General features: G+C 39.8%; 1 protein-coding gene across 1 annotated transcript; it reads left to right on the plus strand.

Annotated features, from left to right (window-relative positions):
- The first annotated feature begins 22055 nt into the window (after positions 1-22055).
- On the plus strand, positions 22056-23327 carry LOC110604179. Its single transcript, XM_021742309.2, has 3 exons — positions 22056-22399; positions 22511-22660; positions 22745-23327. Exons 1-3 carry the CDS (start codon positions 22322-22324, stop codon positions 23021-23023), a joined length of 507 nt encoding a protein of 168 aa, XP_021598001.1. The 5' UTR covers positions 22056-22321; the 3' UTR covers positions 23024-23327.
- The last annotated feature ends 48762 nt before the right edge of the window (positions 23328-72089 follow it).

Consider the following 72089-nt stretch of genomic DNA (forward strand, 5'->3'; position numbering starts at 1 on the left):
CCACCCCACTACCCACACTTCTCACAACATCCCGGGTATTCGATGGGAGGTACATCGGATTACCCTAGCTTTACCCCTTATCCCACACAGATGCCATACCCACCATACTACCCACCATATTCGCAATACCCAATGTATCCACCCCCACCTTACTATCCAAATCCAGCAAACCCTACCTCAGAAAATGTTGCACCACCTCCACCACCTACAGAACCAGCAGCCCCAGTTGCTCAACCTTCTAGACCTAGCTCAGCCAGTGGGAGCAAGGTCAAGATGACTGAATACATGAAGCTGGGTGCTCCCCAGTTTGAGTCAGGTGATGACCCGTTTGTGTATCTTGAGAGGGTCAAGACTATTACAGAGGAGTTAGGGGCGGATGACAGTAGAGCCATTCAGATGGCCGGGTTCACGCTTAAGTGCAAGAAGGCACGAGAGTGGTTCAAGAATTATGTGAATCCGAGGGTGGACAGCATGTCTTGGGAAGAGTTTGCAAACGAGTTTGCAGGATGGGCTTTTCCCGATAGTTCAAGGGAACTGAAGATGATAGAGTTTGAATAGTTGAGGTAGACGGATGAAATGAGTGTAGAGGAGTACACTGACAGATTCTTGGAGCTGTTGCCTTTTGCTGGACAGAGTCTGGATACAGATTCGAAGAAGTCAAGGAGGTATGTCATGAAGCTTCATTCCAGGTATTCCTCCTTGATTCAGTCAGTGGACAGGGAGAGCTTCCATGCCATAGTAGATATGGCCAGGAAAATGGAGGCCAGTGCCATCATACAGGAGACAGTTAAGCAGACGGTGGCACAGCCTTCTGGTTCTAAAACTCCGGGTGGGGGAAGGTTAGATCCCTCTACCCTGAGTGCAGTAGCTTCAGGCAGTAAGAGATGGGGTAAGCCCAAGGGTAAGAAGAATAAGTTCTGGAATAAAGTCAAGTCCAGTCTGGGATTTGGGAGTGGCTCAAGCTCTAGTGCAGATAATGCAGTTTGTGCGAAGTGTGGTAAGCCACACAGGGGAGTATGTCGGTTTGGGACGAACTCCTGTTTCATATGTGGTCAGGAGGGGCATATGGCTCGAGAATGTCCAAGAGCAGTCCCGATGGCTCAGTCCCAGCAGACAGCCTCAGGCAGTGTAGCGCAGCCAGCAGCTCCAGCCATGACTCAGGCCAGTGGCAGAGGCAGAGGGAGAGGAGCAGCCTCTTCTTCAGCGGGTTTCAGAGGTGAAGGTCCATCAGCTCCAGCACGGATCTTCACAATGACACAGCAAGAGGCAGATGCATCTAACACCGTGGTGGCAGGTAACTTAATCATTGGTTGTTCAGATGTGTATGCCTTGATGGACCCTGGTGCATCTCATTCTTTTATTGCTCCGAGAGCCGTGGGGAGGTTAGGTCTGATGACTTCTGGGTTAGAGTGTCCTCTCTGGGTCAGTGGACCCAAGTGTGATCCATCTGTGGCAGAGTCAGTCTGCCAGTGTAGTCCTGTGTTTGTTGAGGGAAGATGCTTGTCCGCCGACCTAGTGGTTCTAGATTTGACAGATTTTGACGTCATTCTAGGGATGGACTGGTTATCTACCCATGGTGCTACCTTGGACTGCAGGGACAAGGTAGTCAGGTTCAGAGGTCAGGATGGGTCTGAGGTTGTCTTCAGAGGAGACAGGAGGGGTACACCTAGAGGTCTGATATCAGCTCTTCAGGCTCATAGGTTGCTCAGGAGGGGATGTCAGGGGTATTTGGCTCATGTGAGAGAGCTTAGCGGTCAGGTCAGAGAGCCCGCCTCAGTGCCAGTGGTTAGAGCGTTCTTAGATGTGTTCCCAGACGAGCTGCCAGGTTTACCACCTGCTAGGGAGATAGAGTTCGAGATAGAACTAATGCCTGAAACCCGACCGATCTCTATCCCTCCCTACAGGATGGCACCAGCAGAATTGAAAGAGTTGAAGGAGCAGTTGCAGGAGCTGGTAGACAAGGGCTTCATCCGACCGAGTACCTCACCCTGGGGTGCTCCAGTTTTATTTGTGAGAAAGAAAGATGGATCCCTTAGACTTTGTATCGACTACAGGCAGTTGAACAAAGTCACTACCAAGAACAAGTACCCTTTGCCAAGGATCGACGATCTATTCGACCAGCTAGCAGGAGCGGTCTGTTTCTCCAAAATAGATCTGAGATCTGGGTACCACCAGCTGAGGATCAGAGATGAGGATGTGCCAAAGACGGCTTTCAGGACCAGATATGGGCATTTTGAGTTCCTTGTAATGCCGTTCGGGTTAACCAACGCCCCTGCAGCATTCATGGATCTCATGAGTAGAGTGTTTAGCCAGTACCTGGATCACTTCGTTATTGTCTTCATAGATGATATCCTAGTGTATTCCAGGAATGCAGAGGAGCATGCCCATCATCTGAGGTTGGTTCTACAGACCTTGAGGGAACATGGCTTGTATGCCAAGTTCTCCAAGTGTGAGTTCTGGCTGAGGAGCATTTCGTTCTTGGGGCATGTAGTGTCAGAGAATGGGATAGAGGTGGACCCCAAGAAGACAAAAACTGTGGCTAACTGGCCTAGACCCACTTCAGTGACGGAGATCAGGAGTTTCTTGGGTTTGGCAGGTTACTACAGGAGGTTCGTTCAGGACTTCTCGAAAATAGCAACTCCTCTGACCAGACTAACCAGGAAGAATCAAAAATTTATGTGGACCGACCAGTGCGAAGAGAGTTTTGAAGAGCTTAAGAAGAGGTTGACTTCAGCGCCGGTTTTAGCTCTGCCATCTAGTGATGAGGACTTTACAGTCTTTTATGATGCGTCCCGTATGGGACTGGGTTGTGTACTGATGCAAAATGAGAGGGTGATTGCTTATGCTTCGAGGCAGCTAAAGAAGCATGAGTTGAATTACCCCACACATGACCTTGAGATGGCAGCAGTAATCTTTGCACTCAAGATGTGGAGGCACTACCTCTATGGGGTAAAATGTGAGATCTTTACAGATCATAAGAGCCTGCAGTACATCCTGAGTCAAAGAGATTTGAACTTGAGACAGAGGAGATGGGTGGAGCTGCTGAGTGACTATGATTGCAAGATTCAGTATCATCCGGGTAAGGCGAATGTCGTGGCAGACGCCCTAAGCCGGAAGTCACTAGGCAGTCTATCCCACATCACGGCAGAGAGGAGACCAGTGGTGAAAGAGTTTTACAAGCTCATTGATGAAGGTCTACAGTTGGAGTTGTCTGGTACAGGTGCCTTGGTTGCTCAGATGAAAGTGACACCCGTGTTTTTGGAGCAGGTGGCTCAGAAACAGCATGAGGACCCAGAGTTAGTAAAGATTGCCAGGACTGTTCAGTCAGGCAAGGACAGTGAGTTCAGATTCGACAATAAGGGGATCCTCCGCTATGGGAGTCGTTTGTGTGTACCAGATGACATAGGGCTAAAAGGAGACATTATGAGAGAGGCTCATAATGCAAGATACAGCATTCACCCCGGGGCCACCAAGATGTATCAGGATCTGAAAAAGGTTTATTGGTGGCCAGCTATGAAGAGAGAAGTGGCACAGTTTGTGTCAGCCTGCGAGGTGTGTCAGAGGGTGAAGCTGGAACATCAGAAGCCGGCTGGAATGCTTAACCCGCTACCTATTCCAGAGTGGAAATGGGAGAATATAGCTATGGACTTCGTAGTGGGGTTACCGGCGACGTCCAACAGATTGGACTCCATATGGGTGATTGTGGACAGACTCACCAAATCTGCTCACTTCATCCCTGTCAGGAGTGGCTATTCTGTGGACAAACTGGCGCAGGTGTATGTTGAAGAGATAGTCAGACTGCATGGGGTTCCTGTTTCTATAGTGTCAGATAGAGGACCCCAGTTCACCTCCAGGTTTTGGCGGAGTCTGCAGGATGCCATGGGTACCAGGTTGGATTTTAGCACTGCCTTCCATCCACAGACAGACGGACAGTCAGAGAGGACCATCCAGACCATAGAAGATATGCTAAGAATGTGTGTGCTGGACTTTGGCGGTTCTTGGAGGCAGCATCTACCTTTGGTGGAGTTTGCCTACAATAACAGCCATCATGCTAGCATCGGGATGGCTCCATATGAAGCTTTATATGGGAGGAAGTGCAGGTCACCTGTTTGCTGGGAGGAAGTTGGAGAAAAGGCCTTGGCAGGGCCTGAGCTAGTAGTGATCACCAGCAGGGTGGTACCCTTAATCAGAGAAAGAATCAAGACTGCTGCAAGCAGACAGAAGAGTTATGCAGACATCCGCAGAAGGCAAGTAGAGTTCCAGGAGGGGGATCTGGTATTGCTCAAGGTGTCTCCAATGAAAGGAGTGGTTCGGTTCGGAAAGAAGGGTAAGTTGGCTCCGCGGTACATCGGACCCTTTGAAGTCCTACAAAGGATCGGGAATGTATCGTACAAGCTGGATTTACCTGCTTCAATGGAGAGAATCCATCCGGTTTTCCATGTTTCCATGTTGAGAAAGTTCGTATCAGATCCGGGCAAGGTTCTTAGTGAGCCTGATGTGGAGATCCAAGAGGATCTCACCTATGTGGAGCAACCGGTACGGATTCTGGACACTCAGATCAGGAAGCTGAGAAACAAGGAAATCCCGATGGTGAAAGTCCTATGGAACCACCACAATATGGAAGAATGCACCTGGGAGACACGGGAGTCCATGCTCCAGCAGTACCCTTATCTTTTCTAAGGTTGGTTTCTTATATGTTTCATGTGTTTTATGTGTATTATATGTTGTATGCCTTGCATGTGCTAGTTGAGGAACATTCGGGGACGAATGTTCTTAAGGGGGGGAGAATGTAATACCCGGCTAGACTCCGGTATCGGAATTCCTACCGTCCGGTGGAATCTCGGATGTCGGAGACCTCTAGAAGGGTAGAACCATGTTTTTATAAAATATTTTAATGTGTTTTATGTTTTAAGCATGAGAGAAAATGAGTTTTTGCATGAAAATAGCATTGGAGGAAAACTCAGGTTCGGCCGCCGAACCTCAAGTTCGGCCGCCGAACATGCATGCGTTGCGGGTGTGCTTTAGGCCCCCGAAAGCATAAGTGAGGGAAGTCCAGGTTCGGCTGCCGAACCCCAAGTTCGGCCGCCGAACATGGCATGCATGCGGAGGCACATTCGGCCCCCGAACATGGTCTGGCCAGCCACTATAAAAGGGTCCCTTAGCCGAAAACGGGCGAGCTTTTTCCCCATTTTCGGCCAAGGTGAGTCTCCGCCGTCCCTCACCCATCTTTGACGCCTTTCCTCTAAATCTTTCAAGATTTTCATTTGTTTTAACTTTGTTTTGAAGATTAAAGCTTTTGAGCAAAGTTTTGGAGCTTGGAGGTTCAAGAACCCAATCTCTCCCAACTTCGAGTTTAGGTCGTCTCCCTCTCGATCTTCAAGAGGTAAGAGCCGATCTTAAGATCATTGCATGTTTTAAGTAAGTTTTAAGTAGATCTATGGGATAGAATGCATGTTTAGGTTATGGTTATGTTTTTGGAGTTTATAGGTATAAATATATGTTCATGAACAATGTGAGTTTCTTGATGTGTTGTAGATGGGGTTTATGTTGGTTTGAAGCCCCTAGGAACATGTATGCTTGTGTTTGTGTGTTGTAGAATAGGTTTGATGCATGTTGGAAAGGTTGGGAGGCGAAATGTGCATGAGGAACCAAGTTTCTACCCTTTTGGCAGAAACCAGGTTCGGCAGCCGAAGGGATTTTCGGCCGCCGAACCTGCCTGTGAGGTAGCATTTCGGCTGCCGAACCCCTGCCCCCGAAAGGTGACTTTCGGCTCTGTCTGGGACTTTCGGCCGCCGAAGGTGCCGCCAAACATGCATGAGTTTCGTCTCTGTCTGGGAGTTTCGGCCGCCGAAGGTGCCGCCGAACCTGCCTGACTTTCGGCTCTGGAGGGACTTTCGGCCGCCGAACCTGCCGCCGAAAGTGCCCTGTCCAGGCCTTCCTTCCATGTTTTTCTATGGTTGTTTCATGATTGTTTTAGGGGGTTTTTGGGGAGTAGTTTATAGTTGTGTTCAGGTGTGTTTGGTCCCTCATTTGAGTCCACCTGTGTAGGTTCGGACCCGAGGAACCGAGGACCCCAGCAGTGAGTTCAGCTGCTTCGGTGTTGTCAGAGTCAGCCAGAGGTGAGTGGAACTAAACTTAATCTTTTAAATTAAATGTTTTATCATGTTTCATGCATCATGATTATGCAATAGGATGATTGCATTAGTTTCACGAATATGCCGCATTGCATCGATTGTTGTTGATGTGGGTGAATGTTGGATGACCCAATTAGTCCATGACAGGAAGACCAGGACCCCATTCTACGGCCTGGCACAGAGTAAGGAAAGACCAGGATCCCATTCTACGGCCTGGCACGGTAATGGGACTCGAAGACCAGGAGCCCAGAGGAGGCCCTGGGATAATGGTAAGTAATGTATGTATGACAGGAAGACCAGGACCCCATGCTACGGCCTGGCACAGAGTTAGCTTGGACTAATTGGTGACAAGTTCACCCAACCCTTATGTGAATTGTCTGTGTTATGATGCATTTCATTGGAGCATAGTGTTATTATGTTTTATAGTTCAACTCACTGGGCTTTTAGCTCACCCCTCTCCCTTTTACCCCCAGGCTTGCAGGTACAGGATAGAAGAGGAGGTCGGTTAGAGTAAAGCTTGTTGTGTAATAGATAGAATGTGGACATGACAAATCGTAGTACGATGTAATGTAAAAAGTACAGTATAGTTATGTAATGATGTTTATGGATGTTAGAGGTGTGTTTGACCATAGATGTTGTTATCCCTTTTAATACATGATCGTAGAGATTTTTATGATGTTTATGTAAACCAACTCGACATATGTTATGTCATCCATTTGGGGGCACTGATGAGATCCCACTGAGGGATCAATGTTATGATTATGTTATAGTGCATGCACAGGTTGAGTTGGCGTATGAATGGAAAGAAAAGTTTTAATTTTTATGTATGTTGTTGATCATGTATGGGATTAAGCAGGTTTTCAGGATGCATGTTAAGCTTGCTACGGGTCCCGGCGGCCTTAAGTCGACCCGGATCCTAGCGCCGGTAGCGGTCCGATTTTCGGGTCGTTACAAATGGCATAAGGTTCGACCATAAGGAAAAATGGAAGAACCCATTTTTCTTTTTCTTTGTCATTTATTTCATATTTAGTTAGGTGACACACAAAGAGTTTAGGTGAAGAGGTAGAAATGGATGACCAAACTTGAAATTTACTTTAAACTTTCTATATTCATACTTTAATCTATTAAACTTTTCAATATGTTTCAATTTAGTTTTTAAAGTTTTCAATATTCGTAGATTGACCTACTAAAGTTATACATTTAACATTTAGAAATTCATTTCATTTAAGTAAACACGTCGGATTTAACAAACACCTCAAGTTAACACATTGAGAAACCCTTAAACGCCTCCCGAAAGTGACTTGATTCCGATTTGCTTATCACATTATCTGCTTTATTTTAAGATACATTCGTTTTCTTATTTGAATTTCTTATGATTCAATTATTAGAGCTTAAATATATTAAAATATTACTATTGATCATTCTTATTTTGACAATATTTTTGCATATATAACTCTATATGAAATGCAAGTTAGACCTCTAAACACAACTTTTAATATTCTATCTGTAGACGAATCGTGTGTCAAGCAGTTATGGATAAACTAGCACCTCCTATAATTAATTCGAAGTTAAACTAGCACTTCTCTTAAAGTATATTACCGGTTTTGGAATGTGAAAAGTCATTACTACATAACAACCACTTGGATTATCATGCTCATTTCTACTATATAATTTGAACATTACCCATTATTTTTACTATTGCTACCATACCACTGCTCTTAGTTAGATATTGTTATCGCCACTATTACTACTGCTACCATCTAGGGGTGAGCATTCGGTCGGTTCGGTTCAAAACCGAACCGAACCGAATAAACTGAAAACTGAAATTTTAGTATTTATAAAAATCAAACTGAATTGATTTTGGTCAGAAATCAAATCGAACTGAATCGGTCTGATTCAGTTTGATTCGGTTCGGTTTGATCGATTTTGATTTTTAATAATTTTTTTATTTTTTACACTTTATTTTTAATATTTTAAAATTTAATTAAAATATTTTAATCTTAATATAATTTAATTTCTCTATATTATTAAAAATAACATATTATTATTACTAATCGGTTCGGTTTTTTTAATTTTTTTCTGATCAAAATCGAACCGAACCGAACCGAAATAACCAAAATTTTTGAAATTAAAAATCGAACCAAACCGAATTGAATAAAACATCGAACTGAATTTTAAAATTAATTTGGTTCGATCGATATTTTCGGTTCTCACCCCTACTACCATCACCATCACCAATAATTACTACTAAATTAAATATTAAAAATAGATAATTACAATATATAATTTATATTTTTTATTTGCGACTAAATATTATAATAATATAATGGATTACATTACATTAAATCATTCTTTACCCTACATTCTAATGCATTATAACATATCTTTTGTATAGTATACTTCGAATACCTATATGTACTAGGGCTAACAATGATAAGCCTGTCATGAGAATCCATGGACTCGTCTCTTCTTATAAGCGTACATGGGCTTGTCTTTGAGGCCTACATTTTAAAAGTCATCAGTATAAATATTTTCTGAAAATTTTATTTTTTAAAAAATATATTTTCTATTATTTAGTTGTTATTTTACAATAATATTATTAATAAAATAATTTAATTAAATTAAAAATAAATAAGTTATATTTTTAATTAAAACTTTTAATACTCACTCGTTTTATCCACCCTACATTGCATATTTTTATACTTATTATATTAATTATAAATTTTATTTATATATATATATATATATTAAATTAAATTAAATTTATAATAAATAATTAAGTATAAATAATAATAAAAATGTTAAAATTTGACATATTATGTTATAATATGTTAATATTATCTAAATAATTAATTTGACATTTAATGTCATTTTTCCTAAATTAATAAATTTATTATTATCATTTAATAAGTCAGCCAATTAAAATAAAAATAATTCTTTCTTAGTATAATATTAAATTATTACATATATTTTTATCTCACGATATTAAGATTTTAAAATTTATAAAATATATTAAATTATTTAATTTTTATTTAATAATAAATTACATTTAAAAGTTTTGTAATTTTTTTTAATTTTAGCAATGACTATAATTTTTAATAAATACAGTGAATACATTACACATGAAATTTCTTGATTGCTATTTTTCAAAAAATTTTAGTAGAATTTTACTGATAAAAGTGATTGCAGATACTTTCAATTAAAATTTATTAAAGATAACAGCTTTTGGTTTCTGAAAATTTGTAATACCGACATTTTGATAAAATTTTTAATAATGTAAATAAATTATATTAATTTATATTGTTAGTAAATAAACAAATAGAATATTTTTAAAAATACATATATAAGACTCCTTCAAATCTAAAGGAATTCAAATATTTCTTTCCTTTCTCATCAATTAAATACTTATATAAATATTATATATAAAATTATAGATAAAAATAATTTTCATTCAATGGATCAATGTAAAATCTTAAGAATCTCATAGTTTTAATATTTTATGATTTCCTATGAGAGAAAAAAAAAACATTCTTTATACAATGATATTTTGTAAAGTTTAGATGATTATTTTAAGTGTTTTTAGGTTTTCTTCTCTTTTATTTTTATTATTTTATTAGTTATTTAATTAATATCCTTGTCTGTAAAAATTATATAGATAATTAGCAGTGAGTATTCGGTCGGTTCGGTTTAAAATCGAACTAAATTGAATAAATCAATAATTAAAATTTTAATATTTATAAAAATTAAATTGAATTGATTTTAGTTCGAAATTGAATCGAACTGAACCGATCTGATTCAGTTTGATTCGGTTCGATTTGATCGGTTTTAATTTTCAATAAATTTTTGATTTTTTACACTTTATTTTTAATATTTTAAAATTTAATTAAAATATTTTAATCTTAATATGATCTAATTTCTCATTCAATAATATGTTATTATCACTAATCGGTTCGATTCGATTTTTTTTATTTTTTCAGATGAAAATCGAACCGAACCAAAATAATTGAAATTTTTGAAATTAAAAACCGAACCGAATCGAAATGAATAAAAAATCGAACCGAATTTTCAAATTAATTCAGTTCGATTGATTTTTTAGATTTAAACCGAATACTGCTCACTCTATAAGTAACCTCATGTAATTTAGATCATCTCGTATCAAATAGAATTAAGAGATATAAAAGATTACTCTGTATAATACCATATAATATACGAGACCTATGTAATTTTAGCTAAATTATATGACGTGAAACAACTTTAAAAGATAAATTTGATCCAATTAATTTTATTGCATTTCGAGATATGCTTTAATACGAGGAATTTTAATTATTAATAAAAAATTTTAATTAATTTAATACTGTATTTATTTGATTAGAATATAATTTCTACACCTTAAAAACAGAGTTTAGAATACTTTGAAATTAACTTTCTACAAATAAACAATTACTAGTTTATTAAATTTGAATTTGGATCCATCTTCAATTAAAGCATATATCATCTTTTAATTCTAGAATACTCATCTCATAGCTGTCAATCTAATTCAATTATAAGTTTTTTAATTTAATTTTGAATTCACAAATATATTTTTAATAATTTAAATAATTAAATTATCTCATAAAATTAAACAATATTTTTCTTATCACTATATTACTTATTAACGATTCCTACACTTATGAAAATTGCACTAACACATTTTTCTAATGAATTTTATCTTCATTTATTAAATAATATCATAATAAATATTAAAAATAAAATTTGAAAAAAAAGTAAAAAATATTTTGTGCTTGGAGAGTGAAAATAGAGATTTAAAATAAAATTTTTATTAGAAATTAATTATTTAATTGATTTCTTTTCTATTAATTTTATTATAGGAGAATAATTTTTTTAATTTAAAAAATTTTATTATAAAAAATTAAAATTATAAATAATTTTATAAGAATTTATTAAACGCAAATAAAATCGCATAGACTAAATTCTTTCATATAAACCAAATCAAATGAGTAAAAATATTACCATTTGAAACGTACACCATTCAAAAGATTCTTTGAAATGTTTAAATTCTATTAAATATAATTGCACCATTCATCATTTTTAAAGCTGATATAGCCAATCATTGATAATAAAAAATAAATAAATAAACCCTATATTACTCATGTGAACCGAGATTCTACAAGGAGAAGATAAAAGGCAAAGTGAGTTCTAACAAATAGACAAGAAAATGATAGAAAGCAGAGCCACCTTTCTCAAATTGAGATAAGGAGATGTCAAGCACAAGCAGACAAATAAAAAGAGATGGATAAGGAAGATAGATAGGCTTAAAACTCATTGAAAGGTCAAATAACAAGGAGACAAAGGCAGGCCCCAAGTGGACCTCTTGCCCTAAAATAACGTTGCCCTAAAGCACACACAACAAAAAAACAAACAAACAAAGAAACAAAGAGTAATGAGAGGAGGTAGCTCCCGTTAAAATCCAGCATGCATGCATGCATGCATGCATGCATTCCCCCTTTCTGCTATTCTGTGATAATGTGTTATTGCAACTTACAATAATGTCTGAGAAGAAGAAAATTTGAGAAATGGGCATGTAGAGTCTTGTCATGATATCAAAGTTGTACGATTCTTTATGTGTTTTGCTTTGGCTTCTTCTTCCCAAATCAGAATTAAACCATCCACTGTTTTTATCCAACGGTTTTGCTATCATTTTCTTCCTTTCTGCCTTTCCTTGCTAGGTGCCCCTTTGGCATCTTGGTTTAAAGACAAAAATTTTCTTTAAAAAAAAATTTTCAATTCAATTTTTTTCTTCGATTATAAATGGTGGTGGCAAAATAGGAACAATGTTGTATGGAAGGGTCAGGGTCAGACTGCGAGTTGTGTGTTCTTCATGACTCTGAATTTTTTGCAGCAATGGAAAGCAGCCCGGGTTGTTTCCTCAGTAAGCACCACTGTTGATCCGGCTCGCCCGGTCTGATCTCTTCCGCCGCACGGTTGGATCAAGGTGAACATTGACGCTTCTTTAAGCTTGCAACGAGGTTCGGTAGGTTTTGGTTGTGTCATTCAGAATGATGATGGGAGTTTTGTGGCTGCTAGAGCAGGCTCTTTTTATAGCCAGATGGATGCCAAGTGTATTGAAGTTATAGCATTTCGGGAAGCATTGAGCTGGATTAAAGAGTGTGGATGGGATCGAATTCTTTTCGAATTGGATGCTCAGGTACTTGTGATGTTAGTTAATTGTGTTTTGTTGGATGATTTATCGTTTTTTGACCTTTTAGTTCAAGATTATAAACTGCTTTTATCTAGTTATGAGGAAGCAAAGTGTGTTTTTATTCATAGATCTGCGAATAATGTCGCTCATGTTCTAACAACATCGGCTCATTCTGAATCAGGTCAAGGAGTTTGGATTGATATCCCTTCTCCTCACATTGTTTCTTTATTTTCTATAAATTAATGAAATTTTCTTGTTATTTAAAAAAAAAAAAAAGGTGGTGGAGTCTACTCTGTATGAATAAAGAATCACAAACATCTAGCGTATTGAATAATTTACCAAGTTGAATTTGGTTTTATTTTTTTAAAAAAATTAGAATCAAATAAAATTTTTAGCTTTTTATTTAGATTAAAATTGAATCTGAATTTTTTAACTACTATTTCAAATTATACACTAAACTTTTTATTTCATAATATACATGTATTACATCTATTAAATTACTATGTACAAAATATATCATACTTAGTTTGTATTAACTTAAATTATATTATTATGTTAATATAAAATAAGTAATAATTTTGGAATAGATCTTACTCAGACTCTACCATGACAATTAGGGGTGAGCATTTGGTCGGTTCAGTTCAAAGGCAAACCGAACTAAATAAATCAAAAATCAAAATTTTAATATAAAAACTGAATCGAACTAATTTTGGTCAGAAACTAAATCGAACTGAATCGGTCTGATTCAGTTCGATTTAATCGGTTTCAATTTTTAATAAATTTTTTTACCTTTTACACTTTACGTTTAGTACTTTAAAATTTAATTAAAATATTTTAATTTTAATATGATTTAATTTTTTTATATTATTGAAAATAACATATTATTATCACTAATCGGTTTGGTTTATTTTTTTAATTTTTTTATCAAAATCGAACTAAACCAAAATAATCGAAATTTTTGAAATTAAAAATTAAACCGAATCGAAATAAATAAAAAATCAAACTAAAATTTTAAATTAATTCAATTTTAAAATCGATTTGAATCGAATATTACTCATCCGAACCAAATTCTAACTGATGAGTAATGAATGGTATCAATAATTTATTTTATTAATTCATTAACTTAAATGATTACATAATTAATTTAAATAATTATAGTAAATTGTTATTATATATTTAAATCGCATACAATCATTCAAAGAGTAAATGGTTCAAAATAGTATAGAATAGTTATTTATTTACATTTTTTATAACGAATAAAAATTACTATTAAAATTATATTTTTAATAAATACAAAACATTTCATTTATTCAAAAATATATATATTAAAAATTATTAAAATATATTATTATATATAATAAAAAATTAATTTTTTTTATAATAATTTTAAATTACTACTGAACTGTGTGGTAGATAATAATTTCATCCACTATTAAAATATTGGTGCCTAAACATTAATACGTAGTAGTTGATGTATAAGATTTTATCTTTTTATTAGGCTTCAAAATTTATTACATTAATTTTTTATGGATATAAATAAATATTCCATTATAAGTTTATGAATTTTTAGGGAATATCTTTTAATTTTAAAAATATAATATAATTAATAGATTTATTTTTTAATTTTTAAAATCCAATATTTTCTTTTCCTAAAATTTAATTTCGTTAAAATTTAATATTTCTATATAAAAATTTCTATTAAATTAATAATTTTTTAAATTAAATATGATTTTAAAAATATTTTTATTAATAATAAAATAAAAAATTACTACTTAACTAATGAATTTTTTAACTCTTAATTTTAAAAAATACATTAAGACGTACCGAAAATAACTTCTATTCGGCTTTTGACTCCTACAGTATCAATTCTTTCCCATTTCTATACGGCAGAACAAGAAACCCTGCACATCCTTAGCAAGCGATCTCCATTTCGAAGAAATTTTTTTAAAATTTTTTAGTTAGTATTGACAATAGCCGGATCATCAGTATTTAATTTAAATTGAAAAAATTAATCAAATTAAATTAATTTAAAATTTTAATTTAATTTTTTATTTATTTCAATTCGGTTCGATTTAATTTTTAATTTTAAAAATTTTGATTATTTTAATTCGATTTGATTTTAATCAGAAAAAATTAAAAAAATTAAACCAAATTGGTTAGTAATAATAATATATTATTTTTAATAATATAAAGTGATTAGATTATATTAAAATTAAAATATTTTAATTAAATTTTAAAAGATTAAAAATAAAGTGTAAAAATAAAAATTTATGAAAAATTCAAATAGATCAAATCAAACCGAATTAAACTAAATTAGATCAATTCGGTTTAATTTAATTTTTGATCAAAATTAATTTGATTTAATTTTTATAAATATTAAAATTTTAATTTTCAATTTATTTAGTTTGATTTGATTTTAAATCGAACCGATTGAATAATAAATTAGTTATAGCTTGCTTACTTCATGATTTTCAAAACAACTATAGATTTGCTGAACTAAAATTTATTGGTCTATCTGTTTGAAAAATAAAAAATTGTAGTATTGCTAAAATTTATAAGTTAAAACAAATGAAAAAATAAAAATTGAGATTTAAATAACTTTTATAAATAAAATAAATATTCGTTTGTCTTACTTTATCTATCAGGGAGCCGCGATTCACAGGCGAAATAGTCAAAAGGGCCAGGGGAGTCTATTCCCTCAAGATTTTTTTTTTTAATTATACATCATAAAATTTACTTTTTAATTAAATAGTCTTTTAAATTTTCTATTTGCCCCTCTCAAAATTTATAAAAAATTTTATAGTATAATAAATTTTATATTTTTATTAATTGATCTCACAAAGTTTTAATTATTTTCTAAATAATTTTCAATATATACTCTATGATGATGTGAGATCCAGAAAATAAGGTTTTACAAAGGTTTTATGAATTTAGAAAAATTTGAGTCTAGAGGAGGGCAATCCTCCTTTTATCCTCTTTCTTCTTCTTCACGCGAGATGGCCTCTCCGCTATAGGTCCACCTACCTCTTGGTGCAGGTCTATACACACGGATAACTCCAGGACCCTCCCTGTGTCAGGCAAGCATTTAATTCTCTTCGGCGCGTGCGTAGACAGGGCTGCAAAATGACTGGACGTGCAGTCTTTTCTTCTTGTGACCGGGTTGGAGGGAAAAGGACCAGAATCTAGGAAAGGGTTGGCTTTAAGGCTGAAATGGGCTGGGCCGGTCTGATTGGGTGACTTAAATGAGGTCCGATTAGGAAGATGAACGGATTGAGTCTGACTTATTCGGGGTTTAGGAGCCTCCTGATTGTGGGTTGCTACTATCGACCCGGCCTCATAATGAGGTGAAGAAATCCAGCGGTCATCACTCTATAATTAAAATTGAAGTAAAGTTAACTGGTTATTAGTAAATGAAACAAACATTTATCTAAGTTTTATTTTGAAATTTTTATATAAACAAATTAAATTTTAATTTGTAATTTATTTTTTAAAATTAAATGAAACTCAATATAATAATTACATATCATATAATCTTATATTAATTTTCTTGCTATTCAAATATAAATATATATATAATTGCACATCTTAACAAATTTTAAATTTGTTAATTTAGACATATATTTATTGTCTAATATGTTTATTTTATATATTTTTTTTCAATATTTATGTCTCTTTTTAGTTATTATTAATTATTTTTAAAAAATTTATATGATTATTTCATATATTTAAGATTTAGAAATTTTTTATAATTTTTGTTCATAAAAATCTTATAATTTGAATTTTTATATATAGTTACCGAACATATAAAATTTAGTTATTAATTTTATTGTGACTGCTTTTAGTTCTAAAACTTTTAGTAATTTTATTTTTTTAATTTTCTATTTTCAATTGGTTAACTTTATTTTATAATTAATTATAAATTTATTGATAATAAATTATTTATGCTTATTTTTTTTATAAATTTATTGATAACATTTTTTTATTATTATAATTATTACAATAACAATATTACATGATTAATACAATATATTTTTTAATTTTATTATTTTCTCGTAATCTCAATTTGATTAATAAAACATTTTAAAATTGGTTGAAAATTGAAATATAATATTTTTTTTATCAAATTATTAACCGAATACATATCTTTATTTGACCTGTCAATAAAATTTTGTTATTTCCACCTCTATTGTGATCCAGTATGAATATGATATTTATAATTTAATAAAAAAATAACTAAAAAAATTTTATTCTATAAATTTGAAATAAAATTATGCAATAATTCAATTTAATTGATTTTTTTAATAATAATTATTTTATTTAAAATAAAATAATTCAATTTTTTATAACTTCAAAACTTTTTTTTGAAAAATTTAAAATTTTATATAATTTTATAAAAATTCATTTAAATTTTGTTTTTAAAAATAAATCCTACCAAACATAGTATAAAATAAAAGAAATAATGTAAAAAAATTATTAGTTCCTTTTTTTTAAATAGATCAATTTATTTAATTATGCAATGTCAGGTCTGGTAAGCTGGGAGGCTGAAAAGGACCGTTTAAGGTCTCAAATGTTATTCGCTCAGGGTCATATAAGCTTAACCAAATTAGATAGTCAAATTATTTCTCATGTCTGAAATATCTGTAATTTGAGAAAAATTTATTAATAACAATTTAATAAAATATTTATTTCACATGTTATATTCATAAGTGATAAGGAACAATGAAATTGCCTTTCTCAAAAAGTTTTAAGGAGATAAGAAGAGGTCACAAGGTGGATTTAGTTAGGCTATTCGGACGTTGGTCTCACTTAAAAAATCACAAGGCGGGTTCTGCCAGACTAGATCACAAGGCGGATTTTGCCAAACTATCCGAGCGTTGGTCCCACTCAAAGAGGCTACAAGGTGGGTTCCGTCATACCATTCGAGCGTTGGTCCCACTAAAACAGGCCACAAGCAGATTCTACTAAGTTAGGTCACAAGGCGAGTGCCACCAGACCATCGGAGCATTGGTTCCACTGGAAAAGACCACAAAGTGGGTTCCATCAGAACAGGTCACAAGGTGAGTTCTGTTAAACTATCCGGACGTTGGTCCCACTAAAAGAGGTGACAAGGCGGATTCTGCCAGGCCAAGATACAAGGTAGGTTCTGCCAGACAATTCAGGCATTGCTCCCACTAAAAAATGCCACAAGGTGGGTTCCACCAAGGCAGGGCAGGTTTACATTTATATCAAATATTTTAAATTTTAAATTATAAAACTAAATATTTTAATTTTACATAATTATAATTAAGAGAATTAAGTTAAATTTAAAAAGTTAATAATAAATAATAATATAGTCTTTAAATTTTTATATTATTAATAAAATATATAATTTTTTAATTTAAATTTTATATTGAAATTAAATATATTTTATATTTATTATATGTAATATTAGATATATTATATTGAATAAATATTTATTACAAATAAATTTCTATTATATAAAATATCACATATAAATAATATATATATTAAAGTATTTCACTAAATTCTCACTCTCATACCAATGGAATTACTGAAGTAACAAACAGAATTATCCTACAGAGGTTAAAGAAAATACTCGACTAAGCTAAGAGTAATTGGTCGGAGGAGTTACTTCACATATTGTGGGCACACAGGACCACTCCCAAAACTGCTATAGGGAAACGCCTTTTTCTCTTGTGTATGGTGTCGAAGCAGTCATTCCTGTAGAAGTCCAAGTAAGCAGTTTCAAGACACAACACTCTGAGATTTTAAAAAACCCTGAAGAGATGCAATTCAATTTGGACCAATCCAAATTTCTATGAGAAAAGGCCGCAATCATAATGGTGGCCTACAGAAATAAAATGTCCAGAATGTTCAACAGTAAGGTCAGACTACGAGCCTTTAACGTGGGGGATCTAGTCCTCAAAAAAGCAGAGGTAACAAGTACCAATGCCGGGTCTGGTAAGCTAGGAGACTAGAGAGGACCGTTTAAAGTCTCGAAGGTTATTCGTTCAGGGGTCTGGACAAATTAAATGGTCAAGTCATTTACGAAAATTTTATTAATAACAAATTAACGAAATATTTCTTTCACATGTTGTGTTCTTTAATGATAAGGAATGATGAGATTGTCTTCCTCGAAAAGTTTTAAGCAGACAAGAAGAGGCCATAAGGCGGGTTACCCAGACCATCCGGACGTTGGTCCCATTAAAAAAGGTCACAAGGCGGGTTCCGCCAGAATAAGTCACAAGACGGGTGCCACCAGACCATCCGGGCATTGGTCCCACTAAAAAAGGCCACAAGGCGGGTTCTGTCAAGTCAAGTCACAAGGCGGGTTTCACCATACTATTCGGCACCATACTATTCGGGTGTTGGTCCCACTAAAATAGGCCACAGGCGAGTTCTACCAGGTTAAGTCACAAAGCGGGTGCCACCAGACCATCGGGGCGTTGGTTCCACTAAAAAAGATTAGGCGGGTTCTGCCAAGCCAAGTCATAAGGCGGATTCCACTAAACTATACGAGTATTGGTCCCACTAAAAAAGGCCACAAGGTGGGTTTTGCTAGGCTAGATCACAATGCTGTTTTTTGCTAGATTATCCGAGAATTGGTCCCATCTACGAGGCGAGATTTCACCAGGCGACAAGCCAAGAGTTGGTCCCTATAAAATGGCCATCTACACCAAGTAACTACATGGGGGTATACTAATCTCTAAAAGACGAAGGTGTTGATTAAAGGTTAATATTGGTGAGGCGAGTTTTATGACCAAAAATCAAGATGAATAATTGGGTAAAAACCTCTTATTATAAAAGTACCCAAAGCATTTTACGGTGCAAAGGCAGGAGTCCGCCAGGTTACGGGCCCAGGTATTAATTTTATTATATAGAATCTGTATAAGGCACAATTGTTAAAGTCGAGCGTTAAAGCCTGCAAAATGAATACATTTCTGCCTCTAAATAGATATGCAAAATATATACTTTTCATTACAAAAAATTACAAGGGGATAAGAGAGACTTAGGCAAGTCTCTATCACATCAAAATCTTCCACAAAGCTAATAGCAGAGACCCAGTTGGCAGGTTTCTCCTCAGCTTCTCATTTGATCTTATTGTTTGGGAAGACAAGCCATATAAAGGACTGTCTCTCCAAACTACCTTCTTGGCCTTGCCCTCGGAATCAATCTTGCACAATCTAACTCCTCTCCTTGGGGTCGTAATGCCAAAAAGAAATTATAGTCAGAGATAAGCGGTATGCTTGCACCTTTATGAAAACTCGCTTTCAGCTGCTCTTCGTAGATTATGATAATATCCTCCGTACAGATCTAAAAAAGAAAAGAAAGTACCCTATCCATGTCTTCCACAGACGCAGACGATGGTCGCAAACACAAAGAAGAGAAAGGAGGGATCTTATATAGTGGCATAGCCGTCAAAGTTTTTAATGTGGCTCAAAAATTAATACCATCATCATAACAAAGGGAAGACAAAATGATGCAGACAATAAAGACCAGTCAAATCGTGCCACTTAACCAAAAAAATAAACCGTCACCTTCGAATCTGAAGAATCGAAAACCAGCGGGGGACCTTTAATGCTACATAATAATCGCCCAAAATAAGCCATGAGCTCTCACCATAGAACAGGGCCACATGGTAGGACCAACACAAGGAAAGGAAGACGCAGACACCTTAAACCCCGGGTCATCATCAAAAGAGTCGCCCTTCCTTCAATAGGAATAGGGCGAGTTTCAACACGAAATTACTGTTACCAAGCATAGTCAACGTATCCTCATTACGTCTGTGATCGAGGGATTCCCACCTATTAGCTGGCGATATGCCTTATCAAGCAGACGGCTACATCACTATCGGATTATTAGAAAATACTATACTCATCTCAACATCTTACGGTATAAAAAGAGAATAATCACAGAGATAAATGTACGCTATTCTCTAATACTACTCAAATTCTAAGTAATTATTGGCTTTTTCTCTATCCTTCAAAATACTGATTTGAGCGTCAGAGTGATTGCCGTGGATAACCACCACCACCTCACGTTCTCTTCTTTGCAGGTTCCATCCAATCACAACGCAACTTCATTCTAGCCATGTTATCAACCTAATCTCAGCAACATCAGAAATATTATATATTTTAAATCGTAAAGTTTTAATTTTTTTTCATATAATCAATTTTTATTAATATTTATGATATTATATAAAAATATAAATAATGAGGTTAATAAAGAATGTCATTGGGGTAATAAAAATATGTATTTAAGAACTATTTTATTATTTAAATAGAACTTTACACCATTAATTTATACAATTTTTTTTCGTTATAATTATAGCAAATTGAAAATATTTGATTTTACTATTTACGATTTAAAATATTGAGTATAAATATAAATTATTGTAAATGTTTGAATTTTTGTATTTAATACTCTTTTATTAAATATTAGTACTTCAAGGAATAGAAAGAAATAAATGAAATAGCGTAAAGTATGCAAAAAATGAAAAGAGAAGAGGTTGATGAAGTGAAGACCATGGAAAAGGTAAGACATGGACAAGTAGGGCAGCTGGATTTTGTCTCAGGTGTAGAGATGGTACTGCCTTTTGTAAATTATGCATACATAACAACAACACACAAGTAGAAAAACAAGGATAAAGGATAAAACACAGAGTTTTTGTAATTTTATTTTTAGTGTCAGAGCATGTGAGCTACGGCCACTAGCAAAAAATGGGAGACAAACAGAAACCAAAAGAGAGGCCCGTGAACTCTTCTCTGCAGATTTATCTACTCATCTATGCATTTGCCTAATCCACCATTGACTCGCTCAAAATATCACTGATACTCTCTGTCTGTGACCATCAACTACGCTCGGATTTGGACCGTAAATCAAACCGATTAAACTTAAAATTAAACTGATTAATTAATTTTTATTTTTGAATGAAAACTAAATTTTATATTGAGAGTGGTGATTGCCCTTCTCTGAACTAAAATTGAAATTAATTTAAAATTAATAGACTCAAAACCGTTAATCTGATTCGATTTCAATTTAATTTTAAAATTTTAAAATAAATTATACCACTTATTATTGGTAGGTTAATTATAATTTTTTTTAATTTGAAAAAATATTGTTTTTATTTAAATGTAATATTATTTTATTTTTTTATATTATACAAATTTACACCTTTTATACAATTTATTTTTTATTCAATTATCAACTCATCAATATTTAATCTTTATATTTATTTCTTTATTTCTAATTTTATCTAAATTTCTATTTAAAAATTTTTTAAACTAAAATTAAATTCATCGAACTTTGAACTTAACCGGAATAGTAAAACTATAGTTGTAATCATTTTAAAATCGGATTGAATAGTAAAAAAATTATTTTTAAACCGTTTGAATATCCGGCCGGTTCCAATTTGATCAGAAAATCAAATCAAACGGTGGCTTCCGAACCGAAAATGGCTATTGGCCAGGCCTACCATCAACTTTTCAAACTGTTCTTTCATTTCTTTCCCACATCCAATCCCATGCCCTTAGCTCAGTAACTCTACGACCAATACGACAGCTATATACCCACTTCTCATCTCTTGTTCTGCTTTTGAAACTCTGCCTTATTTTTCTCTTTATTTTTTGTCTTGGCATTAATTGCTGGCTTGTTTAGGTCCTTTCCCATCTATTCATTCCTTCGTTTAGAGATATTATTTATTATCTCCTCATTGGTGTATTGCTCTCTGAGTGCCACTGTTTTGTCATTTCATGCTTTGATTCATTGGAATGGTATAATTGATGGGCTCTTTTTTCTTTTTTTTAAATTTTCAGTTCCCCATTTCACGTGAGACAAGAGGATATGAGCTTTGGCAATTCGAGATCCCAATACATACCCATGCTATAAAAAGCCAGCCAAGTTGCTGTGTCGTAATCTCACTAAGCATTTAATAAACAAACAGAGAAAGAGAGACGCACACAGCGAGAGAGAGAAAGAGAAGCAGAAGATGGTGTGTAGGCTGCAGAAAAGAATTGCGTTGCGCAGAAAGCTTCACATTCTAAGAAAACTCACTTTGTCCAATTCTGTAATATCTAAACTCTTTAATTCTTTAATTTATCTCATGATTCTTCTTCCTTCATGCTGATTCTCTCCTTTCTTTCTCTCTTTTTTTTTTATTTTTTATTTATTTTTATAGATGAAGAGACGCTCTATTATTGCAGATGCTGTTCTCTACATTTACAAGCTCAAACTTAAGTTGGAGGAAATCCAAAGGGAACTTTCTATCTTAGAAGCAATCAAAAGAGAATACTTGAGCATGTTAAAGCAAATCAAGCACTTGCCCAAGGTCTGTCCACTTTCTTCTATTTTATTCCACTTCTATATATCAGAAGAAAAGCTGAACATTTTCACTTTGTCTTTGTATATATAGGTGAAGGTAGAGAAAGCTGGGAAAGGATTTCTGGTAAAGGTGATTTGCGACAAGGGAAGAGATAATCTGGTTCCAATATTAGAGGTCTTCGAAGAAATGGGTCTACTTGTGTTGCATGCTAAGGTTTCATGCAACGTCTACTTTCACATGGAAACCATTGTTGTAGCTGAAGAAGAAGATGATCTAGATGTGAAAAATGTTACTCAAGCTGTTCTTAAGGCTATAGTAAAGCATGTAGAGAGAGCAGACAGAAGTATAAACTTTAACTTAATGGATTAATGAGAACCCAAGTGATCATAATTTGTTGTTGACAAAGTTCTCTTAGAGGAAAGCATCTCCTGTGATCTCTTTCGTTTTAAACAGAAAGAAAAAAAAAAAAAATGAATTTGCCATTTGTTCTTTCTTTCTTAGTTGAACTATCTCTTATATATATATTATTGCCATTGCTGCTGGAGAAGTAACACTTTTCGTGGGTATGAAAATCTTAAACGTAGCTATGGTGTCTGCTCTTGGTTAAGAAATATCTTGTGATTGTATTTGATTTTCTAATTGAGATTATTAGTGGAAAAAATCGTTATGTTGATGGAAATATCTGTAATGACAGTGTGTGTGGATGAAAATTCTTTTAAAGATTATGGAAGATAAGAGATTAAAAATCTCTCAAACCAATGAATTTAATGGATCAAAAGAGTGATTTTTTTAAAAGTTATATACAAAATTTCTAAAGATGGTTGCTAATTAATTTAGCCGTAAAATTGGCATCTATGTCGGTCACTTAGAAGTTTAAGTAAACTGAAAAAAGTCGATCACTTAGAAATTTAAAATTTAAATGTAAAAAGAATGTGTATCTTAATCTTTATTATCGTTTAATTTTTATAAAGTAAAAAGATGAAATTAATTATTCGCAACTCTAAAATTCCATAGGTATCGATTAACCTATAGAAAATTTCGTGAGATCTATTGAATTTATGCTCTAAAGTAATTTTCTGTGAAGTCCGGTTCAAGTGTCCGGAATTTTTGTTTTTTTCTCACTGCAGCGAAAGGGCTTAGGCGTCCGACAATGAGCTCAGCAGCCATAGAAGCGGTTGCTACGCACGACAAGCGTGCGACTTCGGTGACAGGCACACGACACAATCGCCAGGCGTTCTCGAAAGGAGCTGCTTCCGCCTTCACTGATCCCTTCGTCGCAACCAGCGAGACAACCGAGCACTCCTCTCGTCTGCCATCTGCAACGATGCCCCAATCGTGATTTCTTCTATGTGACGTTGAACTTCTGTCGCGCGTGGTTGACCGCGTCTAACTAGGACTTGCAAAAGACTGGACATGACGATGGAAGGAGCGTCGCACGTCCTCCATGTCCGCCCATCAGCCTCACCAATTTCTAGGTTCACGATGATGTAGATAGCCAATACAGTTGTAATTTTTTAATAAATAATTAAAATTTTAAATAAGAAATCAAAATAATTTCATTTTTAAATCTCATAAATTTTTTAAGAACACCAATTTCTAACGCAAAAAAATTAATCAGATTAATTCAATAATAAACATAATCAACTATTAAAGTACGAAATTCTGATTATTGAATTTTAATCGAATTGAACGTAACGAAAAAAATAGAAAAATAAAAATTTTCACCAATATTAATCACGTTTAGACGAAAAAAGTAATAATACTAAGAGAAAATAAATACTTTTTATTTTTCTTGTAAAAAAACTTGAGATCGTTCGTCTTGGTTGGGTTGTCGTAAACTGCAAACAGTCTAAGTGTCCAGTCTCTAACGTTATCCATACAGAATGGCAATCGAAAAATCTTAAAATCATTCTAAGATTTGAGAAGGAGAGAGATTTTGAGTTCTAACTCTCTACCTTTCCTATAAATTCTAAAACCTCTCAAAAGGTTTCTACCAGCGGGTATACAGGTTCTTACAACATACCTTTTTATATTAAAAGGCTAAGGTTTAAATATAATAATATTTATTTATTTATTTAACTAAATAAATAAATTACAATTGTGATTCAGAATTTTAATAAACAGATCATATAAATTTTAGATAACTTTAATTAAATCTTTACTTAATTAATTAGATCAAAATCGTAATTCTTTCAAATTACAATTTTATCCCAATATAAATTTATATGCAATTAAGTCCTACGTGATTTAATTTCTCATTTCATTTTTCATATAATTCTTTACATGTGACCTATTAAGTTCTAAATATATTGACAACAAATATAATTAACTAATTGATTAATTTGAATGTGAAGAACTGTAATATCCGGCTAGATTCCGGCATCGGAATTTCCACTTTCCAACGGAATCTCCATCGAAATTTGGAATCCCAAAGCTAGAATCATTGGAAAGGTAATATAAGATTTTCATAAAATGAATTTGAATCGTGTTAAAAAGAAAGAGAAAAGGGTGTTTGAGGAATCACAAGGTTCGATCGCCAAACGTGGTTTCCTCAGCCACCTATAAATAGCCACCAGCCCGAATGTATGACATTTCCTTCTCCATTTTCGGACAGAAGTGTTTGCATGCACATTTTTGCCCCTTTCGCTAAATTTCTCCAAATCCCTCAAGAGTTCATGTTTTTCTTCTGTGATTTTGAAGATTTGAGTTCAAACTTAAAGTTTTATACCTTAGAGACCTCCGGAAATCGTTTTCCCTTCTTCTCCAAGTTGGGCTGCTGTCACCATTGGGACTCCAAGAGATAAGCTCAAAACCCTTGCTTTTCATAGGTTTTCAGAAATTTTTCAACAAGTGTTTTGAGGGTTTAATGAGTTGTTGATGCATGACTGTTTTTCTAAAGCTTTATGGTCAAGTTTAATGATAAATGTGTTTCTCTTGGAAATCTGTGATGTATGTTGAGTTTAAGGCAAGCTTTGAGGTCCCATATGTGTGTTAGATGGTTACGGTAGCTTTTGGGGTCTTGCATGTGCATTTTATTTCTATTTGGGGGGCTTTTAGGAGGCTGCGTGTATAGGGCAGAACCGGGTTCTGCCTTGCTGGAGAACCCAGATTCGGCAGCCGAACCTGCAGGTAGAGGCAGCCTTTTGGCCACCTAACCTACCTCCGAAGGTTCCAACCTTCGGATTTGTGTGGGGCTTTAGGCCGCCGAACCTGCCCTCGATACTGACTTTCGGATCTGTGAAGGGTTTAGGCCGCCAAACCTGCCCTCGAAAGTTACTGACTTTCGGATTTGTGAGGGACCTTCGGCCGCCGAATTTGCCGCCGAAAGTCCCCTGTCTAGCCTTCCTCTGCTTGTTTTATATACATGTTTTGGTATGTTTTAGGGGGGTTCTTAGGGAGTTGTTTAGAGTCTTATAAAAGTTATGTTTGGTCCCTCATTTGAGTCCATCTGTGTAGGATTGGACTTGAAAGACCGTAGAGGCTTGCAGTGAGATAACTGCTTCAGTTTTTAGGCGAGTGTCAGCTAGAGGTGAGTAGAACTGAACTAAATTGTTATTTTAAAGTAATCAAGCCTTTTAAGCATGCTCATGCATCACGAATGCCATGTATATGTATTAGATTGTTTGCATTAGAATTCACGAATATGATGCATTGCATAATTTATTGTTGTTGCGGATGGATATTGGATGACCCACTAGCCCTCGAGTATGATATGTTATGATGTATACGGAAGTCTAGGTCGAGACCTATTCTATGCCTCTGGCAATATGTAAGAGAAAGTCCAGGTCGAGACCCATTCTACGCCCCTGGCACTACGGATTTATTATGCTATGTTATGATATGTTTAAGAGGAAGTCCTGAGGAGCACCCGTCGAGGGCAACGCACAATTGGAATTTGTAGAGGGTTACTGGTGATAAATCCATCTTGATGTGAATTGTTTGTGTTATGGCGCATTTCATTCGATCATAACTGTTTTTATGTTTTGCTCACTAGGCTCTTGTAGCTTATCCTTTTCCCCCTAACCCCAGGTTTGCAGGAATAGAGTTAGCTCGGGGAGTCGGCTGAGTTGCTGGTATAGCCTTTTGTAATAGAATAGATGTGGACATGTATTGTTTTATGATTTTAGAACTATGCTTTGCCCTAGTTTTTGTCCCTATAGTCCCTGTTTAGATGATGCTTATGTAAAAGTTTTAAGTATGAGTTTATGTTTTGAACTAAGCTTGAGGCATGGGGTGCTTACCATATTGGAGCATTTGATGAGGGCTCTAGTATGGGTTTATGTTTTCAGTTTTGATACATGCACAGGTCGAGTCCTGATTCATGAAATATTTATGTTTTTATTATATCGTGTGATCATGTACGGGATTTTATCAGGTGTATCCGAATGTATAGTAGGCTTGTTATGGGCTCCGGTGACCTTAAGTCGATCTGAACTCTAACGCCGGTAGCGGTCTGGTTTTCTGATCGTTATAGAGTGGTATCAGAGCCCTAGGTTCATATGGTCGGACCTAGAGTGTTGGGCTCATAGATGTTATAGAGGGCAAGCACATTAGAAAAATCATGTCCACTAGGATAGGATGTAGAGTCTTGTCTTAATGAATGTATGATTATGTGTAATGCCATGACTGTATGCATGTGCAGTGATGATACGTTATGTATGATGTGGGTTCATGTGTATCCACATGAACCGTATGATGCTAGTGTCTATGTGTTAAAAGTTGCTTTTCAGAAGACAGGATGCGAGGCTCACGTCGATTTACACGGTTGATTGGAGTTCCACCTGAAAATGAGGGTATGGATGCCCTTTCTCCTACTGCTCCGTCAAGAGCACGGTCGAGTAGGACTAGCAGAGGTGAAACGTCAAGGGACCCTAGAAGGTCTTTTGATATAAACAGAAGAAGGACAGATCTGGGAAGAATATCCACAGATGTCGGGGAAATATTAGGGGATGATTAGAGGAGAGATGGAAGTCTGGGTGTGAGTTTTGAAGGAGAGGGTATGGAAGAGTCTGAAGGAGGCGCTCAGGCCTCAGGATCTGCCTACCCACCTCAGTACCAACCTTACCCACAGGGACCCGGGTATCCGATGGGAGGCACATCTAATTACTCTAGCTACCACTCGTACCCTTCACACATGCCCTATCCTCCCTACTACCCACCATATCCACCTTATCCCATGTTTTCACCTCCACCCTTTTATCAGAATCCGGCAAACCCTAACCCAGAAAGTGCTGCACCACCTCCTCCCACACCATCAGAAACAGTGATTCCTGAAGCTCAACCACCCAAACCTAATCCATCAGTAGGGAACAGGGTTAAAATGACACATTATATGAAGTAGGATTCTCCTAAGTATAAAGAGGGGGATGACCCGTTCGATTATATTAAAGCAGTGAAAATGATAGCTGATGAGTTAGGAGCTAGTGACAGCAGAGCCATTCAGATGGTGGGGTTCACTCTAAAGTGTAAGAAGGCAAAGGAGTGGTTCAAGAATTATGTGGACTCGAAATTGGATGACTTATCTTGGAACAGTTTGCAAATGAGTTTGCAAGATGGGCCTTTCCAGACAGTTCGAGGGAGTTGAAAGTAATAGAATTTGAGCAGTTGAGTGTGGATGAGTACACAAATAAATTTCTGGAGTTGCTTCAGTTTGTGGGTCAGACTTATGACACTAACTAGAAGAAGGCTAGGAGGTATACTATGAGACTCCACTCTAGGTATTCCTCCCTGATCTTAGCAGCAGAGAGAGAGAGTTTCCACACTATAGTGGATGCAGCTAGAAAATGGAGGCTAGTGCCATTATATAGGGGACAGTAAAGCAACATGTGGCATAGTCCTCGGGTTCCAAGACCTTGAGTATAAGAAGATTCAATCTCTCTTCTCTAGGTACAGCTGCCACAGGGAGTAAAAAGTGGAACAAATCCACTAGGAAAACAAAGAAGAACAAGTTTTGGAACAGGTTGAAGTCTGGTGTGGGAATGGGTAGTGGTTCGAGCTCTGGTTGTGTGAGGTGCGGTAAGCTGCACAAAGGGCATTGTCGATTTGGGACTACACCTTTTTACAGATGTGGTCAAGAGGGGCACATGGCACGTGAGTGTCCCAATGCAGCTAGGATGACACAGTCCCAAAAGACAGCTTCTGGCAGCGTGGCTCAGCCAGCAGCTTTAGCCACATCACAGAGCAGAGGGCGAGGTAGAGGGAGAGGGACAACCTCTTCTTCAGCGGGTTCCTAAGGGGAAGGTCCTTCAGCCCCAACAAGGATCTTCACCATGACACAGCAAGAGGCCAACACATCAAACACAATAGTGTCAGGTAAACTCACAATTGGGTGTTCTAATGTGTATGCTCTTATGTACCCTGGTGCCTCTCATTCTTTTATTTCTCCGAGAGACGTAGAAAGTTTGGGTTTGATAGCTTCCAAGATAAAATATCCTCTTTGGGTCAATGGGCTCAAGTGTTATCCATCTGTGGCAGAGGCAGTCTGCTGGTTCAGTCCATTTATAGTTGAGGATAGGTGCCTTCCAGCCGACCTTGTGGTTCTAGATTTGACTGATTTTGACGTTATTCTAAGGATGGATTGGCTCTCTACTAATGATGCTACCTTGGACTGCAGAGACAAGGTAGTTAAGTTCAGAGAACAAGATGGATCAGAGGTCATCTTTCGAGGAGACAAGACCAGTATGCCTAGAGGTTTGATATTTGCCCTACAGGCTCATAGGTTGTTTAGGAGGAGTTGTCAGGGGTTTCTTGCTCATGTCAGAGAGTTTAATGGTCAGGTTAGGGAACCAACTTCAGTGCTCGTAGTCAGAGAGTTTCATGACGTTTTCCCAGACGAGCTACCAGGTTTACACTTGCTAGGGAAATAGAGTTTGAAATTAAAGTAATGTCAGGAACCAGACCCATCTCCATTCCTCCCTACAGGATGACATCTACCGAGTTGAAAGAGCTAAAAGAACAGTTGCAAGAATTGGTAGATAAGGGTTTCATCCGACCTAGTACCTCACTTTGGGGTGCTCTAGTTTTATTCGTGAAAAATAAGGATTGATCCCTAAGACTTTGTATTAACTACAGGTAGTTGAACAAAGTCACTACCAAGAATAAGTATCTGTTACCCATAATTGATGATCTGTTTGACTAGCTAGCAAGAGCCGGTTGTTTTTCTAAGATAGATTTGAGATCCGAGTATCATCAGTAGAGATTCAGATAAGAAGACATGCCTAAGACAGCTTCAAGACCAGATATGGGCATTATGAGTTCCTAGTGATGTCGTTCGGGCTGACCAATGCCCCTACAGCATTCATGGATCTCATGAACAGAGTTTTCAGACAGTTTCTGGATCACTTTATTATTATTTTCATTGATGATATCTTGGTGTATTCCATAAATGTAGAGGAGCATGCCAATCATCTGAGAAGAGTGTTGCAAACCTTGAGAGAACACGGGTTGTTTGCCAAGTTCTCTAAATGTGAGTTCTGGTTGAGGAGTATCTCTTTCTTAGGGCATGTAGTGTCAGAAAAAAAAATCGAGGTAGACCCTAAGAAAGTAAAAGCTGTAGCTAACTGGTCCAGACCCACTACAGTGACAGAGATCAAGAGCTTTTTGGGTTTGGCGGGTTACTATAGGAGATTCGTCCAGGATTTCTCCAAAATAGCTGCTCCTATGACCAGGTTGACCAAGAAGAATCAGAAGTTTTTCTAGTCAAATCTGTGTGAGGAAAGTTTCGAAGAGCTAAAGAGAAGGCTGACGTCAGCACTAGTGTTAGCTTTGCCTACAAGTAATGAGGATTTCACTGTGTTTTTTGATGCATCCCGAGTGGGACTAGGTTGTGTGTTGATGCAGAATGAGAGGGTAATTGCTTATAATTCTAGACAGCTGAAGAAGCACGAGTTAAATTATCCTACACACAATCTAGAGATGGCAGCCGTGATCTTTGCACTCAAGATATGGAGACATTACCTGTAGGGGGTAAAATGTGAGATCTTTACAAATCATAAGAGTTTGCAATACATCTTGAGTCAGAAAGAGTTAAACTTGAGGCAAAGAAGATGGGTAGAACTGCTTAGCGATTATGATTGAAAAATTTAGTATCATCCGGGTAAAGCAAATGTGGTGGCAAATGCTCTTAACCGTAAATCACTTGGCAGTTTATCCCACATCACAGTGGAGAGAAGACCAGTGGTGAAAGAATTTTACAGGCTTGTTAGCGAAGGCTTGCAGTTGAAGTTGTCTAGTACAGGTGCATTAGTAGCTTAGATGAAGATGACACCCGTGTTTCTGAAGCAAGTGGCACAGAAACAGCATGAGGACCCCAAGTTGGTAAAGATAGCGAGAGCTGTTCAGAAAGGCAAGAATGGTGATTTTAGATTCGACAATAAAGGGATTTTTCTTTATGGAAATAGATTATGTGTGCCAGATGACATAAGCTTAAAAGGAGACATTATGAGAGAGGCTCATAATGCCAAGTATATTGTTCACCCTGGGGCCACCAAAATATATCAGGATCTGAAGAGAGTTTATTGGTGGCCATCAATGAAGAAGGAAGTAGCTCAGTTTATGTCCGCTTGTGAGGTATGTCAGAGGGTGAAGTTAGAACACCAGAAGCCAGCTGGGATGCTCAAACCACTACTAAGTCCAGAGTGAAAATGAGAACACGTGGCAATGGATTTTGTGGTGGGGTTATCAGCAACGTCCAATAGACATGACTCTATATGGGTAATAGTGGACAGATTGACCAAGTCTGCTCACTTTATTCCTGTCAGGAGCGGTTACTCTGTGGACAAATTGGCGCAAATATATGTAGAAGAAATCATTAGGATGCATGGGGCTCCAGTTTCTATAGTGTCTGATAGGAGATCCTAGTTTACCTCCAGGTTTTAGCGGAGTCTGCAAAATACTATAGGCACGAGGCTGGACTTTAGTACTGCCTTCCATCCACAGACTGATGGACAGTCAAAAAGGACCATCCAAACTATAGAAGACATGCTAAGGATGTGTGTGCTAGACTTTGGTGGTTCTTAGAGGCAAAATTTACCATTGGTAGAGTTTGTCTACAATAACAATTACCATGCTAGCATCGGGATGGCCCCTTATGAAGCTTTATATGGGAGGAAGTGCAGGTCACCTGTCTGTTGGGAAGAAGTGGGAGAAAGGGCTTTAGCAGGGCCAGTATTAGTAGTGATCACTAGCAGGGTAGTGCCTATCATCAGAGAGAGAATCAAGACTACTGTAAGTAGAAAAAAGAGTTATGCAGACATCCACATAAAGCAAGTTGTTCTCCAGGAGGGGGATATGGTATTGCTTAAGGTGTCTCCTATGAAGGGGGTGATTCGTTTTGGGAAGAAAGGTAAACTAGCTCCAAGGTACATCGGACCCTTCAAAATCTTGTAAAAGATTGGGAATGTATCTTACAAGTTAGATCTACCTCTTCTATGGAGAGGATCCATCCATTTTTCCATATTTCTATGTTATGAAAATTTGTGTTAGATCCAGGCAAGGTTCTTAGTGAACCTAATATGGAGATCCTAGGAGATCTCACCTATATTGAGCAGCCAGTACAGATTATAGACACGCAGATCAGAAAGCTGAGGAACAAGGAAATCACGATGGTGAAAGTTCTATGAAATTACCACAATATGGAAGAGTGCACCTGGGAGACCCGAGAGTCGATGCTTAAGCAATATCCCTATCTCTTTTAAAGTAAGTGTTATATGTTTTCTTGTGTCTTTTTGATGTCTATGTTTGCTTGTTTCCCGTGTTGAACATTCGATGAGGAATGTTCCTAAGGAGGGAAGAATGTAATACCCGGCTAAACTCTAGCGTTGGAATTTCCACTTTCCGACAGAATCTCCATCGGAATCTGGAATCCCAAAGCTGAAATCCTTGGAAGGGTAATATAAGGTTTTCATAAAATGAATTTGAATCGTGTTAAAAAGAAAGAGAAAAGGGTTTTTGAGGAATCACAAGGTTCAGCCGCCGAACGTGGTTCCCTCAGCAACCTATAAATAGCCACCATCCCGAAAGTGCGAGGTTTTCTTCTCCATTTTCGGGTAGAAGTGTTTGCATGCACATTTTTGGCCCCTTTCACTGAATTTCTCTAAATCCCTCAAGAGTTCATGTTTTTCTTTATGGTTTTGAAGATTTGAGTTCAAACCTAAAGTTTTAAACCTTGGAGACCTCTGGAGATCGTTTTTCCTTCTTCTCCAAGTTGGGCTGCCGTCACCATTGGGACTCCAAGAGGTAAGCTCAAAACCCTTGCTTTTCATAGGTTTTCAGAAGTTTTTCAATAAGTGTTTTGAGGGTTTAATGAGTTGTTGATGCATGATTATTTTTCTAAAGCTTTATAGTCAAGTTTAATGATAAATCCTTTTCTCTTGGAAATCTGTGATGCATGTTGAGTTTGAGGCAAGTTTTGAGGTCCCATATGTGTGTTAGATGGTTATGGTAGCTTTTGGGGTCTTGCATGTGCATTTTGTTTCTGTTTGGGGGCTTTTAGGAGGCTGCGTGTATAGGGCAGAACCGGGTTCTATCTTGCTGGAGAACCCAGGTTCGGCCACGGAAGTAGGGTTCGACCGCCGAACCTGCAGATAGAGGCATCCTTTTGGCCGCCTAGCCTGCCTTCGAAGGTTCCAACCTTTGGATCTATGTGGGGCTTTAGGCGGCCGAACCTACCCCTGAAAATTACTGACTTTCGGACCTGTGAAGGGTTTAGTTCGCTGAACCTGCCCCCAAAAGTTACTGACTTTCGGATTTGTGAGGGATCTTCGGCCCCGAATATGCCGCCGAAAGTCCCCTACCCAGCCTTCCCCTGCTTGTTTTATATACATGTTTTGGTATGTTTTAGGGGGCTTCTTGAGGAGTTGTTTAGAGTCTTGTAAAACTTATGTTTGATCCCTCATTTGAGTCCATCTATGTAGGATAGGACTTGGGAGACCGTAGAGGCTGCAGTGAGATAACTGCTTCAGTTTTTAGGCGAGCGTCAGCCAGAGGTGAGTAGAACTGAACTAAACTATTATTTTAAAGTAATCAAGCCTTTTAAGCATGCTTATGCATCACGAATGCCATGTAGATGTATTAGATTGTTTGCATTAGAATTCACGAATATGATGCATTGCATAATTTATTGTTGTTGCGGATGGATGTTGGATGACCCACTAGCCCTCGAGTATGATATGTTATGATGTATACGGAAGTCCAGGTCGAGACCCATTCTATGCCCCTGACAATATGTAAGAGAAAGTCGTGGTCGAGGCCCATTCTACGCCCCTGGCACTATGGATTTATTATGCTATGTTATGATATGTTTAAGAGGAAGTCCTGAGGAGCACTCGTCGAGGGCCAGACACTATTGGAATTTGTAGAGGGTTACTGGTGACAAATCCATCTTGATGTGAATTGTTTGTGTTGTGGCGCATTTCATTCGATCACATATTTGTTGAGCTATTTTTATGTTCCTCTCACTAGGTTCTTGTACCTTATCCTTTTCCCCTAACCCTAGGTTTGCAGAATCAGAATTAGCTCAGGCAGTCAGCTGAGTAGCCGGTATAGCCTTTTGTAATAGAATAGATGTGGACATGTATTGTTTTATGGTTTTAGAACTGTGCTTTGCCCTAGTTTTTATCCTTATAATCCCTGTTTACATGATACTTATATAAAAGTTTTAAGTATGATTTTATGTTTTGAACTAAGGTTGAGGCATGAGATGCTTACCATACTGAAACATTTGATGAGGGTTCTAGTATGAGTTTATGTTTTCAGTTTTGATACATGCATAGGTCGAGCCTTAGTTCATGAAATGTTTATGTTTTTGTTATATCGTGTGATCATGTACGGGATTTTATCAGGTGTATCCGGATGTATAGTAGGCTTGCTATGGGTGTAACGACCCGAAAATCGGACCGCTACCGGCGCTAGGATCCAGATCGGCTTAAGGCCGTCGGGACCCGTAGCAAGCCTGACATACATCTTGAAAACCTGTGTAATCCCATACATGATCATACATATACATAAACATGTAAACTTTTTCTTTCATAAATCAAGCTTACCCTGTGCATGCACATAAACATAACCATAAACTTCACACTGGAGCCCTCATCAAATGCTCCAATGGGGTATCAATAACATACATTAAACTTGATTACTCATCTCATCAAATAACAATAGTGATCATGTATTAAAAGGGATACCATACACATAGGGTCAAGCACAATCTCTAATCCTCAATATCATTATTACATGCATGACTTTACAATTCTTTTACATCACAATTTTATCATGTCCACACTTCTAACTATTACATAAGCATGACTTTTACTCTTCTTGACTTCTCTGTCTAGCCCGTACCTGCAACCCTAGGGGATTAGGGAAAGGGGTGAGCTACTAGAGCCCAGTGAGTAGAATAATAAAAACATTAAATCATATGCATAATGGAATGCAACACATCACAGACAAGTCACATCATGGATGGTATTGTCACCAATAGTCCTCTACATTCCAAAGTGCCGGGACGTAGAATGGGTCAACCGGTCTTTCTCTTAAACATATCATAACATAACATTTCTAAGGTGCCGGGACGTAGAATGGGTCAACCGGTCTTTCTCTTACATAGTGCCGGAACGTAGAATGGGTCAACCGGACTTCCATACCATATCATGCCGTACCATCATCATATCATATCATATGAGGACTAAAGGATCATCCAATGACCAATCCACATCAACATCATAGAATGCAATGCAACATATTCGTGAATTCTAATGCAAAACAACCTAAATCATCACATGGCATTCATGATGCATGAACATGCTCAAAACTTTATAATTTATTCGCTTTAAAACGTAAAGGTTTATTCTACTCACCTCAGCTAGCTCTGACAATGACTGAAGCAGCTGACTCACTGCTGGGGTCCTCGGTTCCTCGGGTCCGAACCTACACAGGTGGACTCAAATGAGGGACCAAACAACTAGAACATGACTCTAAAAACATCCCCAAAAAACCCCCCTAAAACACCTCAAAACAATCATGCAAAACATGCAAAGGAAGGCTGAACAGGGCACTTTCGGCGGCAGGTTCGGCGGCCGAAAGTCCCTCCAGAGCCGAAAGTCAGGCAGGTTCGGCGGCACCTTCGGCGGCCGAAACTCCCAGACAGAGACGAAACTCATGCATGTTCGGCGGCACTTTCGGAGGCCGAAACTGCCCTCCAGAGACGAAAGTCCTCTTTCGGGGGCAGGCTTCGGCAGCCGAAGGCTGCCTTCACAAGCGGGTTCGACGGCCGAAAGTTCCTTCGGGGGGCCGAACCTGAGTTTCTCCAAAGTGGCAGAAACTCAGCTCCACATGCACAAACGCCTCCCAAACCTCTCAAACATGCATAAACCTATTCTACAACACTCCCAATCATACACAATCAAGCATACAAGTTCATAGGGGTCTCAAACTAGCCTAAACCGCAACTACAACACATCAAACACACCCACATTGCTCATAAACACATATTAAACCCATAAACTCAAAACAACCTAAACATGCATTTCTACTCCATGAATCAACTTAAAACTTGTTTAAAACATATAGTGAGCTCAAGATCTGCCCTTACCTCTTGTAGATCGAGAGGAAAACGACCTTAGCTCGGAGATGGGAGAGATTGGGTTTCTTGAACCTCAAAGCTCCAAAACTTGCTTTATACTTGGAAATCTTCAAAACAACGTGAAAACTAGTGAAAATCGTGAAAGATTTGACGGAAGAAACTCAAGATCGGTGAGGGACGGCAGAGAGCTCACCTTGGCCGAAAATAGGGAGAAAAGCTCGCCCGTTTTCGGCTAAGGGACCCCTTTATAGGTGGCTGGCCAGGCCACATTCGAGAGCCGAACGTGCCTCCGCATGCATGCCATATTCGGCGGCCGAACATAAGGTTCGGCGGCCGAACCTGGACTTCCCTCACTTATGCTTTCGGGGGCCTAAAGCACTCCCGAAGTGCATGCATGTTCGGCGGCCGAACTTGAGGTTCGGCGGCCGAACCTGGGTCTTCCTCCAAGATTATTTTCATGCAAAAAAACTCATTTTCCTTCTAGCTTAAAAACATCAAAATACATTAAAACATTTTATAAAAACATGATTTTACCCTTCTAGAGGTCTCCGACACCCGAGATTCCACCGGACGGTAGGAATTTCGATACCGGAGTCTAGCCGGGTATTACATTCTCCCCCCCTTAAGAACATTCGTCCCCGAATGTTTCTCAAACAACACATAGCATGGCATACACATAACATACATATAAAACACATGAACTCACAAGGAACTAACCTTAGAAAAGATAGGGGTATTGCTGGAGCATGGACTCCCGTGTCTCCCAAGTGCATTCTTCCAAATTGTGGTGGTTCCAAAGGACTTTCACCATCGGGATTTCGTTGTTTCTCAACTTTCTGATCTGGGTGTCTATGATCCGTACTGGCTGCTCAACATAAGTGAGATCTTCTTGGATCTCCACATCAGGCTCACTAAGAACCTTGTCCGGATCTGACACAAACTTCCTCAACATGGAAACATGGAAAACCAGATGGATTCTCTCCATTGAAGCGGGTAAATGCAGCTTGTACGACACATTCCCAATCTTTTGCAAGATTTCAAAGGGTCCAATGTATCGTGGGGCTAGTTTACCTTTCCTCCCAAAGCGAACCACTCCTTTCATAGGAGACACCTTGAGCAATACCAGATCTCCCTCCTGAAACTCTACTTGCCTTCTGCGGATGTCTACATAACTCTTCTGTCTGCTTGCAGCAGTCTTGATCCTTTCTCTGATTATGGGTACCACCCTGCTGGTGATCTCTACTAGCTCAGGCCCTGCCAAGGCCTTCTCTCCAACTTCCTCCCAGCAAACAGGTGACCTGCACTTCCTTCCATATAAAGCTTCATATGGAGCCATCCCGATGCTAGCATGATGGTTGTTATTGTAGGCAAACTCCACCAAGGGTAGATGCTGCCTCCAAGAACCGCCAAAGTCCAGCACACACATTCTGAGCATATCCTCTATGGTCTGGATGGTCCTTTCTGATTGTCCGTCCGTCTGTGGATGGAAAGCAGTGCTAAAATCCAACCTGGTACCCATGGCATTCTGCAGACTCCGCCAAAACCTGGAGGTGAATTGGGGTCCTCTATTAGACACTATCGAAACAGGAACCCCATGCAGCCTGACGATCTCATCAACATACACCTGCGCCAACTTGTCCACAGAATAGCCACTCCTGACAGGGATGAAGTGAGCAGATTTGGTGAGTCTTTCCACAATCACCCATATGGAGTCCAATCTGTTGGACGCCGCCGGTAACCCCACTACGAAGTCCATAGCTATATTTTTCCATTTCCACTTTGGAATAGGTAGCGGGTTAAGCATTCCAGTCGGCTTCTGATGTTCCAGCTTCACCCTCTGGCACACTTTGCAGGCTGACACAAACTGTGCCACTTCTCTCTTCATAGCTGGCCACCAATAAACCTTCTTCAGATCTTGATACATCTTGGTGGCTCTGGGGTGAACGCTGTATCTTGCATTATGAGCCTCTCTCATAATGTCTCCTTTTAGCCCTATGTCGTCTGGTACACACAATCGGCTCCCATAGCGGAGGATCCCCTTGTTGTCGAATCTGAACTCACTATCCTTGCCTGACTGAACAGTCCTGGCAATCTTCACTAACTCTGGGTCCTCATGCTGTTTCTGAGCCACCTGCTCTAGAAACACGGGTGCCACCCTCATCTGAGCAATCAATGCACCTGTACCAGACAACTCCAACTGAAGACCTTCATCAACGAGCTTGTAAAACTCTTTCACCACTGGTCTCCTCTCCACCGTGACGTAGGATAGACTGCCTAGTGATTTCCGGCTTAGGGCGTCTGCCACAATATTCGCCTTACCCAGATGGGACTGAATCTTGCAATCATAGTCACTCAGCAGCTCTACCCATCTTCTCTGTCTCAAGTTCAGATCTCTTTGACTCAGGATGTACTGCAGGCTCTTATGATATGTGAAGATCTCACATTTAACCCCATAGAGGTAGTGCCTCCACATCTTGAGTGCAAAGATTACTGCTGCAATCTCTAGGTCATGTGTGGGGTAATTCAACTCATGCTTCTTCAGCTGTCTAGAAGCATAAGCAATCACCCTTTCATGCTGCATTAACACACAACCCAATCCCACTCGGGATGCATCACAGAAAACTGTGAAATCCTCATTGTTAGCTGGCAAAGCTAACACTGGTGCAGACGTTAACCTCTTCTTAAGCTCTTCAAAACTCTCTTCGCACTGGTCAGTCCATACAAACTTCTGATTCTTCCTGTTTAGTCTGGTTAGAGGAGCTGCAATTTTTGAGAAGTCCTGAACGAACCTCCTGTAATAACCTGCCAAACCCAAGAAACTTCTAATCTCTGTCACTGAAGTGGGTTTAGGCCAGTTAGCCATAGCTTCTATCTTCTTGGGGTCCACCTCTATCCCATTTTCTGACACAACATGCCCCAAGAATGAGATGCTCCTCAACCAGAACTCACACTTGGAGAACTTGGCATACAAGCCGTGTTCCCTCAAGGTCTGCAGAACCAACCTCAGATGATGGGCATGCTCCTCTGCATTCCTAGAATACACTAAGATATCATCTATGAAGACAATAACAAAGTGATCCAGGTACTGGCTAAACACTCTGTTCATGAGATCCATGAATGCTGCAGGGGCGTTGGTTAACCCGAACGGCATCACAAGGAACTCAAAATGCCCATATCTGGTTCTGAAAGCCGTCTTTGGCACATCCTCTTCTCTGATCCTCAGCTGATGGTACCCGGACCTCAGATCTATTTTGGAGAAACAACCCGCTCCTGCTAGCTGGTCAAATAGATCATCGATCCTTGGCAGAGGGTACCTATTCTTGGTAGTGACTTTGTTCAACTGCCTGTAGTCAATACAAAGTCTAAGGGATCCATCCTTCTTTCTCACAAACAAGACTGGAGCACCCCAAGGTGAGGTACTCGGTCGGATGAAGCCCTTTTCTACCAGCTCTTGCAACTGTTCTTTCAATTCCTTCAACTCAGCTGGAGCCATCCTGTAGGGAGGGATAAAGATCGGTCTGGTTCCAAACATCAATTCTATCTCGAACTCTATCTCCCTAGCAGGTGGTAAACCTGGCAGCTCGTCTGGGAAGACATCTAAGAACTCTCTAACCACTGGCACCGAGGCGGGCTCTCTAACCTGACTGATAAGCTCTCTCACATGAGCCAAATACCCCTGACATCCCTTCCTAAGCAACCTACGAGCCTGAAGAGCTGATATCAGACCTCTAGGTGTACCCCTCCTGTCTCCCCTGAAGACAACCTCTGACCCATCCTGACCTCTGAACCTGACTACCTTGTCCCTGCAGTCCAAGGTAGCACCATGGGTAGATAACCAGTCCATCCCTAGAATGACGTCAAAATCTGTCAAGTCTAGAACCACAAGGTCGGCGGAAAGGCATCTTCCCTCAACAAAGACTGGACTGTACTGGCAGATTGACTCTGCCACTGATGGATCACACTTGGGTCCACTGACCCAGAGAGGACACTCTAACCCAGAGATCATCAGACCCAACCTCTCTACGGCTCTCGGAGCAATAAAAGAATGAGATGCACCAGGGTCCATCAAGGCATACACATCTGAACAACCAATGACAAAGTTACTTGCCACCACGGTGTTAGATGCATCTGCCTCCTGCTGAGTCATCGTGAAGATCCGTGCTGGAGCTGATGGACCTTCACCTCTGAAACCCGCTGAAGAAGAGGTTGACCCTCTCCCTCTGCCTCTGCCACTGGCCTGAGTCGTGGCTGGAGCTGCTGGCTGCGCTACACTACCTGAAGCTGTCTGCTGGGACTGAGCCATAGGTACTGTCCTAGGACACTCCCGAGCCATGTGTCCCTCTTGCCCGCATCTGAAACAGGCTGTTGTCCCAGCCCGGCAAACTCCCTTATGTGGCCTACCACACTTTGCACAAACTGCATTATCCGCACCAGAGCTTGAGCCACTCCCTAGTCCCAGACTAGACTTGATCTTGTTCTAGAACTTGTTCTTCTTGGGCTTCCTAGTGGTGTTACCCCACCTTTTGCTACCTGAAGCTGCTGCACTCAGAGAAGAAGAGCCTGGTGTAACGACCCCAAAATGGACCGTCACCGGCGCTAGGATTCAGGTCGGCTTAAGGCCGCCAGAACCCGTAGCAAGCCTGCTATACTCTCTGTGTACCTGTAAACCTCATACATGATCATACATTTTCTGTGAAAATAAAACTCTTTTCTGAACCAAGGCTTAACCTGTGCATGTACTATCCCTGTACTCAGTACTCTGTACCCTGTACCCCTGACTAGAGCTTGCTCTAGATGGGTTATCTCGTACCTGTTAAGCCTGGTTTTTCACATACGTTGTAAAACATGTACATATACAGATCATGTACCCAAACCAAAGAATTACAACACAAAACAGTACTAAGTCAAGCACAATTCTAACTGAATATACAACTGATACATCTCTTTATAAATACATGTCCACTCTAAACTATTACAAGTCTCAGTTTCTCTTTCTGAACTCTTCTGGACTTTCTCTCTGTACACTGTACACTGAATCCTGCAAGACTGGGATTAAGGGAGTGGGATGAGCTCTATAGCCCAGTGAGTAGACTAATAAAATCAGTCATAACATATGATCTTATGGAATGCGTCATAACACAGACAAGCCACATCAAGAGTAAACCTGTCACCACATAGCCTCAGTAACTTCCGTGCCAGGGCGTAGAATCGAGCACCTGGTCTTCCTGTCATATATGTATATGTGTATAACACCTCTGTACTTACCATTGCCAGGGCGTAGTCAAAGGCTCCTGGTCTTTACTATACCTGCCAGGGCGTAGTCAAAGGCTCCTGGTCTTAACTCAGAGACTATTGGATCATTCAGCATTTACTCACACCAACAATTAACAATGCAATGCAACATAGTCGTGAATACTAATGCAGTCAACCTATTTGCATAATCATGATGCATGAGATATGCTAAAACATTCCATTGTTTTATTAAAAGCACTAAGTGTAGTTCCACTCACCTCTGGCTCTGGACTGACTCTGCAGGTTCAGTAAACTCTGGAGCAGTACTCACTGCTGCTCTCTCTGGTTCCTCTGGTCTGTATAAACACATAAAGACGTAAATGAGGGACCAAACTACCTTAAAATAACTCTATTGAACTACCCAAGAATCCCCTTAATCTTACTCTCCAGCTCATGCAAAACATACAAAAGAAAAGCTGAACAGAACACTTTCGGCGGCAGGTTCGGCGGCCGAATGTCCTCTCCAGAGACGAAACTCAAGCACCTTCGGCGGCACCTTCGGCGGCCGAATCCCCCAAACAGAGCCGAACATGCAAAAACACTCGGGGGCAAGCTGTGGCAACCAAGCCACCATGCAGGAGGTTCGGCGGCCGAATGAACCTTCGGCTGCCGAACCTGAGTTCATCCAGAACTCAGCTTCAACGGCAACCCATCTCCTTCTTCCCTTCAACTTCTCCAAACATGCATACTTCAACTATTCTACACACATATACTCAAGTATATGTTCACAGGGGTCTAAAACTATCTAATAACCCCAACAACCAAAACAAACATAACACATAAACATATATACATGCATAAAGCATCAAAATCACCCTTTATCACCTAAACATGCATCTCTCTCCACAACTGCCATAAAATCTTCAGAAAACATAAACACATGTTCAAGAGCATCACTTACCTCCTATAACAAGAAGATGAACACTCTGAACAAGGGAAACGGACCAACTCTTCTCAAACTCTCAAATCTCAAAACCTTTAGCTTTTGTTTCAAACTTTCCAAACCTTTGACACAACAACCTTCAATCTTCTGTATGAGCAGCTCAATATTGCAGATTAGTCATGAGAGACGTGGCCTATTCCATGGCAAGAATCTGAGGCCAACATCTGTCAAAAGCCATGACTCAGCTAGCTGGCCAACTCATCTTCGGCTGCCCAATCACATGCAAGACCATGCAACGTTCGGGGGCCGAACATTGAGCACTTTCGGCGGCCGAACTTACCTTCGGCGGCCGAACTTGGCTGAAGTCATTTTCTCTTCAAAACTCAAAACTATATAACTTACAAACCTTAAAACACATCATAACACTGAGAAAACAAAAATCCTACCCTTTTATCGAATCCCAGCACCCCGGATTCCACCAGACAACAGGAATTCCGGTGCCGGACTCTAGCCGGGTATTACAGTCTCCCCCCCTTAAGAACATTCGTCCTCGGATGTTCCTAAAACAAACAACAATCATAATAAAAGGAGGAAACGAACTTCAAAACAGATGTGGATACTGCTGGAGCATAGACTCCCGCATCTCCCACGTGCACTCTTCTAGGTTATGGTGGTTCCACAACACTTTTACCATCGGAATCTCCTTGTTCCTTAGCTGTCTGATCTGTGTGTCCAGAATCCGTACTGGCTGCTCGACATAAGTGAGATCCCCTAGAATCTCCACATCAGGCTCACTAATAACCTGATCCGGATCTGACACAAATTTCCGTAGCATAGAAACATGAAACACCGGGTGAATCCTCTCCATAGAAGTAGGTAAATCTAGCTTATATGATACATTTCCGATCCTCTGTAAAATCTCAAAGGGTCCAATGTATCGTGGAGCTAACTTACCTTTCTTCCCAAAACGAACCACTCCTTTCATTGGAGACACTTTTAGCAATACCCAATCTCCCTCCTGAAACTCTCTCAGTTTCTTGCGAATATCTGCGTAGCTTTTCTGTCTACTCTGTGCTATTCTGATTCTCTCTCTGATCACAGGCACTGTTCTACTGGTAATCTCTACCAACTCTGGCCCTGCAAGAGCTTTCTCTCCTACCTCTTCCCAGCAAACAGGTGATCTACACTTCCTCCCATATAATGCTTCATACGGAGCCATCCCAATGCTAGCATGATGACTATTATTGTAGGCAAACTCCACCAAAGGTAGATGTTGCCTCCAAGAACCGCCAAAGTCTAGCACACACATTCTGAGCATATCCTCTATGGTCTGGATGGTCCTCTCTGACTGTCCATCAGTCTGTGGGTGAAAAGCAGTACTAAAATCTAATCTTGTGCCCAACGCACTCTGCAGACTTCGCCAAAATCTGGAGGTGAACTGTGGTCCTCTGTCTGAAACTATAGACACTGGGACTCCATGTAATCTCACTATCTCATCCAGATACACCTGTGCTAACTTATCCACAGAATAGTTACTCCGTACTGGAAGAAAATGAGCAGATTTCGTGAGTCTGTCCACAATCACCCATATCGAGTCTATCCTGTTGGACGCTACTGGTAAACCCACTACAAAATCCATGGCTATGTTTTCCCATTTCCATTCTGGAATCGGTAATGGGTTAAGCATACCGGCTGGTTTCTGATGCTCTAATTTCACCCTCTGACAAACCTCACAGGCTGTCACGAACTGCGCCACTTCTTTCTTCATGGCTGGCCACCAATAGACCCTTTTCAGATCCTGATACATCTTGGTGGTTCCTGGGTGAACACTATACCTCGCATTATGAGCTTCCCTCATAATGTCTTCCTTCACACTGCCCCTATCTGGTACACAAAGTCGACTCCCATAGCGAAGGATCCCTTTGCTGTCAAATCTGAACTCTACACTATTGCCTGACTGAACAGTCCTGGCAATTTTCATCAACTCAGGGTCCTCATGCTGTCTCTGAGCTATCTGCTCCAGAAACACAGGTGTCACTCTCATCTGTGCTATCAACGCACCTGTACCAGACAACTCTAGCTGTAATCCCTCGTCAAAGAGCTTATAAAGCTCCATCACAACTGGTCTCCGCTCTGCTGCTATATGGGATAAACTGCCTAGTGACTTCCGGCTTAGGGCGTCTGCGACAACATTCGCCTTACCCGGATGATACTGGATTTTACAATCATAATCACTGAGCAATTCGACCCACCTTCTCTGCCGCAAATTCAGCTCTCGCTGACTTAAGATGTACTGTAAACTCTTGTGATCGGTGAAGATTTCGCATTTAACCCCGTAGAGGTAATGCCGCCACATCTTAAGTGCAAAGATAACTGCTGCCATCTCTAGGTCATGGGTAGGGTAATTCAACTCGTGCTTCTTCAACTGTCTAGAAGCATAAGCTATTACTCTATCACTCTGCATCAATACACAACCCAATCCCACTCGAGATGCATCACAGAACACTGTGAACTCTTCATTACTGACAGGCAGAGCTAACACTGGTGCTGTTGTCAATCTCCTCTTGAGCTCCTCAAAGCTCTCTTCACACTGGTCTGACCAGATAAACTTCTGGTTCTTCTGAGTCAATTTGGTCATAGGAGCTGCTATCTTTGAGAAGTTTTGAACGAACCTCCGGTAGTAACCTGCCAGTCCCAAAAAGCTTTTAATCTCAGTCACTGTCGTGGGTCTGGGCCAGTTAGCTACAGCCTCTATCTTCTTGGGGTCTACCTCAATACCCTCTGCTGATACCACATGTCCCAAGAAGGCAATGCTCCGTAACCAAAACTCACACTTCGAGAACTTGGCATATAAACCATGCTCTCTCAGTGTCTGTAGAACGATCCTCAGATGCTGGGCATGCTCCTCTGCATCTCTGGAATACACTAAGATATCATCGATAAACACAATGACAAAGTGATCCAGAAACTCACTGAATACCCTGTTCATGAGATCCATAAATGCTGCAGGGGCGTTAGTCAACCCGAACGGCATCACTAAGAACTCATAGTGCCCATATCTGGTCCTGAATGCCGTCTTAGGCACATCTGTCTCTCTGACTCTCAACTGATGATACCCGGATCTCAGATCTATTTTAGAGAAACAACCTGCTCCAGCTAGCTGATCAAATAGATCATCAATCCTAGGCAGAGGATATCTATTCTTGGTAGTGACCTTGTTTAACTGTCTGTAGTCAATACAAAGTCTGAGGGATCCATCCTTCTTTCTGACAAAGAGCACTGGAGCACCCCAAGGTGAGGTACTAGGGCGGATGAAACCCTTATCTACCAAGTCCTGTAACTGTTCTTTTAACTCTTTTAACTCTGCTGGCGCCATCCTGTAGGGAGGAATAGAGATAGGTCTGATACCTGGCAGTAATTCAATTTCAAACTCTATCTCCCTACCAGGTGGTAGTCCTGGAAGTTCGTCTGGGAAAACATCAAGAAACTCCCGAACTACTGGTACTGCGGCTGGTTCCCTAACCTGACTGTCTAGCTCTCTCACATGAGCTAGAAACCCCTGACAACCCCTCCTAAGCAAACGACGAGCCTGAAGGGCTGAATTCATACCTCTGGGTGTCCCTCTCCTGTCTCCTCTGAAGACACACTCTGACCCATCCTGGTCTCTGAGACTCACTATCTTCTCTCTACAGTCCAAAGTAGCACTATATGCAGATAGCCAATCCATCCCTAGAATGACATCAAAATCTGTCAAGTCTAGAACCACAAGGTCAGCTGGAAGGCATCTACCTTCTATGAATACTGGACTGAAACGACAGACTGACACTGCCACTGATGGGTCACATTTGGGTCCACTGACCCAGAGAGGATACTCTAACTCAGAACTGATCAAACCCAATCTCTCTATGGCTCTCGAAGCAATAAAGGAATGAGAAGCACCGGGGTCCATCAAAGCATACACATCTGAACACCCAATGATGAGATTACCTGACACCACTGTGTTCGACATGTTAGCCTCCTCCTGAGTCATGGTGAAAATCCGTGCTGGGGCTACAGGATTTCCACCTCGGGAACCTGCTGCTGAAGTAGAGGTTGCCCCTCTCCCTCTACCTCTACCACTACCCTGAGGCATAGCTGAAGCTGCTGGCTGCCCTACTGGCTGTGCTACACTGCCTGAACTCATCTGCTGGGAAGGTGCCACAAAAGTCACCTGAGGACACTCTCGAGCAATATGCCCTTCCTGTCCACATCTAAAACAAGCTGTAGATCCCAACTGACAAGTTCCTCTGTGTGGTCTCCCACATCTCCTACATGCTGGAACAGCTGTGCCAGAGGTTGAGCCACTACCCATTCCCAGACCTGACTTGACTTTACTCCAGAATCCTTTCCTTGTTCCTCTCGCTCTATCCCATCTCTTACTGCCTGTAGAACCTGAACTGGGGGCCTTAGAACCCGAAGCCTGTGCCTTTGACTGTTTCTGAATATTGGCACTAGCTTCCATCTTCCTGGCTGCATCGATAATAGAGTGAAAACTCTCCTTTTCTGCTGGAAGGATCAAAGAAGAATACCTAGGATGAAGTCTCATGGTATATCTCCTCGCCTTCTTCTGATCAGTATCATAGGCCTGACCCACGTACTGAAGCAGATCCAGAAACTTATCTGTGAACTCATCAACAGTCATCTCATCTGTTTGTCTCAACTGTTCAAACTCAATTATCTTCATCTCCCTGGAACTATCAGGAAAAGCCCACCCTGCAAATTCATTGGCGAACTCTCCCCACGACATACTGTTCATTCTAGGCTCTATATAGTTCTTGAACCATTCCCGAGCCTTCTTACACTTCAGTGTAAACCCCGCCATTTCAATGGCTCTACTATCATCTGCACCCAACTCATCAGTGATCATCTTCACAAATCTCAGGTACTCAAATGGATCATCTCCTGTGGTAAACTTAGGAGCATCCAATTTAAGGTACTCAGTCATCTTTACCTTACTTCCAGATGAACTAGATGGAACCATTTGGGCAACAGGGGCTACTGGTTCTGTTTGTGGTGGTGGAGGTGCTGGTTCATTTATTTCTGGGTGTGCTGCACTTGGATGTATAGGGGAGGGTGGATACATAGGATATGGTGGATATGATGGGTAATAGTGAGGATATGGCATATATGGCATGTATGTAGGATATGGGTCAAAGCGAGAGTACTCCGACATACCCTCCATCGGATACTCTGGATCCTGAAAAACAGCTGGATAATCAAATCCGGAGGCCTGCACACCTCCCAAAGATTCTCCCATACCTTCATCCATAGACGGATCAGTCTCCATAGCCTCCCTCTCTTCCTCTGATCTACCTCCTCTAACTATTCCTCTTCTGCTCTCGTCCACAGACCTTCTAGGGTCTATTGACATGCCTTCCCTGCTAGATCTTTGCGACCTTGCCCTTGGCAATGCAGGAGGACGAGCAGCTAATCCCTCACTATCTGATGGGACTCCAGTCAATCGAGCTGATCGACGAGTTCCTCGCATCTTAACTCTGAAAACAACACATACTATAGCATATCAGCACATAAACACATATAGTAATCATACACATGCAACACTCATGGCACATCATAGCAGATAGGACTCAAGACCCTATCCTAGTGGACATGAATTCCTATTATGCTTGACCACTTCTAACCTGTCTGAGCCCAACACTGTCTCTATAGGTCCGATCATGTGAACCTAGGGCTCTGATACCAATCTGTAACGACCCCAAAATGGACCGTCACCGGCGCTAGGATTCAGGTCGGCTTAATGCCGCCAGAACCCGTAGCAAGCCTGCTATACTCTCTGTGTACCTGTAAACCTCATACATGATCATACATTTTCTGTGAAAATAAAACTCTTTTCTGAACCAAGGCTTAACCTGTGCATGTACTATCCCTGTACTCAGTACTCTGTACCCTGTACCCCTGACTAGAGCTTGCTCTAGATGGGTTATCTCGTACCTGTTAAGCCTGGTTTTTCACATACGTTGTAAAACATGTACATATACAGATCATGTACCCAAACCAAAGAATTACAACACAAAACAGTACTAAGTCAAGCACAATTCTAACTGAATATACAACTGATACATCTCTTTATAAATACATGTCCACTCTAAACTATTACAAGTCTCAGTTTCTCTTTCTGAACTCTTCTGGACTTTCCCTCTGTACACTGTACACTGAATCCTGCAAGACTGGGATTAAGGGAGTGGGATGAGCTCTATAGCCCAGTGAGTAGACTAATAAAATCAGTCATAACATATGATCTTATGGAATGCGTCATAACACAGACAAGCCACATCAAGAGTAAACCTGTCACCACATAGCCTCAGTAACTTCCGTGCCAGGGCGTAGAATCGAGCACCTGGTCTTCCTGTCATATATGTATATGTGTATAACACCTCTGTACTTACCATTGCCAGGGCGTAGTCAAAGGCTCCTGGTCTTTACTATACCTGCCAGGGCGTAGTCAAAGGCTCCTGGTCTTAACTCAGAGACTATTGGATCATTCAGCATTTACTCACACCAACAATTAACAATGCAATGCAACATAGTCGTGAATACTAATGCAGTCAACCTATTTGCATAATCATGATGCATGAGATATGCTAAAACATTCCATTGTTTTATTAAAAGCACTAAGTATAGTTCCACTCACCTCTGGCTCTGGACTGACTCTGCAGGTTCAGTAAACTCTGGAGCAGTACTCACTGCTGCTCTCTCTGGTTCCTCTGGTCTGTATAAACACATAAAGACGTAAATGAGGGACCAAACTACCTTAAAATAACTCTATTGAACTACCCAAGAATCCCCTTAATCTTACTCTCCAGCTCATGCAAAACATACAAAAGAAAAGCTGAACAGAACACTTTCGGCGGCAGGTTCGGCGGCCGAATGTCCTCTCCAGAGACGAAACTCAAGCACCTTCGGCGGCACCTTCGGCGGCCGAATCCCCCAAACAGAGCCGAACATGCAAAAACACTCGGGGGCAAGCTGTGGCAACCAAGCCACCATGCAGGAGGTTCGGCGGCCGAATGAACCTTCGGCTGCCGAACCTGAGTTCATCCAGAACTCAGCTTCAACGGCAACCCATCTCCTTCTTCCCTTCAACTTCTCCAAACATGCATACTTCAACTATTCTACACACATATACTCAAGTATATGTTCACAGGGGTCTAAAACTATCTAATAACCCCAACAACCAAAACAAACATAACACATAAACATATATACATGCATAAAGCATCAAAATCACCCTTTATCACCTAAACATGCATCTCTCTCCACAACTGCCATAAAATCTTCAGAAAACATAAACACATGTTCAAGAGCATCACTTACCTCCTATAACAAGAAGATGAACACTCTGAACAAGGGAAACGGACCAACTCTTCTCAAACTCTCAAATCTCAAAACCTTTAGCTTTTGTTTCAAACTTTCCAAACCTTTGACACAACAACCTTCAATCTTCTGTATGAGCAGCTCAATATTGCAGATTAGTCATGAGAGACGTGGCCTATTCCATGGCAAGAATCTGAGGCCAACATCTGTCAAAAGCCATGACTCAGCTAGCTGGCCAACTCATCTTCGGCTGCCCAATCACATGCAAGACCATGCAACGTTCGGGGGCCGAACATTGAGCACTTTCGGCGGCCGAACTTACCTTCGGCGGCCGAACTTGGCTGAAGTCATTTTCTCTTCAAAACTCAAAACTATATAACTTACAAACCTTAAAACACATCATAACACTGAGAAAACAAAAATCCTACCCTTTTATCGAATCCCAGCACCCCGGATTCCACCAGACAACAGGAATTCCGGTGCCGGACTCTAGCCGGGTATTACACCTGGGGTCTTAGAACCAGAGGGCTGTGCCACAGACTGCTTAACCGTCCCCTGAATGATGGCACTGGCCTCCATTTTCCGGGCCATATCCACTATGGCATGGAAGCTCTCCCTATCTGCTGATTGGATCAAGGAGGAATATCTGGAGTGAAGTTTCATGATATACCTCCTTGACTTCTTCTGGTCTGAGTCAAGATTTTGCCCTGCAAATGGCAACAGCTCCAAGAATCTGTCTGTGAACTCATCCACACTCATATCATCAGTCTGCCTCAACTGTTCAAACTCTATCATCTTCAATTCCCTTGAGCTATCAGGGAAAGCCCATCCTGCAAACTCGTTTGCAAACTCTTCCCAAGACATGCTTTCCACCCTCGGGTTCACATAATTCTTAAACCACTCACGGGCCTTTTTGCATTTGAGTGTGAACCCAGCCATCTGAATGGCTCTACTGTCATCAGCCCCAATCTCATCTGTGATCACCTTGACCCTTTCAAGATACACAAACGGGTCATCCCCTTTTTCATACTGAGGAGCACCCAGCTTCATGTAGTCGGTCATCTTGACCTTGCTCCCACCAGATGAGCTAGGCTTAGGTACTGGGGTTTCTGGAACTGTGGGTTCTACTGGTGGAGGAGGAGGTGCAGCATCCCCTGGGGTAGGGTTTGTTGGATTTGGATAGTAAGGTGGAGGTGGGTACATGGGGTACTGTGGGTATGGCGGGTAATAAGATGGGTATGGCATGTGAGAAGGGTAAGGATTAAAGCTGGGGTAATCCGATGGACCTTCCATCGAATACCCGGGGTTTTGTGAAAAGGGTGGGTAGTGAGGTGGCTGAACAAATCCCGAGGCCTGGGTGCCTCCTTGGGACTCTCCCATTCCCTCTTCTGACATGCTCACTCCTAAACTTTCATCCCTCCTCTGATCCACATCCATCTCATCCCCCAAATCAACTGACACTCCTCCCTGAACTGTTCCCCTCACTGATCTGCTTCTACCCAGATCCAGAGACCTTCTAGGGTCTCTTACTGCTCTTTCTCTGCTGGACCTACTTGACATTGCCCTAGGCAATGCAGAAGGACGGGCGCTCGTGCCCTCATCCTCAGGTGGTACTCCAGTCAATCGTGCAGATCGACGAGTTCCTCTCATCCTGTTTTCTGAAAAACAGTACACATTACATAAACATTAGCATCATATGGTTCATGTGAGAACACATGAACCCGCATCACATACATCACATATCATTCATATCATAGCATTAATGCACATGTATATAATCATGGCATTTCACATCATCATACAAGACAGGACTCCACATCCTATCCTAGTGGACATGATCTTTCCTATTGTGCTTGACCTTCTATAACATCTATGAGCCCGACACTCTAGGTCCGACCATATGAACCTAGGGCTCTGATACCATTCTGTAACGACCCAAAAATCAGACCGCTACCGGCGCTAGAATTCAGATCGGCTTAAGGCCGCCGGGACCCGTAGCAAGCCTGACATACATCTTGAAAACCTGTGTAATCCCATACATGATCATACATATACATAAACATGTAAACTTTTTCTTTCATAAATCAAGCTTACCCTGTGCATGCACATAAACATAACCATAAACCTCACACTGGAGCCCTCATCAAATGCTCCAATGGGGTATTAATAACATACATTAAGTTTGATTACTCATCTCATCAAATAACAACAGTGATCATGTATTAAAAGGGATACCATACACATAGGGTCAAGCACAATCTCTAATCCTCAATATCATTATTACATGCATGACTTTACAATTCTTTTACATCACAATTTTATCATGTCCACACTTCTAACTATTACATAAGCATGACTTTTACTCTTCTTGACTTCTCTGTCTAGCCCGTACCTGCAACCCTGGGGGATTAGGGAAAGGGGTGAGCTACTAGAGCCCAGTGAGCAGAATAATAAAAACATTAAATCATATGCCATAATGGAATGCAACACATCACAGACAAGTCACATTACAGATGGTATTGTCACCAATAGTCCTCTACATTGCAAAGTGCCGGGACGTAGAATGGGTCAACCGGTCTTTCTCTTAAACATATCATAACATAACATTTCCAAGGTGCCGGGACATAGAATGGGTCAACCGGTCTTTCTCTTACATAGTGCCGGGACGTAGAATGGGTCAACCGGACTTCCATACCATATCATGCCGTACCATCATCATATCATATCATATGAGGACTAAAGGATCATCCAATGACCAATCCACATCAACATCATAGAATGAAATGCAACATATTCGTGAATTCTAATGCAAAACAACCTAAATTATCACATGGCATTCATGATGCATGAACATGCTCAAAACTTTATAATTTATTCGCTTTAAAACGTAAAGGTTTATTCTACTCACCTCAACTAGCTCTGACAATGACTGAAGCAGCTGACTCACTGCTGGGGTCCTCGGTTCCTCGGGTCCGAACCTACACAGGTGGACTCAAATGAGGGACCAAACAACTAGAACATGACTCTAAAAACATCCCCCAAAAACCCCCCTAAAACACCTCAAAACAATCATGCAAAACATGCAAAGGAAGGCTGAACAGGGCACTTTCGGCAGCAAGTTCGGCGGCCGAAAGTCCCTCCAGAGCCGAAAGTCAGGCAGGTTCGGCGGTCGAAACTCCCAGACAGAGACGAAACTCATGCATGTTCGGCGGCACTTTCAGCGGCCGAAACTGCCCTCCAGAGACGAAAGTCCTCTTTCGGGGGCAGGCTTCGGCAGCCGAACGCTGCCTTCACAAGTGGGTTCAGCGGCCGAAAGTTCCTTCGGTGGCCGAACCTGAGTTTCTCCAAAGTGGCAGAAACTCAGCTCCACATGCACAAACGCCTCCCAAACCTCTCAAACATGCATAAACCTATTCTACAACACTCCCAATCATACACAATCAAGCATACAAGTTCATAGGGGTCTCAAACTAGCCTAAACCCCAACTACAACACATCAAACACACCCACATTGCTCATAAACACACATTAAACCCATAAACTCAAAACAACCTAAACATGCATTTCTACTCCATGAATCAACTTAAAACTTGTTTAAAACACATAGTGAGCTCAAGATCTGCCCTTACCTCTTGTAGATCGAGAGGAAAACGACCCTAGCTCGGAGATGGGAGAGATTGGGTTTCTTGAACCTCAAAGCTCCAAAACTTGCTTTATACTTGAAAATCTTCAAAACAACGTGAAAACTAGTAAAAATCGTGAAAGATTTGAAGGAAGAAACTCAAGATCGGTGAGGGACGGCGGAGAGCTCACCTTGGCCGAAAATGGGGAGAAAAGCTCGCCCGTTTTCGGCTAAGGGATCCCTTTATAGGTGGCTGGCCAGGCCACATTCGGGAGTCGAACGTGCCTCCGCATGCATGCCATGTTCGGCGGCCGAACCTGGACTTCCCTCACTTATGCTTTCGGGGGCCTAAAGCACTCTTGAAGCGCATGCATGTTCGGCGGCCGAACTTGAGGTTCGGCGGCCGAACCTGGGTCTTCCTCCAAGATTATTTTCATGCAAAAAAACTCATTTTCCTTCTAGCTTAAAAACATAAAAATACATTAAAATATTTTATAAAAACATGATTTTACCCTTCTAGAGGTCTCCGACACCCGAGATTCCACCGGACGGTAGGATTCCGATACCGGAGTCTAGCCGGGTATTACAATGGGCTCTGGTGACCTTAAGTCGATCTGAACCCTAGCGCCGATAGCGGTTCGGTTTCCGGGTCGTTACAAGAACATTGTCTAGCAACATGTCAAGACTACCCAAATATTTAGAATGTCAAAAGTGGTTTAATTTAATCTTTCAGTGCATGATTTGTCAGTGTAATTAATATCCCTTCATTACAAATGTCCCGATTTAACATTTAATGCATGGAACGTGTCTGCAATGTTAACTTTAGTTCTCATTTATTAGCTACTGATCGATTGAATGAAATTTCAAATCTCATTTGCTAATTTTATTCCACTTTGCGCAAGGGTTTCATGATCAATGCTAGCAAAGAACAAATGAGACATTTGCTAAATTAACTTAGGGTGATGAATCCTATCTCAATCACATAAACACCTTCATACATTTCCTAATACATCTAATTTATCTCCACTTGTTACTTATGAACCAAGCAAAGTGCAAGATGAATCAAAACATAAAAGTCTTTATATAAGATTATTTATTGATTTCAAGTTAAATGATTCCTTACACAACAATCACTTGAGTAATCCATAGATATAGGTTATTTTCCATATGAATTTTTCAGGCGGGTCAGGTCAGTGCACTTATTTATAAAATAAACTCTTCCATATTAGTTCTGATATCTTACATATCTCAACCAATGAAATCAATTGCTTCTTTTAGAAGAAAAGAATATAATATGTACTAGTCTAAACAGTTCTAATCATTATCCAATTATAATAAGAACATTAACAAAGAATATTTAGAGACATTACTTAAATTCAATAGGAATCTCACAATTATAACCATATTATAATTTCATTTTCATAGTAATATTGTCTTATAGACTTATCTTTACGTTCAATTAACACTAAAAATAAATAACGGTCTTTATGCGTGTATTTAAATACTTAAAATACATGAATAGTAATATTCAGGTACAACCAACAGATTAACTATTTATATTACTAACAAGAACATAGAATGGAATCAAAAATTGTAAAATTCATATATATTTAAAATTTACCATATAGATTTGAATCAATTTATTGAAAAATTAATTTGAATCATATAATTCAAATAAAAAATTGTAATGTTCCGACAACAGTGGTCCTAGAAATGTGCATCCATTACCTACAAATAGCATCTCTAGGTAATTTCTCTAACTTATTTTACTCTTTTATTCTTTCGTTATAGATATTAATATTTTAGCTATCAGCTCACACTCGATTAGTCAGTCTCAGCTCAAGTCTTATTTAGTTGGAGGTAACTCAGTTAAGAAATTTGAAAATATCAAGAAATGTAAAAATGATTTTTCTTTAATTGATATTTCTTCTTTTAACTTCTTGAAAAGTCAAGGGTGTTTCTTTATTTAGTGAAGAGGAAGTAATTTACCTATTCTAATCTAGTTAAATTACTTTTTGAATAGTGACTTTCCAAAATGTAATACCACACAAGACTTTAATTTGCAAATTCAAGCCTACAAGGCGAAAAATAACAATCTCAGTGACTTTGCAATTGCATTTGAAAAATATAATTAAATTAAAAACTGATCTTCTATGGTCATTCTCCAAAGGCAACAAGAATTTGATCCTTATTCAGATATGCTTCTTTTTGTCATTTCTGTTGACATTAATCAAAAGTGAGATAGGGGTGGCAGTATTCAGTTCAAATCGAAAAAATTGATCGAATTGAATTAATTTGAAAATTCAGTTTGTTTTTTTTATTCATTTTAGTTCGGTTTGATTTTTAATTTTAAAAATTTCAGTTATTTTGGTTCAGTTCGGTTTTGATTAGAAAAAATAAAAAAAATTGAATCGAACCGATTAGTAATAATATTATATTATTTTCAATAATATAGAGAGATTAGATAATATTAAAATTAAAATATTGCAATTAAATTTTAAAATATTAAAAATAAAGTGTAAAAAATAAAAAATTTATTAAAAATTCAAACCAATTAAATTGAATCGAATCGAACTGAATCAGACTGGTTCAATTCGATTCGATTTTTAATCAAAATCGATTGGATTCAATCTTTATAAATACTAAAATTTTGATTTTCAATTTATTTAATTCGATTCGATTTTAAATCAAACCGAGCTGAATGAGATATAGAATGATATTTAATTTTTTTATTATTACTTTTAAAAGATAATGGGTCGGTATGTGGTGATCTATGGTTTTGTCTTAACCAATTGCATTTTATAATGTTGTAATAAATAAATAATTAAATTATAAAGTGTATTGGACTCTTGTAACAACCCAAATATTCCTTGCTCTTTCCGTGCATATTATAATATTGTATAATAATTGATTAGTGCTCTATTTAGATGTATGTAATCTTTAGAAAAAGATAAAGCTAATTACATTATTGTGAAGAATTATCATATTCAACCTTTATATTTAAGATTAAATAAAAAAATTCAAAAAATAAAATAAAATTTCTAGGGTTGATTGATCAAGTAATTATAAAAAATTGCTTCATTTGTACTACATAGATGGATTAAATAAGAGGTGGACTATTACTAATGTGAATGAATTTAATGGATGGAGATAGATGTTTTTAAGTAAATTTTGAGTTTGAAATAGCGGTGATTAGTATTAGGTTCAAATCGAAAAAATTGATCGAATCGAATTAGTTTAAAAATTTTATTCGAATTTTTATTCTTTTCGATTCAGTTTAATTTTTATTTTTAAAAATTTTGATTAATTCGATTCGGTTTAATTTTAGTAAAAAAAAATTAATAAAATTGAATCAAACCGATTAGTGAGCAATAATATATTAATTTTGGTAATATAGGGAGATTATACTATAAATAAAGTTGAAACACTTCGATTTAATTTTAAAACATTAAAAATAAAATATAAAAAATAAAAATTTCATTTAAAATCTCAACCTTTCAAGTCTAACACAACCGAATCATATCAAATTGATTTGATTTAAATTGATTTCTACTCAGAGATAATTTGATTTAATTTTTATAAATCTTAAAATTTTAATTTTCAATTTATTTAATTTAATTAATTTTAAATTAAACTAATCGAATGATCATTCCTAATTTAAACCACGTAGTAAAAAAATCGTATGATGTTGTCAATTGAGGCAAGCAGTACAGAGTCTATTAATTGCTGGAACAATCTTTGCAACAAGGAGTGGCACATGTCTTCAAAGGTTAATGTTAGAGGAAAAAAATCGTATGCACAGAATAATCTATTAGAATCTCATGCATTGGAAGATTTCTTTTGCACAACTTTGGGTGAGCAAGTTATAATTTAGCCTACATTAATTTTTCCAAAGTTAAATAACTTATATGTACTGTTTTTTATCCATAATTTATATGTATTATTTGATATATTTTTAAATTTTATTTTATTTAATCCATTTTAATAGTTTAATTTTTTTTAAACAAAATTAAAGAGTTTATGTTACATCATTTATGCTATAAGGGTCAAAAAGAGTCTTTGCTTTTTTTCATTGTTATTAGAGGAATATTTGTGTTATGCATGGTAATAGTATGTAATATGATTGAAATGAAACTGTACTGCAATTGGTCATTGTGTTAAAAAAAGGATATGAGGTGGTTGACGTCTATAACAATCACTTTAATACTCAAATAAGTAAACTAAAAAAAATGACGAATGTAGATAATTATTTAAAATTTAAGAGTAATTATGTAAAAATACGTACCTTAACCACTGTGATATTTAATTTTTATACTATAAGAAGATAGAGTTAATTATCACATCTTCTGAAAATTCGGTTGCTATTGGCTAATTAATAAGAGATCCCGTGATTATAGTTGTAATGAGAATCTACTGAATTGTAGTAACTTTATATAAAAACTCAATCTATTCAGAAAAAATTGAGTTTTTATGAAAAATCATGTATTACGGTATCCGAATTTTCCGTTCCACGGATGGGATCGTATATCGTCTTGTCAGACTCTTATCACATAATCCTATTTTATAGTTACAGCTCATTTGCTTGTTTTGAGTGATTGTTGTGTTATATCAACATGTATAATTTTTCAATTTAAGGTCAATTTTAATTTATTTTTAATTTTTAATTTTATTTAATAATTAATTATTAGTATTATTATATTAACTTTTTTTTTTTTTGAAATGGGGGATGGGGGATTCGAACCTGAGATCTATCAGGTTTAACCGGATGCACTTACCATCAGGCTAAGCCTGGGAGTGCCTTTATTATATTAACTTTTATTTAGATATTTTTCTAATTCAATTAATTAAATAAAATTTCACTTATTTTTAGTATTTTCTTAATTAGTTTATAGCATAATTAATTAAAATATTTTATCTAATTTTATGTACAAATTAATTGTATATTTCTTATTTAAACTTCACTGATTCAACCGGTTAAATAACTTAACTGGCATCAGATTACTTTATACTTCACTAGCAAAGTTGAATGGTTTCTAAATTTGATTAATCAATTATTTTATATTTAATTAATAGTATTTTTTTATAATTACTATTTAATTTTTTTTTTTTGCATTTTAAAAAATCCACTTCCATTTCTTTGAATTATTGAATATTGTTCTCTATGATTATTTTTATCTTTTGTATAAAATTATTATCACTAAAATGAAAACATACATTCATAAATTATTGTTATAAAAACTTAAGCATTTCAGAATATTTGAAAAAATTATAGCAAACATATAAAATTAATAGTTTGTGATATAATTATATTAAATTTATATTTGTAATGACAATTTGTTAATAAATATAAAAATTAATTAATTTCAAAATATTTATTCACTAATAAATATTAATGATAATAATTTAAATTATATATTTTTACCATTAATCAAATGAAGACAATTATCAATAACTAAAAAGGCCTAATGAACATAAAAGTACTATACTTTTATATTTATTTATTATTATAGCTTGATTTTTCAATTGACTATAATAAAACTCATTCTTTTAAATTGCAATTAATTGTAGTTAATCCATAAAATAATTTGTTCAATTTAAGATAAAAGACTAAAAACTATTACATTCAAAACTTTAAATTATAAACCAAACTTTATTATTGCAATTATAGTTAAACTCTTAAAATGCCTTTAACTAGTTCTAAATTGGTACCAAATGTTATTTATTTATTAATTTAAACTTTATTTAAATTTACATAAGCATACGCATATCCTAATTAATTATATACTCTAAAAACATAATTGATGATGTTGCGGAAATGAGATCAATGACGTGGTCGGAATGGAGCTGTGTTTGTGATTGGACGGAATCTGCAAGGGAGATAACTGAGGTGGTAGTGGGTGCCCACGACAACTATTCCGATACTCAAGTCAATGACTGAATGAGAGAAACTGTAATGAAATGCTTAGAATTTTAGTGTTTGAGAATACCATACCTTTGTCTCTGTGATCGTTCCCTTTTTATACTGTAGAGAGGTAGAGACAAATACAATATTTTCTGATAATCCAATGGTATTGTGGCCAGCCTGTTGATAAGGGATCTTCACCGGCTAATTGATCGAAAATTCCGTAATCGTAGGCGCAAAGGAAATCTTCCAGATTGTAGCTATTTAACGGTAACTTTCTTATGGAGATTGGCCCTAACGTTTGAGAGGGCGAGTCTGTCCGACTTGAAGTCGACATGTCCTGGGGCTAGGTCTCTTTTCTTGATTAGGAGCTGGTCATCTGAATCTCCCTTTCTATGAGTGGGATCGCTTATCGATTTATCAAAACTTGCCACATGACCCTATCTTATGGTGACAACTCACGACTTGATTTGGAGAATTCTTATGTAGCATCAGATGTCCCCGCTAGTCTCAGATGTCCCCGCTAGTCTTTGATTCTTTAGATTCAAATATTACAGTTGTTTTCATGGTCGGGCTCATGTGGCTTATTTATCCATGCTGAGCACACGATGTCCTTGCTTTTTCTAGTTTTTACAAGCTTCCAAGTATTTTTCTAACCCTTGCGAGTTCCTTGGCCTTAGACAGCCCTTACGGGCTTCCTGACCTTTTACAGCCCTGACGAGCTTTTGGCGCCAAATGCTTTTGCGAGCTTCCGAGAAATTTTCTAGTCTTTTTGAGCTTCCAGTCATTTTTCTAGCCCTTGCGAGCTCCTTGGCCTTATACAGCCTTTACGGGCTTCCTAGCCTTTTTTAGCCCTGACGAACTTTCGGCTCCAAACGCGAGCTCTTTGGCCTTAGACAGCCCTTCTGGGCTTCCTGACCTTTTACAGCCCTGACAATCTTTTAGCGCCAAATGACTTTGCGAACTTCCGAGCATTTTTCTAACCCTTGTAAGCTCCTTGACTTTTTCTGGTCTTTACGAGCTTTCAAGCATTTTTCTAGCCCTTACGAGCTCTTGGCCTTATACAGCCCTTATAGGATTTTTGACCTTTTACAGCTCTGACGATCTTTTGGTGCCAAATGCCTTTGCGAGCTTCTAGGCATTTTTCTAACCCTTGCAAGCTCCTTGGATTTTTCTGGTCTTTATGAGCTTTCCAAAATTTTTCTAACCCTTGCGAGATCCTTGGCCTTATATAGCCTTACGGGCTTTCTGGCCTTTTATAACCCTGACAAGCTTTCGACGCCAAATATCTTTGCGAGCTTTCGGACATTTTTCTAGCCCTTGCAGCCTATCATCAAATGACTTAGAAACTTTTGTCACACGGGGCTAGCAATACCTAGTTTGTAACGACCCGGAAACCGGACCGCTACCAGCGCTAGGATCCAGATCGACTTAAGGTCACCGGGATCCGTAGCAAGCCAAACATACATCCTGAATACCTGTCAAATCCCATACATGATCATACATGTCCATAAACATGAGAACTTTTTCTTTTCTTTTACCAAGCTCAACTTGTGCATGAACATAAACATAAACATAAACATAAACCACACACTGGAGCCTCATCACATGCTCCAATGGGGTATCACATCAAACATCAAGCTTGGTTGAACATAAACATCATAAAACATAGATCATGTATATACATGGGATTATCCAAACATACTATGGTCAAGCACAATTTCAATCCTCAATATCAATATTACATAACATGACTGATCATAACCTTACATCATTTTACAAATCATCATGTCCACATCTAACTATTACAAATCACATGACTTTACTCTTCTGGATTTCCTGATCTAGCCCGTACCTGCAACCCTGGGGGATATAGGGAAAGGGGTGAGCTACTAGAGCTCAGTGAGCAGAATAATAAAACATTTAAAACATATGCCATCATATCACAGTCAAATCACATCAAGGGTGAACCTGTCACCAAATAGTCCCAGCATCATATCCGTGCCAGGCCATAGAATGGGGTCCTGGTCTTCCTGTCATATCATAACATTACTTACCATTGCCCCAGGGCCTTATCTGGGCACCTGGTCTTCGCGTTCCATACCGTGCCAGGCCGTAGAATGAGGTCCTGGTCTTTCATACCATGCCAGACCGTAGAATGGGGTCCTGGTCTTTCCTCAGGGACTAATTGGATTATACAGCATTCACCCACAACCACAACAAAGAATGCAGTGCAACATATTCGTGGATTCTAATGCAACAACCTATTATATCATATCGCATTCGTGATGCATGATTCATGCTAAAACTTGCATTAATTTAAAACATAAGGTTTATTCTACTCACCTCAGGCTAACTCTGACAATGAACTGAAGCAGCTGACTCACTGCTGGGGTCCTCGGTTCCTTGGGTCCGAACCTACACAGGTGGACTCAAATAAGGGACCAAACATACTAGAACATGACTCTAAAAATATCCCCCAAAAACCCCCAAAAACACCTCAAGACAATCAAAGAATTCATGCAAAGGAGGGCTGAATAGGGCACTTTCGGTGGCAGGTTCGGTGGCCGAAAGTCCCTCCAGAGCCTAAAGTCATGCACCTTCGGCGGCACTTTCGGCGGCCGAAGGTTCTCTCCAGAGGCGAAACTCATGTATGTTCGGCGGCACCTTTGGCGGCCGAAAGTCCCCTCCAGAGACGAAAGTCTACTTTCGGGGGCAGGCTTCAGCAGCCGAAAGCTTGCCTCAACAGGCAGGTTCGGCGGCCGAAAGTTCCTTCAGCTGCCGAACCTGAGTTTCTCCCAAAGTGGCAGAAACTCGGCTCTTATGCACATTTGCCTCCCAAAACCTTCAATCATGCATACAACTCAACCAAAACATGCATACACACATACATAAGCTCCTAGGGGCTTCAAACTATCCTAAACCCCAACTACAACACATCAAAAGCAACTCAGCAACCTACATTGTCCATAAACACAACTCAAAACCTAACAAAGCTCAATTGACCTAAGCATGCATTTCTACCCCATGAATCAACTTGAAACTTGTTTAAAATATATACTAAGCTTAAGATCGGCTCTTACCTCTTGAAGATCGAGAGGAAAAACGATCCTAGCTCGGAGATGGGAGAGATTGAGTTCCTTGAACCTCCAAGCTCCAAAACTTGCTATTTGCTTAAAAATCTTCAAAATAAAGGTGAAAACTCATAAAAATTCTGGAAGATTTGAAGGAAGAACTCAAGATCGGCATGAGGGCGGCGGAGACTCACCTTGGCCGAAAATGGGGAGAAAAAGCTCACCCGTTCAGACATGGAGACCCCTTTATAGGTGGCTGGCCAGGCCACTTTCGGGGGCCTAACGTGCCTCTACATGCATGCTATGTTCGGCGGCCGACCCTGGACTTCCCTCACTTATGCCTTCGGGGGCCTAAAGCACTTCCGAAGCGCATGCATATTCAGCGGCCGAACTTGAGGTTCGGCGGCCGAACCCGAGTTTTTCCTCCAATGCTATTTTCATGCAAAAACTCATTTTCTTTCTTGCTTAAAAGCATAAAATGCATTAAAACATTTTATAAAAACATGGTTTTACCCTTCTAGAAGTCTCCGACACCCGAGATTCCACCGGATGGTAGGAATTCCGATACCGGAGTCTAGCCGGGTATTACATTCTCCCCCTCTTAAGAACATTCGTCCCCGAATGTTCCTCAACTAGCACATGCAAGGCATACAACACATCATGCACATAGAACACATGAAACACATAAGAAACTAACCTTAGAAAAGATAAGGGTATTGCTGAAGCATGGACTCCCGTGTCTCCCAGGTGCATTCTTCCATATTGTGGTGGTTCCAAAGGACTTTCACCATCGGGATTTCCTTGTTTCTCAGCTTCATGATCTGGGTGTCAAGAATCCGCACTGACTGTTCAACATAGGTGAGATCTTCTTGGATCTCCACATCAGGCTCACTAAGAACCTTGCCCGGATCTGACACGAACTTCCTCAACATAGAAACATGGAAAACCGGATGGATTCTTTCCATTGAAGCAGGTAAATCCAGCTTGTACGACACATTCCCAATCTTCTGCAAGATTTCAAAGGGTCCGATGTATTGTGGGGCTAGCTTACCTTTCTTCCCAAAACGAACCACTCCTTTCATAGGAGACACCTTGAGCAATACCAGATCTCCCTCCTGAAATTCTATCTGTCTTCTGCGGATGTCTGCATAGCTCTTTTGTCTGCTCACAGCAGTTCTGATCCTCTCTCTGATAATGGGTACCACCCTGCTGGTGATCTCAACAAGCTCAGGGCCTGCCAAGGCCTTTTCCCCCACTTCTTCCCAACAAACAGGTGACCTGCACTTCCTCCCATATAAAGCTTCATATGGAGCCATCCCTATGCTAGCATGATAGCTGTTATTGTAGGCAAACTCCACCAAGGGTAGATGCTGCCTCCAAGAACCGCCAAAATCTAGCACACACATTCTGAGCATATCTTCTATAGTCTGGATGGTCCTCTCTGACTGTCCATCCGTCTGTGGATGGAAGGCAGTATTGAAATCTAACCTGGTACCCATAGCATTCTGCAGACTCCGCCAAAATCTAGAGGTGAACTGGGGCCCTCTATCAGACACTATCGAAACAGGAACCCCATGCAGCCTTACCACTTCATCCACATACACCTGCGCTAACTTATCCACTAAGTAGTTGCTCCTGACAGGGATGAAGTGAGCAGATTTGGTCAGTCTGTCCACAATCACCCATATGGAGTCTAACCTGTTGGATGCTGCCGGTAACCCCACTACGAAGTCCATAGCTATATTCTCCCATTTTCACTCTGGAATAGGTAGTGGGTTAAGCATTCCAGCCGGCTTCTGATGTTCCAGCTTCACCCTCTGACATACTTCGCAGGCTGACACAAACTGTGCCACTTCTCTCTTCATAGCTGGCCACCAATACACTCTCTTCAGATCTTGATACATCTTGGTGGCTCCAGGGTGAACACTGTACTTGGCATTATGAGCTTCCCTCATAATGTCTCCCTTTAAACTGATGCCATCTGGTACACATAGTCTATTCCCATAGCGGAGGATTCCCTTGCTGTCGAATCTGAACTCTTCATTCTTGCCTGACTGAACCGTCCTGGCAATCTTTACTAACTCTGGGTCCTCATGTTGTTTTTGAGCCACTTGCTCCAAGAACACAGGTGTCACTCTCATCTGGGCTATCAAAGCACCTGTACCAGACAACTCTAGTTGTAGACCTTCCTCAATGAGCTTGTAAAACTCTTTCACCACCGGTCTCCTCTCAGCCGTGATGTGGGATAAACTGCCTAGTGATTTTCGGCTTAGGGCGTCTGCCACCACATTCGCCTTACCCGGATGGTACTGAATCTTGCAATCATAATCACTCAGCAACTCCACCCATCTTCTCTGTCTCAAGTTCAAATCTCTTTGACTCAGGATGTACTGCAGGCTTTTATGATCGGTGAAGATCTCACATTTTACCCCATAAAGGTAATGCCTCCACATCTTGAGTGCAAAGATTACGGCTGCCATTTCCAGGTCATGTGTAGGGTAATTCAACTCATGCTTCTTTAGCTGCCTAGAAGCATAAACAATCACCCTTTCATTCTGCATTAGCACACAACCCAATCCCACTTGGGATGCATCATAGAACACTGTGAAATTCTCCTGACTGTTAGGCAAAGCTAACACCGGTGCTGATGTTAACCTCGTCTTAAGCTCTTCAAAACTCTCTTCGCACTGGTCGGTCCACACAAACTTCTGATTCTTCCTGGTTAATCTGGTCAGAGGAGCTGCAATCTTAGAGAAGTCCTGAACGAACCTCCTGTAGTAACCTGCCAAACCCAAGAAACTCCTGATCTCCGTCACTGAAGTGGGTCTAGGCCAGTTAGCCACAGCTTCTACCTTCTTAGGGTCCACCTCTATACCATTTTCTGACACAACATGCCCCAAGAATGATATGCTCCTCAGCCAGAACTCACATTTGGAGAACTTGGCATACAAGCCGTGTTCCCTCAAAGTCTGCAGAACTAACCTCAGATGATGGGCATGCTCCTCTGCATTCCTGGAATACACTAAGATATCATCTATAAAGACAATAACAAAGTGATCCAGGTACTGACTGAAAACCCTGTTCATGAGATCCATGAATGCTGCGGGGGCGTTGGTTAACCCGAACGGCATCACAAGGAACTCAAAATGCTCATATCTGGTCCTGAAAGCTGTCTTCGGTACATCCTCTTCCCTTATCCTCAGCTGATGGTACCCTGATCTCAGATCTATCTTGGAGAAACAACTTGCTCCTGCTAGCTGGTCGAATAGATCGTCGATCCTTGGCAACGGGTACTTATTCTTGGTAGTGACCTTGTTCAACTGCCTATAGTCGATACAAAGTCTGAGGGATCCATCCTTCTTTCTCACAAACAATACTGGAGCACCCCAAGGTGAGGTACTCGGTCGGATGAAACCCTTGTCTACCAGCTCTTGCAACTACTCCTTAAGCTCCTTTAATTCTGCTGGTGCCATCCTGTAGGGAGGGATAGAGATCGGTCTGGTTCCAGGCATCAATTCTATCTCGAACTCTATCTCCCCAGCAGGTGGTAAACCTGGCAGCTCGTCTGAGAACACATCTAAAAACTCTCTAACCACTGGCACCGAGACGGGCTCTCTGACATGACTATCCAGCTCTCTCACATGAGCTAGAAAACCCTGACAACCCCTCCTGAGGAGCCTACGAGCCTATAGGGCTGATATCAAACCTCTAGGTGTACCCCTCCTGTCTCCTCTGAAGACAACCTCTGACCCATCCTGACATCTGAACCTGATTACCTTGTCTCTGCAATCCAAGGTAGCACCATGGGTAGATAGCCAATCCATCCCTAGAATGACGTCAAAATCTCTCAAATCTAGAACCACAAGGTCGGCGGACAGGCATCTTCCCTCCACAAAAACTGGACTACACTGGCAGACTGACTCTGCCACTGACGGGTCACACTTGGGTCTACTGACCCATAGGGGACACTCTAACCCAGAGACCATCCAACCTCTCGACGGCCCTCGGAGCAATAAAAAGAATGAGATGCACCAGGGTCCATTAATGCATACACATCGGAACAACCAATGATGAGATTACCTGACACCACGGTGTTGGATGTGTTTGCCTCCTGCTGAGTCATGGTGAAGATCCATGCCGGAGCTGATGGACCCTCACCCCTGAATCCCGCTGAAGAAGAGGCTGCCCCTCTCCCTTTGCCTCTGCCACTAGCCTGAGTCGCGGCTGGAGCTACTGGCTGTGCCACACTACCTGAAGCTGTCTGCTGAGATTGTGCCACAAAAGCTGCCCTAGGACACTCTCGTGCCATGTGTCCCTCCTGCCCACATCTGAAGCAGGCTGTCGTCCCAACCAGACATACTCCTTTGTGCGGCTTCCCACACTTCTTGCATACTGCATTATTTGCACTTGAGCTCGAACCACTTCCTAATCCCAGACCAGACTTGATCTTGCTCCAGAACTTGTTCTTCTTAGACTTGGCTTTACCCCATCTCTTATTGCCTGAACTCAAGAAGAAGGGTCTAACTTTCCCCCACCTGGGGTCTTGGAACCAGAAGGCTGTGCCACTGACTGCTTGACTTTCCCCTCGATTATTGCACTAGCCTCCATCCTCCGAGCCATATCCACTATGGCATAGAAACTCTCCCTCTCTGCTGACTGAATCAAGGAGGAATACCTGGAATGGAGCTTCATGATATACCTCCTTGACTTTTTATGATCTGTATCCAGATTCTGCCCAGCAAACAACAACAGCTCCAAGAATCTGTCTGTATACTCATCCTCACTCATCTCATCCGTTTGCCTCAGCTGCTCGAACTCAATCATCTTCAATTCTCTTGAACTGTCAGGGAAAGCCCATCCTGCAAACTCATTTGCAAACTCCTCCCATGATAGGCTGTCCAACCTCGGGTTCACATAGTTCTTAAACCACTCTCGGGCCTACTTGCATTTTAGTGTGAACCCAGCCATCTGAATGGCTCTACTGTCATCAGCTCCTATCTCATCTGTAATTGTCTTGACCCTCTCGAGGTACACAAACGGGTCATCACTGGTTTCAAACTGGGGAGCACCCAGCTTCATGTAATCGGTCATCTTGACCTTGCTCCCCCCAGATGAGCTAGGTTTAGGCATTTGGGTTTCTGGGACAGTAGGTGTTGCTGGTGGTGGAGGAGGTGCAGCATCCCCTGGGGTAGGGTTTGCTGTACCTGGATGGTAGGGTGGGGGTGGGTACATAGGGTACTGTGGGTACGGTGGGTAGAAAGGTGGGTATGGCATCTGAGAGTGATAAGGGTTAAAATTGGGGTAATCCGATGTACCTCCCATCAAATACCCGGGATTATGTGAAAAGGGTGGGTAGTAAGGTGGCTGAACAAACCCCGAGGCCTGAGTGCCTTCTTGGGACTCTCCCATTCCCTCTTCCGACATACTTACTCCGAGACTGCCATCCCTCCTCTGATCCACATCCATCTGATCCCCCACATCCTCTGACATATACCCTTGAACTGTTCCCCTCACTGATCTGCTTCTACCCAGATCCAAAGACCTTCTAGGGTCTCTTACTGCTCTTTCTCTGCTGGACTTACTTGACATTGCCCTAGGCAATGCAGGAGGATGGGCATCAGTGCCCTCGTCCTGGGGTGGTACTCCAGTCAATCGTGCAGATCGACGAGTTCCTCTCATCCTGTTTTCTGAAAAACAGCACATATCATACAAGCATTAGCATCATATGGTTCATATGGGAACACATGAACCCGCATCACATGCATCACATACATAGCATATCATTAATGCACATGCATAAAATCATGGCATTTCACATCATCATACAAGACAGGACTCCACATCCTATCCTAGTGGACATGATCTTTCCTATTGTGCTTAACCTTCTATGACACCTATGAGCCCGACACACTATAGGTCCGATCATATGAACCTAGGGCTCTGATACCACTCTGTAACGACCCGAAAATCGGACCGCTACCGGCGCTAGGATCCAGATCGACTTAAGGTCGCCGGGACCCGAAGCAAGCCAAACATACATCCTGAATACCTATCAAATCCCATACATGATCATACATGTCCATAAACATGAGAACTTTTTCTTTTCTTTTACCAAGCTCAACCTGTGCATGCACATAAACATAAACATAAACCACACACTGGAGCCTCATCACATGCTCCAATGGGGTATCACATCAAACATCAAGCTTGGTTGAACATAAACATCATAAAACATAGATCATGTATATACATGGGATTATCCAAACATACTATGGTCAAACACAATTCTAATCCTCAATATCAATATTACATAACATGACTGATCATAACCTTACATCATTTTACAAATCATCATGTCCACATCTAACTATTACAAATCATATGACTTTACTCTTCTGGATTTCCTGATCTAGCCCGTACCTGTAACCCTGGGGGATATAGGGAAAGGGGTGAGCTACTAGAGCTCAGTGAGCAGAATAATAAAACATTTAAAACATATGTCATCATGTAATGCATCATATCACAGTCAAATCACATCAAGGGTGAACCTGTCACCAAATAGTCCCAGCATCATATCCGTGCCAGGCCGTAGAATGGGGTCCTGGTCTTCCTGTCATATCATAACATTACTTACCATTGCCCCAGGGCCTCATCTGGGCACCTGGTCTTCGCGTTCCATACCGTGCCAGGCCGTAGAATGAGGTCCTGGTCTTTCATACCGTGCCAGGTCGTAGAATGGGGTCCTGGTCTTTCCTCAGGGACTAATTAGATCATACAACATTCACCCACATCCACAACAAAGAATGCAATACAACATATTCGTGGGTTCTAATGCAACAACCTATTATATCACATGGCATTCGTGATGCATGATTCATGCTAAAACTTGCATTAATTTAAAACATAAGGTTTATTCTACTCACCTCAGGCTAACTCTGACAATGAATTGAAGCAGCTGACTCACTGCTGGGGTCCTCAGTTCCTTGAGTCCGAACCTACATAGGTGGACTCAAATAAGGGACCAAACATACTAGAACATGACTCTAAAAATATCCCCCAAAAACCCCCTAAAACACCTCAAGACAATCAAAGAATTTATGCAAAGGAGGGCTGAACAGGGCACTTTCGGCGGCAGGTTCGGAGGCCGAAAGTCCCTTCAGAGCCGAAAGTCATGCACCTTCGGCGGCACTTTCGGCGGCCGAAGGTTCTCTCCAGAGGCAAAACTCATATATGTTCGGCGGCACCTTCGGTGGCCGAAAGTCCCCTCCAGAGACGAAAGTCCACTTTCGGGGGCAGGCTTCGGCAGCCGAAAGCTTGCCTCCACAGGCAGGTTCGGCGGCCGAAAGTTCCTTCGGCTGCCGAACCTGAGTTTCTCGCAAAGTGGCAGAAACTCAGCTCTTATGCACATTTGCCTCCCAAAACCTTCAATCATGCATACAACTCAACCAAAACATGCATACACACATACATAATCTGCTAGGGGCTTCAAACTATCCTAAACCCCAACTACAACACATCAAAAGCAACTCAGCAACCTACATTGTCCATAAACACAACTCAAAACCTAACAAAGCTCAACTGACCTAAGCATGCATTTCTACCCCATGAATCAACTTGAAACTTGTTTAAAACATATACTGAGCTCAAGATCGGCTCTTACCTCTTGAAGATCGAGAGGAAAAATGATCCTAGCTCGGAGATGGGAGAGATCGAGCTCCTTGAACCTCCAAGCTCCAAAACTTGCTATTTGCTTAAAAATCTTCAAAACAAAGGTGAAAACTCATAAAAATTCTGGAAGATTTGAAGGAAGAACTCAAGATCGGCATGAGGGTTGCGGAGACTCACCTTGGCCGAAAATGGGGAGAACAAGGTCACCCGTTCGGACATGGGGACCCCTTTATAGGTGGCTGGCCAGGCCACTTTCGGGGGCCTAACGTGCCTCCGCATGCATGCCATGTTCGGCGGCCGAACCTGGACTGTAACGACCCCAAAATGGACCGTCACCGGCGCTAGGATTCAGGTCGGCTTAAGGCCGCCAGAACCCGTAGCAAGCCTGCTATACTCTCTGTGTACCTGTAAAACTCATACATGATCATACATTTTCTGTGAAAATAAAAACTCTTGTCTGCACCAAGGCTTAACCTGTGCATGCACTATCTCTGTACTCTGTACTCTGTACCCCTGACTAGAGCTTGCTCTAGATGGGTTAACTCATACCTGTTAAGCCTGGTGTTTCACATACAGTAAAACAGATATACATATACAGATCATGTTATGAACAACATCACTAAGTCAAGCACATCTCTACCTTTATACACAACTATTACATCTTTTTAATATTACATGTCCACTCTAAGCTATTACAAATCTCTTTACTCTTTCTGTACTCTGTGGCTCTCCTCTGTATACTGTACACTGAACCTGTAAAACTGGGGTTAAGGGAGTGGGATGAGCTCTATAGCCCAGTGAGTAGAACAGTAAAACTCTATGGAATGCACCATATCACAGACAATCCACATCAAAGGTAAACCTATCACCACATAGTCCCGATAACTCTGCCGTGCCAGGGCGTAGAATCGAGCACCTGGTCTTCCTGTCATATATGTATATGTGTATATAACACCTCTGTACTTACCATTGCCAGGGCATAGTCAAAGGCTCCTGGACTTTACTATATACCTGCCAGGGCGTAGTCAAAGCCTCCTGGACTTCTCTGTACCTGCCAGGGCGTAGTCAAAGGCTCCTGGACTTCTCTCAGAGACTATTGGATCATTCAGCATTTACCCACAACAACAATGAACTATGCAATGCAACATATTCGTGAATGCTAATGCACACACCCTACTGTATACTCATGATGCATGAACTATGCTGAAAGCAGTTTATCTTTCAATTAAAAGTATTTAGTTTAGTTCCACTCACCTTTGGCTATCTGGACTGACTCTGCAGGCTCTGAAAACTCTGGAGTAGTACTCACTGCTGCTCTCTCTGGTTCCTCTGGTCTGTACCTATACAGATGGACTCAAATGAGGGACCAAACTAGCTTATGAACAACTCTATGAAATGCCCCAAGAATTCCCTTAAACTCACTCTAACATCTATGCAAAACATGCAAAGGAAAGCTGGACAGGACACTTTCGGCGGCAGGTTCAGCGGCCGAAAGTCCTCTCCAAAGACAAAACTCAAGCACTTTCGGCGGCCGAATCTCTACTTTCGGCGGCCGAATCTCTACTTTCGGCAGCCGAACCCTTTCGGGGGCAAGTTTCGGAGGCCAAAAGGCACTCCAGAGACGAACGTCTCTAACCTTCGGCGGCACCTTCGGCGGCCAAACTTTCCTCCAGAGCCGAAAGTCCAAAAGCTCAGGGGCAAGCTTGGGCAGCCGAAGCCACCTCCTCATGGGTTCGGCGGCCGAATGTACCTTCGGCGGCCGAACCTGAGTTCATCCGCAAGGCAGAAACTTGCTCTGCCTCTTGCCAAAAGCACCAAAACACATTCACACACAAACGCCTCAATTCCTTAACTTGCATACACCCAAGTATATGCTCAAAGGGGTCAAAAACTACCTTAACACCCCAAACACACAACACAAACAACACAGAAACAAGCTCTATGCACAAAATCATCAAAACCTCACAAAGAACCCTATTCATGCAACTCTCCCCCAAATCCACATAAAACCTTCAGAAAACATAAAAACAAGTTCAGGATC

Source organism: Manihot esculenta, chromosome 16 (genome assembly GCF_001659605.2).
Source record: "Manihot esculenta cultivar AM560-2 chromosome 16, M.esculenta_v8, whole genome shotgun sequence".
Taxonomy (NCBI): Eukaryota; Viridiplantae; Streptophyta; class Magnoliopsida; order Malpighiales; family Euphorbiaceae; genus Manihot; species Manihot esculenta.

Bases quoted from the DNA above. Each gene is read 5' to 3' on its own strand.
- LOC110604179 (XM_021742309.2), top strand. From the start codon at position 22,322: ATGGTGTGTAGGCTGCAGAAAAGAATTGCGTTGCGCAGAAAGCTTCAC. The intron at 22,400-22,510 runs GTAATATCTAAA...TTATTTTTATAG, and splicing joins AACTCACTTTGTCCAATTCT to ATGAAGAGACGCTCTATTAT. The intron at 22,661-22,744 runs GTCTGTCCACTT...TTGTATATATAG, and splicing joins AAATCAAGCACTTGCCCAAG to GTGAAGGTAGAGAAAGCTGG.